At 51.1% G+C, this 72089-nt stretch overlaps 1 long non-coding RNA gene across 1 annotated transcript; it reads left to right on the forward strand.

Annotated features, from left to right (window-relative positions):
- Positions 1 to 31127: 31127 nt before the first annotated feature.
- LOC140404539 (uncharacterized) lies at positions 31128 to 38051 on the forward strand. Its single transcript, XR_011938534.1, has 3 exons — positions 31128 to 31142; positions 36588 to 36815; positions 37791 to 38051. It is a non-coding gene; the product is annotated as an uncharacterized lncRNA (long non-coding RNA).
- Positions 38052 to 72089: the final 34038 nt, after the last annotated feature.

Genomic DNA, 72089 nt, shown 5'->3' on the forward strand with positions numbered 1-72089 from the left:
AGGTTGGGCTGGCGGTGCTAGGTCCGCACACTCTGCCACAGGTTGGGCAGGTGATGCCGGGTCGCCAGACTCATCCACCGATTGGGCAGGTGGTGCTGCGTCCGCAGACTCTTCCACAGGTGGGGCAGGTGGTGCGGGGTCCGCAGACTCTGCCACAGGCTGGGCAGATGGTGCTGAATCCGCAGACCATGCCACAGGCTGGGCAGGTGGTGCTGGATCAGCAGAGTCTGCCACAGGTCGGGCTGGTGGTGTCGGGCCCGCAGACTCAGCCACAGGCTGGGCAGGTGGTGCTGTGTCCGCAGAATCTGCCACAGGTTGGGCAGGTGGTGTCGGGTCCGCAGACTCTGCCACATGTTGGGAAGCTCGTGCCTGGTCCGCAGACTCTGCCACACGTTGGGCAGGTGGTGCTTGTCCGCAGACTCTGCCACAGGCTGGGCAGGTGGTGCTGCGTCCGGAGACTCTGACACAGGTTGGGCTGGCGGTGCCAGGTCCGCACACTCTGCCACTTGTTGGGCAGGTGATGCCGGGTCCCCAGTTTCTGCCACCGATTGGGGAGGTGGTGCTGGGTCCGCAGAATCGGCCACAGGTTGGTCAGGTGGTGCTGGGTCCGCAGACTCTGCCACTGGTTGGGCTGGTGGTGCTGGGTCCGCAGACTATGCCACAGGTTGGGCAGGTGGTGCTGGGTCCGCAGACTCTGCCACAGGGTGACCAGGTGGTGCTAGATCTGCAGACACTGCCACGGGTTGGGCAGGTGGTGCTATATCCACAGACTCTGCCACAGACTGGACAGGTGGTGCTGGATACGCAAAGCCTGCCACAGGCTGGACAGGTGGTGCTGGATCCGCAGAGTGTGCCACAGGTTGGGCTGGTGGTGCTGTGTCCGCAGTCACAGCCACAGGGTTGCCAGGTGGTGCTGGATCCACAGACTCTGCCACAGCTTGTACAGGTGCTGCTGTGTCCGCAGACTCTGTCACAGGTTGGGCAGGTGGTTCTGGGACTGTAAACTCTGCCACAGGTTGGGGAGGTGGTTCTGGGTCTGCAGACTCTGCCACAGATTGGGCAGGTGGTGCACTGTCCTCAAACTCTGCCACAGATTGGGCAGCTGGTGCTGGATCCGCAGACCCTGCCACAGTTTGGGCAGGTGCTGCTGGATCTGCAGACTGTGCCACAGGTTGGGCACGTGGTGCTGGGTCCGCAGACTCTGCCACAGGTTGGGCAAATGGTGCAGAATCCGCAGACCTTGCCACATGTTGGGCAGGTCGTGCTGGGTCCGCAGACTCTGCCACAGGTTGGACAGGTGGTGCTGGTATCGTTGACTATGCCACAGCTTGGGCCGGTGGCGCTGGATCCGCAGACTCTGCCACAGGTTGGGCAGGTGGTGCGGCGTCTGCAGACTCTGCCACAGGTTGGGCAGGTGGTGCTCAATCCGCAGACTCTGCCACAGGTTGGGCAGGTGGTGCTGGAACCACAGACTCTGCTACAGGTTGGGCAGGTGGTGCCTGGTCCGCAGTTTCTTTCACAGGTTGGGCAGGTCGTGCTGAATCCGCAGACTCTGCCACAGGTTGGTCAGGTGGTGATGGAACCGCAGACTCTGCCACAGGTTGGGCAGGTGGTGCAGGGTCCGCAGACTCTGCCACAGGTTGGGCAGGTCGTGCCTGGTCCGCAGACTCTCCCACAGATTGGGCAGGTGGTGCTTGGTCCGCAGAATCTGCAACAGGTTGGGCAGGTGGTGTTGGGTCCGCAGACTCTTCCACAGGTGGGGCAGATGGAGTAGGGTCCGCAGACTCTGCCACAGGCTGAGCTGGTGGTGCTGAATTCGCAGACAGTGCCACAGGGTGGCCAGGCGGTGCCAGATCCGCAGACACTGCCACAGGCTGGGCAGATGGTGCTGGATCCGCAGAGACTGCCACAGTTCGGGCTGTTGGTGCGGGGTCCGCAGACTCTGCCACAGGTTGGGCAGGTGGTGCTGGGTCCGCAGACTCTGCCACTGGTTGGGCTGGTGGTGCTGTGTCCGCAGACACTGCCACAGGGTATCCAGGTGTTGCTGGATCCAGACTCTGACACAGGTTGGGCAGGGAGTTCTGGGTCCGCAGACCCTGCCACAGGGTGGGCAGGTGGTGCTGGATCGCAAACTCTTCCACAGGGTGGGCAGGTGTTGCTGGGTCTGCCGACTCTGCCACAGGTTAGGCATTGGTGCAGCGTCCGCAGACTCTGCCACAGGATGTACAGGTGCTGCTGTGTCCGCAGACTCTGCCACAGGTTGGGCAGGTGGTTCTGGGTCTGCAGACCCTGCCACAGGTTGGGCTGGTGGTTCTGGGTCTGCAGACTCTGCCACAGGTTGGGCAGGTGGTGCTCTGTCCTCAAACTGTGCCACAGATTGGGCAGGTGGTGTTGGATCCGCAGACCCTGCCACAGTTTGGGCAGTTGCTGCTGGATCCGCAGACTGTGCCACAGGTTGGGCACGTGGTGCTGGGTCCGCAGACTCTGCCACAGCTTGTACAGGTGCTGCTGTGTCCGCAGACTCTGCCACAGGTTGGGCAGGTGGTTTTGGGTCTGCAGACTCTGCCACAGGTTGGGCAGGTGGTTCTGGGTCTGCAGACTCTGCCACAGGTTGGGCAGGTGGTGCTCTGTCCTCAAACTCTGCCACAGATTGGGCAGGTGGTGCTGGATCCGCAGACCCTGCCACAGTTTGGGCGGGTGCTGCTGGTTCTGCAGACAGTGCCACAGGTTGGGCACGTGGTGCTGGGTCCGCAGATTCTGCCACAGGTTGGGCAGATGGTGCAGAATCCGCAGACCCTGCCACATGTTGGGCAGGTCGTGCTTGGTCGGCAAACTCTGCCACAGGTTGGACAGGTGGTGCTGGATCCGGAGACTCTGCCACAGGTTGGGCAGGTGGTGCTGGAACAATAGACTCTGCCACAGGTTGGGCAGGTGGTGCCTGGTCCGCAGTTTTTTTAACAGATTGGGCAGGTCGTGCTGAATCCGCAGACTCTGCCACAGGTTGGTCAGGTGGTGATGGAACCGCAGAATCTGCCACAGGGTGGGCAGGTGGTGCTCGGTCCGCAGACTCTGACACAGGTTGGGCTAGCGGTGCCAGGTCCGCACACTCTGCCACAGATTGGGCAGGTGATGCCGGGTCCCCAGACTCAGCCACCGATTGGGTAGGTGGCGCTGGGTCCGCAGAATCGGCCACAGGTTGGTCAGGTGGTGCTGGGTCCGCAGACTCTTCCACAGGTGGGGCAGATGGAGCTGGGTCCGCACACTCTGCCACAGGCTGAGCTGGTGGTGCTGAATTCGCAGACTCTGCCACCGGGTGGCCAGGTGGTGCTAGATCCGCAGACACTGCCACAGTCTGGGCAGGTCGTGCTGAATCCGCAGACTCTGCCACAGGTTGGGCAGGTGGTGCTGGATCCGCAGACTCTGCCACAGGTTGGGCAGGTCGTGCCTTGTCCGCAGACTCTGCCACAGATTGGGCAGGTGGTGCTTGGTCCGCAGAATCTGCAACAGGCTGGGCAGGTGGTGTTGGGTCCGCAGACTCTGACACAGGTTGGGCTGGCGGTGCCAGGTCCGCACACTCTGCCACAGATTGGGCAGGTGATGCCGGGTCCCCAGACTCAGCCACCGATTGGGCAGGTGGCGCTGAGTCCGCAGAATCGGCCACAGGTTGGTCAGGTGGTGCTGGGTCCGCAGACTCTGCCACAGGTTGGGCAGGTGGTGCTGGAACCACAGACTCTGCCACAGGTTGGGCAGGTGGTGCCTGTTCCACAGACTCTGCCACAGGCTGGGCAGGTGGTGCTGGGTCAGCAGACTCTGACACAGGTTGGCCAGGTGGTGCTGGGACCGCAGACTCTGCCACAGGCTGGGCAGGTGCTGCCTGGTCCTCAGACTCTGCCACAGGTCGGACAGGTGTTGCTCGGCCCGCAGACTCTGCCACAGGTTGGAAAGGTGGTGCTGGTTCCGCAGACTCTGCCACAGGTTGGATGGTCAGATTCTGCAGAATCTGCCACTGGTTCGGCAGGTGGTGCCGGGTCCGCAGACACTGCCACAGGTTGGGCAGATCGTGCCTTGTCCGCAGACGCTGACACAGGTTGGGCTGGCGGTGCTAGGTCCGCACACTCTGCCACAGGTTGGGCAGGTGATGCCGGGTCGCCAGACTCATCCACCGATTGGGCAGGTGGTGCTGCGTCCGCAGACTCTTCCACAGGTGGGGCATGTGGTGCGGGGTCCCCAGACTCTGCCACAGGCTGGGCAGATGGTGCTGAATCCGCAGACCATGCCACAGGCTGGGCAGGTGGTGCTGGATCAGCAGAGTCTGCCACAGGTCGGGCTGATGGTGGTTGGTCCGCAGACACTGCCACTGGTGGTGCTGGGTCTGCAGACTCTGCCACTCGCTGGACTGGTGGTGGAGGTTCCGCAGACTGTGCCGCAGATTGGGCAGGTGGTGCTGGATCCGCAGACTCTGCAACAGCTTGGGCAGGTGGTGCTGGATCCGCAGACTGCCACAGTTTGGGCAGGTGGTGCTGCGTCTGCAGACTCTGCCACAGGTTGGGCAGGTGGTGCTGGAACCACAGACTCTGCCACAGGTTGGGCAGGTGGTGCCTGGTCCGCAGTTTCTGCAACATGTTGGCAGGTAGTGCTGAATCCGCAGACTCTACCACAGGTTGGTCAGGTGGTGCTGGAATCGCAGACTCTGCCACATGTTGGGCCGGTGGTGTCTGGTCCACAGACTCTGCCACAGGCTGGGCCGGTGGTGCTTGGTCCGCAGAATCTGCCACAGGTTGGGCAGGTGGTGCCGGGTCCGCAGACTCTGCCACATGTTGGGAAGCTCGTGCCTGGTCCGCAGACTCTGCCACAGGTTGGGCAGGTGGTGCTTGTTCCGCAGACTCTGCCACAGGCTGGGCAGGTGGTGCTGGGTCCGGAGACTCTGACACAGGTTGGGCTGGCGGTGCCAGGTCCGCACACTCTGCCACTAGTTGGGCAGGTGATGCCGGGTCCCCAGTTTCTGCCACCGATTGGGGAAGTGGTGCTGGGTCCGCAGAATCGGCCACAGGTTGGTCAGGTGGTGCTGGGTCCGCAGACTCTGCCACTGGTTGGGCTGGTGGTGCTGGGTCCGCAGACTCTTCCACAGGTTGGGCAGGTGGTGCTGGGTCCGCAGACTCTGCCACAGGGTGATCAGGTGGTGCTAGATCTGCAGACACTGCCACGGGTTGGGCAGGTGGTGCTATATCCACAGACTCTGCCACAGGCTGGACAGGTGGTGCTGGATCCGCAAAGTCTGCCACAGGCTGTTCAGGTGGTGCTGGATCCGCTGAGCCTGCCACAGGTCGGGCTGGTGGTGCTGGTTCCGCAGACTCTGCCTCATGTTGGGCAGGTGGTGCTGAGTCCACAGACTCTGCCACTGGTTGGGCTGGTGGTGCTGTGTCCGCAGACACTGCCACAGGGTGGACAGATGGTGCTGGATCCACAGACTCTGCCACAGTTTGGGCAGGGTGTGCTTGGTCCGCAGAGCCTGCCACCGGGTGGGCAGGTGGTGCTGGATCGCAGTCTCTTCCACAGTGTGGTCAGTTGGTGCTGGGTCTGCCGACTCTGCCACAGGTTGGGCAGGTGGTGCAGCGTCCGCAGACTATTCCACAGGTTGTCCAGGTGATGCTGTGTCCGCAGACTCTGCGACAGTTTGGGCAGGTGGTTCTGGGTCTGCAGACTCTGCCACAGGTTGGGCAGGTGGTTCTGGGTCTGCAGACTATGCCACATGTTGGGCAGGTGGTGCTGTGTCCTCAAACTCTGCCACAGATGGGGCAGGTGGTGCTGGATCCGCAGAACCTGCCACAGTTTGGGCAGGTGCTGCTGGATCCGCAGACTGTGCCACAGGTTGGGCACGTGGTGCTGTATCCGCAGACTCTGCCACAGGTTGGGCAGGTGGTGCTGGAACCACAGACTCTGCCACAGGTTGGGCAGGTGGTGCCTGTTCCACAGACTCTGCCACAGGCTGGGCAGGTGGTGCTGGGTCAGCAGACTCTGACACAGGTTGGCCAGGTGGTGCTGGGACCGCAGACTCTGCCACAGGCTGGGCAGGTGCTGCCTGGTCCTCAGACTCTGCCACAGGTCGGACAGGTGTTGCTCGGCCCGCAGACTCTGCCACAGGTTGGAAAGGTGGTGCTGGTTCCGCAGACTCTGCCACAGGTTGGATGGTCAGATTCTGCAGAATCTGCCACTGGTTCGGCAGGTGGTGCCGGGTCCGCAGACACTGCCACAGGTTGGGCAGATCGTGCCTTGTCCGCAGACGCTGACACAGGTTGGGCTGGCGGTGCTAGGTCCGCACACTCTGCCACAGGTTGGGCAGGTGATGCCGGGTCGCCAGACTCATCCACCGATTGGGCAGGTGGTGCTGCGTCCGCAGACTCTTCCACAGGTGGGGCAGGTGGTGCGGGGTCCGCAGACTCTGCCACAGGCTGGGCAGATGGTGCTGAATCCGCAGACCATGCCACAGGCTGGGCAGGTGGTGCTGGATCAGCAGAGTCTGCCACAGGTCGGGCTGGTGGTGTCGGGCCCGCAGACTCAGCCACAGGCTGGGCAGGTGGTGCTGTGTCCGCAGAATCTGCCACAGGTTGGGCAGGTGGTGTCGGGTCCGCAGACTCTGCCACATGTTGGGAAGCTCGTGCCTGGTCCGCAGACTCTGCCACACGTTGGGCAGGTGGTGCTTGTCCGCAGACTCTGCCACAGGCTGGGCAGGTGGTGCTGCGTCCGGAGACTCTGACACAGGTTGGGCTGGCGGTGCCAGGTCCGCACACTCTGCCACTTGTTGGGCAGGTGATGCCGGGTCCCCAGTTTCTGCCACCGATTGGGGAGGTGGTGCTGGGTCCGCAGAATCGGCCACAGGTTGGTCAGGTGGTGCTGGGTCCGCAGACTCTGCCACTGGTTGGGCTGGTGGTGCTGTGTCCGCAGACTATTCCACAGGTTGGGCAGGTGGTGCTGGGTCCGCAGACTCTGCCACAGGGTGACCAGGTGGTGCTAGATCTGCAGACACTGCCACGGGTTGGGCAGGTGGTGCTATATCCACAGACTCTGCCACAGACTGGACAGGTGGTGCTGGATACGCAAAGTCTGCCACAGGCTGGACAGGTGGTGCTGGATCCGCAGAGTGTGCCACAGGTTGGGCTGGTGGTGCTGTGTCCGCAGTCACAGCCACAGGGTTGCCAGGTGGTGCTGGATCCACAGACTCTGCCACAGCTTGTACAGGTGCTGCTGTGTCCGCAGACTCTGTCACAGGTTGGGCAGGTGGTTCTGGGACTGTAAACTCTGCCACAGGTTGGGGAGGTGGTTCTGGGTCTGCAGACTCTGCCACGGATTGGGCAGGTGGTGCACTGTCCTCAAACTCTGCCACAGATTGGGCAGGTGGTGCTGGATCCGCAGACCCTGCCACAGTTTGGGCAGGTGCTGCTGGATCTGCAGACTGTGCCACAGGTTGGGCACGTGGTGCTGGGTCCGCAGACTCTGCCACAGGTTGGGCAAATGGTGCAGAATCCGCAGACCTTGCCACATGTTGGGCAGGTCGTGCTGGGTCCGCAGACTCTGCCACAGGTTGGACAGGTGGTGCTGGTATCGTTGACTCTGCCACAGCTTGGGCCGGTGGCGCTGGATCCGCAGACTCTGCCACAGGTTGGGCAGGTGGTGCGGCGTCTGCAGACTCTGCCACAGGTTGGGCAGGTGGTGCTCAATCCGCAGACTCTGCCACAGGTTGGGCAGGTGGTGCTGGAACCACAGACTCTGCTACAGGTTGGGCAGGTGGTGCCTGGTCCGCAGTTTCTTTCACAGGTTGGGCAGGTCGTGCTGAATCCGCAGACTCTGCCACAGGTTGGTCAGGTGGTGATGGAACCGCAGACTCTGCCACAGGTTGGGCAGGTGGTGCAGGGTCCGCAGACTCTGCCACAGGTTGGGCAGGTCGTGCCTGGTCCGCAGACTCTCCCACAGATTGGGCAGGTGGTGCTTGGTCCGCAGAATCTGCAACAGGCTGGGCAGGTGGTGTTGGGTCCGCAGACTCTTCCACAGGTGGGGCAGATGGAGTAGGGTCCGCAGACTCTGCCACAGGCTGAGCTGGTGGTGCTGAATTCGCAGACAGTGCCACAGGGTGGCCAGGCGGTGCCAGATCCGCAGACACTGCCACAGGCTGGGCAGATGGTGCTGGATCCGCAGAGACTGCCACAGTTCGGGCTGTTGGTGCGGGGTCCGCAGACTCTGCCACAGGTTGGGCAGGTGGTGCTGGGTCCGCAGACTCTGCCACTGGTTGGGCTGGTGGTGCTGTGTCCGCAGACACTGCCACAGGGTATCCAGGTGTTGCTGGATCCAGACTCTGACACAGGTTGGGCAGGGAGTTCTGGGTCCGCAGACCCTGCCACAGGGTGGGCAGGTGGTGCTGGATCGCAAACTCTTCCACAGGGTGGGCAGGTGTTGCTGGGTCTGCCGACTCTGCCACAGGTTAGGCATTGGTGCAGCGTCCGCAGACTCTGCCACAGGATGTACAGGTGCTGCTGTGTCCGCAGACTCTGCCACAGGTTGGGCAGGTGGTTCTGGGTCTGCAGACCCTGCCACAGGTTGGGCTGGTGGTTCTGGGTCTGCAGACTCTGCCACAGGTTGGGCAGGTGGTGCTCTGTCCTCAAACTGTGCCACAGATTGGGCAGGTGGTGTTGGATCCGCAGACCCTGCCACAGTTTGGGCAGTTGCTGCTGGATCCGCAGACTGTGCCACAGGTTGGGCACGTGGTGCTGGGTCCGCAGACTCTGCCACAGCTTGTACAGGTGCTGCTGTGTCCGCAGACTCTGCCACAGGTTAGGCAGGTGGTTTTGGGTCTGCAGACTCTGCCACAGGTTGGGCAGGTGGTTCTGGGTCTGCAGACTCTGCCACAGGTTGGGCAGGTGGTGCTCTGTCCTCAAACTCTGCCACAGATTGGGCAGGTGGTGCTGGATCCGCAGACCCTGCCACAGTTTGGGCGGGTGCTGCTGGTTCTGCAACAGTGCCACAGGTTGGGCACGTGGTGCTGGGTCCGCAGATTCTGCCACAGGTTGGGCAGATGGTGCAGAATCCGCAGACCCTGCCACATGTTGGGCAGGTCGTGCTGGGTCGGCAAACTCTGCCACAGGTTGGACAGGTGGTGCTGGATCCGGAGACTCTGCCACAGGTTGGGCAGGTGGTGCTGGAACAATAGACTCTGCCACAGGTTGGGCAGGTGGTGCCTGGTCCGCAGTTTTTTTAACAGATTGGGCAGGTCGTGCTGAATCTGCAGACTCTGCCACAGGTTGGTCAGGTGGTGATGGAACCGCAGAATCTGCCACAGGCTGGGCAGGTGGTGCTCGGTCCGCAGACTCTGACACAGGTTGGGCTAGCGGTGCCAGGTCCGCACACTCTGCCACAGATTGGGCAGGTGATGCCGGGTCCCCAGACTCAGCCACCGATTGGGTAGGTGGCGCTGGGTCCGCAGAATCGGCCACAGGTTGGTCAGGTGGTGCTGGGTCCGCAGACTCTTCCACAGGTGGGGCAGATGGAACTGGGTCCGCACACTCTGCCACAGGCTGAGCTGGTGGTGCTGAATTCGCAGACTCTGCCACCGGGTGGCCAGGTGGTGCTAGATCCGCAGACACTGCCACAGTCTGGGCAGGTCGTGCTGAATCCGCAGACTCTGCCACAGGTTGGGCAGGTGGTGCAGGATCCGCAGACTCTGCCACAGGTTGGGCAGGTCGTGCCTGGTCCGCAGACTCTGCCACAGATTGGGCAGGTGGTGCTTGGTCCGCAGAATCTGCAACAGGCTGGGCAGGTGGTGTTGGGTCCGCAGACTCTGACACAGGTTGGGCTGGCGGTGCCAGGTCCGCACACTCTGCCACAGATTGGGCAGGTGATGCCGGGTCCCCAGACTCAGCCACCGATTGGGCAGGTGGCGCTGAGTCCGCAGAATCGGCCACAGGTTGGTCAGGTGGTGCTGGGTCCGCAGACTCTTCCACAGGTGGGGCAGATGGAGCTGGGTCCGCACACTCTGCCACAGGCTGAGCTGGTGGTGCTGAATTCGCAGACCGTGCCACAGGGTGGCCAGGCGGTGCCAGATCCGCAGACACTGCCACAGGCTGGGCAGATGGTGCTGGATCCGCAGACTCTGCCACAGGCTGGACAGGTGGTGCTGGATGCGCAGAGTCTGCCACAGTTCGGGCTGTTGGTGCTGGGTCCGCAGACTCTGCCACAGGTTGGGCAGGTGGTGCTGGGTCCGCAGACTCTGCCACTGGTTGGGCTGGTGGTGCTGTGTCCGCAGACACTGCCACAGGGTTTCCAGGTGTTTCTGGATCCACAGACTCTGACACAGGTTGGGCAGGGAGTTCTGGGTTCGCAGACCCTGCCACAGGGTGGGCAGGTGGTGCTGGATCGCAAACTCTTCCACAGGGTGGGCAGGTGGTGCTGGGTCTGCCGACTCTGCCACAGGCTAGGCATTGGTGCAGCGTCCGCAGACTCTGCCACAGGTTGTACAGGTGCTGCTGTGTCCGCAGACTCTGCCACAGGTTGGGCAGGTGGTTCTGGGTCTGCAGACTCTGCCACAGATTGGGCAGGTGATGCCGGGTCCCCAGACTCAGCCACCGATTGGGCAGGTGGCGCTCGGTCCGCAGAATCGGCCAGAGGTTGGTCAGGTGGTGCTGGGTTGCAGACTCTTCTAGGGTGGGGCAGATGGAGCTGGGTCCGCAGACTCTGCCACAGGCTGAGCTGGTGGTGCTGAATTCGCAGACCCTGCCACAGGGTGGCCAGGTGGTGCTAGATCCGCAGACACTTCCACAGGCTGGGAAGATGGTGCTGGATCCGCAGACTCTGCCACAGGCTGGACAGGTGGTGCTGGATCCGCAGAGTCTGCCACAGATCGGGCTGTTGGTGCTGGGTCCGCAGACTCTGCCACAGGTTGGGCAGGCGGTTCTGGGTCCGCAGAGTCTGCCACTGGTTGGGCTAGTGGTGCTTTGTCCGCAGACACTGCCACAGGGTATCCAGGTGGTGCTGGATCCACAGACTCTGACACAGGTTGGCAGGGGGTGCTGCGTCCGCAGACCCTGCCACAGGGTGAGCAGGTGGTGCTGGTTCGCAAACTCTTCCACAGGTTGGGCAGGTGACGCTGGGTCCGCAGAGTCTGCCACTGGTTGGGCTGGTGTTGCTGTGTCCGCAGACACTGCCACAGGATATCCAGGTGGTGCTGGATCCACAGACTCTGACACAGGTTGGGCAGGGGGTGCTGGGTCCGCAGACCCTGCCACAGGGTGGGCAGGTGGTGCTGGATCGCAAACTCTTCCACAGGGTGGGCAGGTGGTGCTGGGTCTGCCGACTCTGCCACAGGTTGGGCATTGATGCAGCGTCCGCAGACTCTGCCACAGGTTGTACAGGTGCTGCTGTGTCCGCAGACTCTGCCACAGGTTGGGCAGGTGGTTCTGGGTCTGCAGACTCTGCCACAGGTTGGGCAGGTGGTTCTGGGTCTGCAGACTCTGCCACAGGTTGGGCATTGGTGCAGCGTCCGCAGACTCTGCCACAGGTTGTACAGGTGCTGCTGTGTCCGCAGACTCTGCCACAGGTTGGGCAGTTGGTTCTGGGTCTGCAGACTCTGCCACAGGTTGGGCAGGTGGTTCTGGGTCTGCAGACTCTGCCACAGGTTGGGCAGATGGTGCTCTGTCCTCAAACTCTGCCACAGATGGGGCAGGTGGTGCTGGATCCGCAGACCCTGCCACAGTTTGGGCAGGTGCTGCTGGATCTGCAGACTGTGCCACAGGTTGGGCACGTGGTGCTGGGTCCGCAGACTCTGCCACAGGTTTTGCAGATGGTGCAGAATCCGCAGACCCTGCCACATGTTGGGCAGGTGGTGCTCAATCCGCAGACTCTGCCACAGGTTGGGCAGGTGGTGCTGGAAACACAGACTCTGCCACAGTTTGGGCAGGTGGTGCCTGGCCCGCAGTTTCTTCAACAGGTTGGGCAGGTCGTGCTGAATCCGCAGACTCTACCACAGGTTGGTCATGTGGTAATGGAACCGCAGACTCTACCACAGGTTGGGCAGGTGGTGCAGGGTCCGCAGACTCTGCCACAGGTTGGGCAGGTCGTGCCTGGTCCGCAGACTCTGCCACAGATTGGGCAGGTGGTGCTTGGTCCGCAGAATCTGCCACAGGCTGGGCAGGTGGTGCTGGGTCCGCACACTCTGACACAGGTTGAACTGGCGGTGCCAGGTCCGCACACTCTGCCACAGATTGGGCAGGTGATGCCGGGTCCCCAGACTCAGCCACCGATTGGGCAGGTGGCGCTCGGTCCGCAGAATCGGCCAAAGGTTGGTCAGGTGGTGCTGGGTTGCAGACTCTTCTAGGGTGGGGCAGATGGAGCTGGGTCCGCAGACTCTGCCACAGGCTGAGCTGGTGGTGCTGAATTCGCAGACCCTGCCACAGGGTGGCCAGGTGGTGCTAGATCCGCAGACACTTCCACAGGCTGGGAAGATGGTGCTGGATCCGCAGACTCTGCCACAGGCTGGACAGGTGGTGCTGGATCCGCAGAGTCTGCCACAGTTCGGGCTGTTGGTGCTGGGTCCGCAGACTCTGCCACAGGTTGGGCAGGAGGTTCTGGGTCCGCAGAGTCTGCCACTGGTTGGGCTGGTGGTGCTTTGTCCGCAGACACTGCCACAGGGTATCCAGGTGGTGCTGGATCCACAGACTCTGACACAGGTTGGCAGGGGGTGCTGCGTCCGCAGACCCTGCCACAGGGTGGGCAGGTGGTGCTGGATCGCAAACTCTTCCACAGGTTGGGCAGGTGGTGCTGGGTCCGCAGAGTCTGCCACTGGTTGGGCTGGTGGTGCTGTGTCCGCAGACACTGCCACAGGATATCCAGGTGGTGCTGGATCCACAGACTCTGACACAGGTTGGGCAGGGGGTGCTGGGTCCGCAGACCCTGCCACAGGTTGTACAGGTGCTGCTGTGTCCGCAGACTCTGCCACAGGTTGGGCAGGTGGTTCTGGGTCTGCAGACTCTGCCACAGGTTGGGCAGGTGGTTCTGGGTCTGCAGACTCTGCCACAGGTTGGGCAGGTGGTGCTCTGTCCTCAAACTCTGCCACAGGTTGGGCATTGGTGCAGCGTCCGCAGACTTTGCCACAGGTTGTACAGGTGCTGCTGTGTCCGCAGACTCTGCCACAGGTTGGGCAGGTGGTTCTGGGTCTGCAGACTCTGCCACAGGTTGGGCAGGTGGTTCTGGGTCTGCAGACTCTGCCACAGGTTGTACAGGTGCTGCTGTGTCCGCAGACTCTGCCACAGGTTGGGCAGGTGGTTCTGGGTCTGCAGACTCTGCCACAGGTTGTACAGGTGCTGCTGTGTCCGCAGACTCTGCCACAGGTTGGGCAGGTGGTTCTGGGTCTGCAGTCTCTGCCACAGGTTGGGCAGGTGGTGCTGGATCCGCAGACCCTGCCACAGTTTGGGCAGTTGCTGTTGGATCCGCAGACTGTGCCACAGGTTGGGCACGTGGTGCTGGGTCCGCAGATTCTGCCACATGTTGGGCAGGTGGTGCAGATCCGCAGACCCTGCCACAGGTTGGACAGGTGGTGCCGGCTCCGCAGACTCTGCCACAAGTTGGGCAGGTGGTGCTGTGTCCGCAGACTCTGATACTGGTTGGGCAGGTGGTGCTGGGTCCGCAGACTCAGCCACAAGTTGCGCAGGTGGTGTTGGATCCGCAGACTCTGCCTCAGGTTGGGCAGGTGGTGCTGGGTCCGCAGACTCTGCCACGGCTTGGGAAAGTGGTGCTGGGTCCGAGATGGGTGGATGGGAGGTGAGGTTACTCTGGGCTCACTTTCCACTGTTTGTGCTTTATTTCCGCATGCTCTTCCCAGCACACGCGATGTGATTGGCGCCTGCGCGGATGAATTGCCCTCAAATTACTCCCTCTGCCTTTACTTCCTCTAGTTGGGGCAATATTAAGAAGAATGTAAATACTCACCAAGCGATATTTAACACACCGCTGCTTTCCTTTCTGAATAATTGTGAAAATTAAGTGCGTTGAAGTGCGTCGGTGCAGACTCGATGGGCCGAATGTCCTCCTTCTGCACTGTATGTTCTATGTATCTATGAATGGAGCACCTCCATTTGCCGAACACCCTCATTCACCAATCGCCAGGTTAAAAACTGGAATGCAGCATAATAGAACATAGAGCATAGAATATTACAGGGCAGTACAGGCCCTTCGTCCTTCGATGTTGCGTCGACCTGTGTAACCACTCTAAAGCCCATCTATTCCTTTATCGTCCACATGTTTATGCAATGACTATTAAAATGCCCTTAGTGTTGGCGAGTCCACTACTGTTGCAGGCAGGGCATTCCACGCCCATACTAATCTGAGCAAAGAACCTACCTCTGGCATCTGTCTTATATCTATCTCCCCTCAATTTAAAGCTATGTCCCCTCGTGCTAACCATCACCTTCCGAGGACAAAGGCTCTCACTGTCCACCCTATCTAATCCTCTGATCATCTTGTATGCCTCTATTAAGTCACCTCTTAACCTTCTCTCTAATGAAAACAGCCTCAGGTCCCTCAGGCTTTCCTCATAAGATCGCCCCTCTGTACCAGGCAACATCCTGGTAAATCGCCTCTGCACCCTTTCCACTGCTTCCACATCCTTCCAATAATGCAGCGACAAGTACTGCACGCAATACTCCAAATGTGGCAGCGCCGGAGTTTTGTACAGCTGCAACATGACCTCATGGCTCCCAAATGCAATCCCTCTACCAATAAAAGCTAACACACCGTACGCCTTCTTAACAACCCTCTCAACCTGGGTGGCAACTTTCAGGGATCTATGTACATGGACACCGAAATCTCTGTGCTCATCCACACTGCCAAGAATCTTACAATTAGCCCAGTACTCTGTCTTCTTGTTATTCCTTCCAAAATGAATACCTCACACTTTTCAGCATTAAACTCAATTTGCCGCCTCTCAGCCCAGCGCTCCAGCTTATCTATGTCCCTCTGTAACTTGTAACATCCTTCCTCACTGTCCACAACTCCACCGACTTTAATGTCATCTACAAATTTACTCAGCCATCCTTCTACGCCCTCCTGCAGGTCATTTATAAAGATGACAAACAGCAGTTGCCCTAAAACAGATCCTTGTGGTACACCACGAATAACTGAACTCCAGTCTGAACATTTCCGATCAACCACCACCCTCTGTCTTCTTCCAGCTAGCCAGTTTCTGATCCAAACCGGTAAATCACCCTCAATCCCATGCCTCCGTATTTTCTGCATTAGACTACCGCGGGGAACCTTCTCAAACGCTTTACTAAAATTGATATACACCACATCAACTGATTTACCCTCGTCCACCTGTTTGTTCACCTTCTCAGAGAACTCAATAAGGGTTGTGAGGCACGACCTACCTTTCACAAAACCGTGTTGACTGCCCCGAATCAAATTATTCCTTTGTCGATGATTATAAATCCTATCTCTTCCAAACCATTCCAGGATTTTGTCCACAACAGAAGTAAGGCTCACTGGTCTATAGTTATCGGGGTTGTCTCTATTCCCCTTCTTGAACAAGGGGAAAACATTTGCTATCCTCCAGTCTTCTGGCACTATTCCTGTAGTCAATGACAACATAAAGATCAAAGCCAACCCCTCTGCAATCTCCGCCCTAGCTTCCCAGCGAATCCTAGGATGAATCCCATCCGGCCCAGGGGCCGTATCTTTTTTCAGACTTTCCAGAATTGCTAACACCGCCTCCTTATGAACTTCAATCCCGTCTAGCCTAGTAACCTCCATCTCAGTATTTTCCTCGACAACATTGTCGTTTTCCTGTGTGAATACTGACGAAAAATATTCATTTAGCGCCTCTCCTATCTCCTCGGACTCCACGCACAACTTTCCACTACTGCCCTTGACGGGCCCTACTCTTACCCTAGTCATTCTGTTATTCCTGACATACCTTTCGACAGCTTTTGGGTTTTCCTTGATTCTACCTGCCAAGGACTTCTCATGTCCCCTCCTGGCTCTTCTTAGCTCTCTCTTTAGGTCCTTCCGTGCTAACATGTAACTCTCAAGCGCCCTAACTGAACCTTCACGTCTCACCTTTACATAAGCCTCCTTCTTCCGCTTGACAAGTGATTCAACTACTTTAGTAAACGACGGTTCCCTCGCTCGACCACTTCCTCCCTGCCTGACAGTTACATACTTACCAAGGACACTCAGTCGCTGCTCCTTGATCAAGCTCCACATTTCAATTGTGCCCATCCCCTGCAGTTTCCTGCCCCGTCCTATGCATCCTAGGTCTTGCCTAATCGCATCAAATTGCCCCCCCCCCAAGCTATAACTCTTGCCCTGCGGTATATACCTATTCCTTTCCATCGCTAAAGTAAACGTAACCGATTTGTGGCCACTATCGCCAAAGTGCTCACCTACCTCCAAATCTAACACCTGGCCTGGTTCATTACCCAGTACCATATTCAATGTGGCCTCGCCTCTTGTTGGCCTATCTACATACTGTGTCAGGTAACCCTCCTGCACACATTGAAGAAAAGCTGACACATCTAAAGGACTCGAACTATAGCGTTTCCAGTCTGTATTTGGAAAGTTAAAGTCCCCCATAACAACAACCTGTTACTTTCGCTCCTATCCAGAAGATACATTGCAATACTTTCCTCTACATCTCTGGAAATTTTCGGAGGCCTATAGAAAATTCCCAACAGGGTGACCTCTCCTTTCCTGTTTCTAACCTCCGCCCATAGTACCTCAGTAGACGATTTCTCATCAAACGTCATTTTTGCCACCGTAACACTGTCCTTGACTAACAATGCCACACCTCCTCCTCTTATACCACCTTCCCTGAGCTTACTGAAACATCTAAACCCCGGAACCTGCAACAACCATCTCTGTTCCTGCTCTGTCCATGTTTCCGAAATGGCCACAAGATCGAAGTCACAGGTACCATCACATGCTGCAAGTTCACCCACCTTATTCAGGATGCTCCTGGCTTTGAAGTAGATACACTTCAAACCGCCTCCCTACCTGCCGGTACACTCCTGCGACCTTGAAACCCCTCACTCATGACCTCACTACTTTCAACCTCCTGTACACTGGAGCTAAGATTGAGTTTCCCATCCCCCTCCTGAATTTGTTTAAACCCTCCCGAAGAGCATTAGCAATACCCCCCCCCCCCCGATACACGTACCCCTCTGGTTCAGGTGTAGACCGTCCCATTTGTAGCGGTCCCACCTACCATAGAATGAGCCCTAATTATCCAGGTAACTGGATCCCTCCCTCCTGCACCATCCCTGTAGCCTCGTGTTCAACTATTCTCCCCCTATTCTTCGTCTCGCTAGCACGTGGCGAGCAACACATCTGTGAGGAGAAAATCAGAACTATGTACAAACTCATTTTACACTCTGCAATCCTGACTTCTGAGGAACATTTGAAGCCAGCTATCTAATTGACTCGCTGAGCCAAAATCCTTGTTTGAAAACTACAGGGAACTACAGGCCGGTGAGCCTTACTTCAGTGGTAGGGAAATTACTGGAGAGAATTCTTCGAGACAGGATCTACTCCCATTTGGAAGCAAATGGACGTATTAGTGAGAGGCAGCACGGTTTTGTGAAGGGGAGGTCGTGTCTCACTAACTTGATAGAGTTTTTCGAGGAGGTCACTAAGATGATTGATGCAGGTAGGGCAGTCGATGTTGTCTATATGGACTTCAGTAAGGCCTTTGACAAGGTCCCTCATGGTAGACTAGTACAAAAGGTGAAGTCACACGGGATCAGGGGTGAACTGGCAAGGTGGATACAGAACTGGCTAGGCCATAGAAGGCAGAGGGTAGCAATGGAGGGATGCTTTTCTAATTGGAGGGCTGTGACCAGTGGTGTTCCACAGGGATCAGTGCTGGGACCTTTGCTCTTTGTAGTATATATAAATGATTTGGAGGAAAATGTAACTGGTCTGATTAGTAAGTTTGCAGACGACACAAAGGTTGGTGGAATTGCGGATAGCGATGAGGACTGTCTGAGGATACAGCAGGATTTAGATTGTCTGCAGACTTGGGCGGAGAGATGGCAGATGGAGTTTAATCCGGACAAATGTGAGGTAATGCATTTTGGAAGGGCTAATGCAGGTAGGGAATATACAGTGAATGGTAGAACCCTCAAGAGTATTGAAAGTCAAAGAGATCTAGGAGTACAGGTCCACAGGTCATTGAAAGGGGCAACACAGGTGGAGAAGGTAGTCAAGAAGGCATACGGCATGCTTGCCTTCATTGGCCGGGGCATTGAGTATAAGAATTGGCAAGTCATGTTGCAGCTGTATAGAACCTTAGTTAGGCCACACTTGGAGTATAGTGTTCAATTCTGGTCGCCACACTACCAGAAGGATGTGGAGGCTTTAGAGAGGGTGCAGAAGAGATTTACCAGAATGTTGCCTGGTATGGAGGGCATAAGCTATGAGGAGCGATTGAATAAACTCGGTTTGTTCTCACTGGAACGAAGGAGGTTGAGGGGCGACCTGATAGAGGTATACAAAATTATGAGGGGCATAGACAGAGTGGATAGTCAGAGGCTTTTCCCCAGGGTAGAGGGGTCAATTACTAGGGGGCATAGGTTTAAGGTGAGAGGGGCAAGGTTTAGAGTAGATGTACGAGGCAAGTTTTTTCCGCAGAGGGTAGTGGGTGCCTGGAACTCACTACCGGAGGAGGTAGTGGAAGCAGGGACGATAGGGACATTTAAGGGGCATCTTGACAAATATATGAATAGGATGGGAATAGAAGGATACGGACCCAGGAAGTGTAGAAGATTGTAGTTTAGTCGGGCAGTATGGTCGGCACGGGCTTGGAGGGCCGAAGGGCCTGTTCCTGTGCTGTACATTTCTTTGTTCTTTGTTCTTTGAAATGTGACTATTTGATTTCTGAAACCTAAAGATCAACTTTTGGTTAATTCCTAAACTGAAGATGGTGTGACGTTCAGAGGCAGAATGTACCTCTAATTGCTGACGAGTGATCTCCTGTTTGAATTCAGAACACTGTCCACTTACAGCCGTTGTATAGTATTTGTAAATTTGAATGTAGCTGCAACAGATCCGTTCTCACACCACTTCACATTTTCCTTATCAATTTTGGATTATATTATATTAAAGTGTGTTCATTGATTTATCTGCAATCCAATTTTAATCCGTGTACAGTGGAATAACTATCAGCTAAATCATCCTGAGCGACACTTGTTTTACTTGGCCCACGTCATTCCACTGAACCAGAACGCCCAAAGCCCGTCTTTCATCAGCAGCGAGGGAGAACGAGAAAGGGAGAAAAATAGAGAGGTTCAGAGGGACAGGGGGAGATACAGAAAGACAGTGCCAGAGAGGGAGAGAGAAGAGAGGGAGACGGGACCGACAGAGAACGAGAGAGAAGGGGGCAGAAGGAGAGAGAGGTATGACACGGTGATGCAGTTTGCACAATATGGAGATGAATATTCTGTGCATCCCCTCTTCATAAACCCGTCACAATTAAAAAAACGTCAAGTCCTTCCCTTCCAGTGTTATTACATAGAATTACATGGAAGGGGGGAGAATAGAAAAGCAATACTAATTGGAGATTCTATGGTTAGGGGAATCGGTAGGAGATTCTGTGGTCGCGAGCGAGACTCCCGGAATGTATGTTGCCTCCACGGTGCCAGGGCCAGCGATGTTTCGGATCGTTTCTTCAGGATCCTTAAGGGGGAGAGGGAGCAGACAGAAGACGTGGTGCACATTGGTACCAACGACATAGGTTGGAAAAGAGCTGTGGAGGTAATAAACGAGTTTAGGGAGTTAGGCTGGAAGATAAAAGCCAGGACAGACAGAGTTGTCATCGCTGGTTTGTTGCCGGTGCCACGTGATAGCGAGGCTAGGAAGAGGGAGAGAGTGCAGCTGAAAACGTGGCTGCAGGAATGGTGTCGGAGGGAGGTCTTCAGGTATTTGGATAATTGGAGCGCATTCTGGGGAAGGTGGGACCTGTACAAGCAGGACGGGTTGCATCTGAACCAGAAGGGCACCAATATCCTGGGAGGGAGATTTCTAGTACTCTTCGGGAGGGTTTAAACTAATTTGCCAGGGAAATGGGAACCTGATTTGTTGTCCAGCAACTAAGGTAGCCGATATTCAGGACACCAAAGCGTGTAGTGAGGCAGTGGGGAAGGGAACACTGACAAAGGAGAGTACTTGCAGGCACGGAGATGGGTTGAAGTGTGTATACTTCAACGCAAGAAGCATCAGGAATAAGGTGGGTGAACTTAAGGCATGGATCGGTACTTGGGACTACGATGTGGTGGCCATCACAGAAACTTGGATAGAAGAGGGGCAGAAATGGTTGTTGGAGGTCCCTGGTTATAGATGTTTCAATAAGATTAGGGAGGGTGGTAAAAGAGTTGGGATGGCATTGTTAATTAGAGATAGTATAACAGTTGCAGAAAGGCAGTTCGAGGAGGATCTGCCGACTGAGGTAGTGTGGGTTGAAGTCTGTTTAGGACAGGGCTAAATCGCTGGCTTTGAAAGGAAACCAAGGCAGGCCAGCAACACGGTACAATTCCCGTAACAGCCTCCCCGAACAGACGCCGGAAGGTGGCGACTAGGGACTTTTCACAGTAACTTCATTGAAGCCTACTTGTGACAAGAAGCGATTTTCATTTCATTTTCATTCAAATAGGAAAGGACCAGTGACCTTGTTGGGAGTTTTCTATAGGCTCCTCAATAGTAGTAGAGATGTGGGGGAACAGAGTGGGAAACAGATTTTGGAAAGGTTCAGAAGTGAAAGTTGACAATACAGTGCAGAAGGAGGCCATTCGGCCCATCGAATTTGCACCGACCCACTTAAGCCCTCACTTTCACCCTATCCCCATAACCCATTAACGCCTCCTAACCTTTTTCTTTGGACACTAAGGGCAATTTAGCATGGCCAATCCACCAAACAAACACATCTTTGGACTGTGGGAGGATACCGGAGGAAACCCACGCAGACACGGGGAGAACGTGCAGACTCCGCACAGACAGTGACCCAGCGGGGAATTGAACCTGGGACCCTGGCGCTGTGAAGGCACAGTGCTATCCACTTGTACGGCCCGAGGGTAGTAGTCATGTGTGACTTCAACTTCCCAAACATTGAGTGGAAACACTTTAGATCAAATAGTTTGAATGGGGTGGTGTTCGTGCAGTGCGTCCAGAAAGCTTTTCTAACACAGTATGTAGATTGTCCGTCCAGCGGTGAGGCCATATTGGATTTGGTATTTGGGAATGAACCAGTGCAAGTGATAGATTTGTTTGTGGGGAGCATTCTGGAGATAGTGACCACAATTCTGTGACTTTCACTTTCGTAATGGAGACCATAAGACCATAAGACATAGGAGCGGAAGTAAGGCCATTCGGCCCATCGAGTCCATTCCACCATTCAATTATGGCTGATTTCCACTCAATTTACCCGCTCTCTCGCCATAGCCCTTAATTCCTCGAGAAATCAAGAATTTATCAACTTCTGTCTTCAAGACACTCAACGTCCCGGCCTCCACCGCCCTCTGTGGCAATGAATTCCACATACCCACCACTCTTTGGCTGAAGAAAGTTCTCCTCATCTCTGTTCTAAAGTGACTCCCTTTTATTATAAGGCTGGGCCCCCGGGTCCTAGTCTCCCCTGCTAATGGAAACAACTTCCCTACATCCACCCTATCTAAGCCATTCATTATCTTGTAAGTTTCTATTAGATCTCCCCTCAACCTCCTAAACTCCAATGAATATGATCCCAGGATCCTCGGACGTTCATCGAATGTTAGGCCTACCATTCTTGGGATCATCTGTGTGAATCTCCGCTGGACCCGCTCCAGTGCCAGTATGTCCTTCCTGAGGGGTGGGGCCCAAAATTGCTCACAGTATTCTAAATGGGGCCTAACTAATGCTTTATAAAGCTTCAGAAGTACATCCCTGCTTTTATATTCCAAGCCTCTTGAGATGAATGACAACATTACATTTGCTTTCTTAATTACGTACGCAAACTGCAAGTCTACCTTTAGAGAATCCTGGACTAGGACTCCCAAGTCCGTTTGCACTTCAGCATTATGAATTTTGTCACCGTTTAGAAAATAGTCCACGTCTCTATTCTTTTTTCCAAAGTGCAAGACCTCGCACTTGCCCACGTTGAATTTCATCAGCCATTTCTTGGACTACTCTCCTAAACTGTCTAAATCTTTCTGCAACCTCCCCACCTCCTCCACACTACCTGCCCCTCCACCTATCTTTGTATCATCGGCAAACTTAGCCAGAATGCCCTCAGTCCCGTCATCTAGATCGTTAATATATAAAGAGAACAGCTGTGGCCCCAACACTGAACCCTGCGGGACACCACTCGTCACCGGTTGCCATTCCGAAAAAGAACCCTTTATCCCAACTCTCTGCCTTCTGCCTGACAGCCAATCGTCAATCCATGTTAGTACCTTGCCTCGAATACCATGGGCCCTCATTTTATTCAGCAGTCTCCCATGAGGCACCTTATCAACGGCCTTTTGGAAGTCAAGATAGATAACATCCATTGGCTCTCCTTGGTCTAACCTATTTGTTATCTCTTCAAAGAACTCTAACAGGTTTGTCAGGCATGACCTCCCCTTACTAAATCCATGCTGACTTGTCCTAATCCGACCCTGCACTTCCAAGAATTTAGAAATCTCATCCTTAACAATGGATTCTAGAATCTTGCCAACAACCGAGGTTAGGCTAATTGGCCTATAATTTTCCATCTTTTTCCTTGTTCCCTTCTTGAACAGGGGGGTTACAACAGCGATTTTCCAATCCTCTGGTACTTTCCCTGACTCCAGTGACTTTTGAAAGATCATAACCAACGCCTCCACTATTTCTTCAGCTATCTGAAACTCGCTACCGGAGGAGGTGGTGGAAGCAGGGACGATGGAGGATCTGGAGAGGGATAGGTGCGTGCAACAGGGCAAGGTTTAAAATTGGGCGAAGAGTAAAAACGATGTTGTCAGACTAGAATTGAAGTGCATAAGTTGGGAACGTAGGCTGTCAGGAAGGACACAAGTGAAATGTGGAACTTGCTCAAGGAATAGGTACTACGTGTCCTTGATATGTATGTCCCTGTCAGGCAGGGAAGAGATGGTCGAGTGAGGGAACCATGGTTGAAAAGAGATGTTGAATGTCTTGTTAAGAGGAAAACGGAGACTTATGTAAGGCTGAGGAAAGAAGATTCAGACAGAGCGCTGGTGGGATACAAGATAGCTCGGAGGGAACTGAAGAAAGGGATTAGGAGAGCGAAGAACAAAGAACAAAGACATGTACAGCCAAGGAACAGTCGCTTCCACCCTCCAAGGCCGTCCCGACCATGCTGCCCGAGTAAATTACAATCTTCTACACTTCCTGGGCCCGTATCCCTCTATTCCCATCCTATTCATGTATTTGTCAAGATGCCCCTTATATGTCACTATCATCCCTGCTTCCACCACCTCCTCCGGTAGAGAATTCCAGGCACCCACTACCCTCTGCGTAAATAACTTGCCTCGTACATCTTCTCTAAACCTTGCCCCTCTCACCTTAAACCTATGGCCCCTGGTATTTGACCCCTCTACCCCGGGGAAAAGCCTCTGACTATCCACTCTGTCTATGCCCCTCATAATTTTGTAGACCTCTATCAGGTCGCCCCTCAACCTCCTTCGTTCCAGTGAGAACAAACCGAGTTTATTCAACCGCTCCTCATAGCTAATGCCCTCCATACCAGGCAACATTCAGGTAAATCTCTTCTGCACCCTCTCTAAAGCCTCCACATCCTTCTGGTAGTGTGGCGACCAGAATTGAACGCTCTACTCCAAGTGTGGCCTAACTAAGGTTCTATACAGCTGCAACATGACTTGCCAATTATTATACTCAATGCCCCGGCCAATGAAGGCAAGCATGCCGTATGCCTTCTTGAGTACTTTCTCCACCTGTGTTGCCCCTTTCAGTGACCTGTGGACCTGTACTCGTAGATCTCTTTGACTTTCAATACTCTTGAGGGTTCTACCATTCACTGTATATTCCCTACCTGCATTAGACCTTCCAAAATGCATTACCTCACATTTGTCCGGATTAAACTCCATCTGCCATCTCTCCGGCCAAGTCTCCAAACAATCTAAATCCTGCTGTATCCTCTGACAGTCCTCATCGCTATCCGCAATTCCACCAACCTTTGTATCGTCTGGAAACTTACTAATCAGACCAATTACATTTTCCGCCAAATCATTTATATATACTACAGACAGCAAAGGTCCCAGCACTGATCCCTGTGGAACACCACTGGTCACAGCCCTCCAATTAGAAAAGCATCCTTCCATTGCTACTCTCTGCCTTCTATGACCTAGCTAGCTCTGTATCCACCTTGCCAGCTCACCCCTGATCCCGTGTGACTTCACCTTTTGTACTAGTCTACCATGAGGGACCTTGTCAAAGGCCTTACTAAAGTCCATATTGACAACATCCACTGCCCTACCTGCATCGATCATCTTAGTGACCTCCTCGAAAAACTCTATCAAGTTCGTGAGACACGACCTCCCCTTCACAAAACCATGCTGCCTCTCACTAATACGTCCATTTGCTTCCAAATGGGAGTAGATCCTGTCTCGAAGAATTCTCTCCAGTAATTTGCCTACCACTGAAGTAAGGCTCACCGGCCTGTAAATCCCTGGATTATCCATGCTCTCCTTCTTTAACAGAGGAACAACATTGGCTATTCTCCAGTCCTCCGGGACATCACCTGAAGACAGTGAGGATTCAAAGATTTCTGTCAAGGCCTCAGCAATTTCCTCTCCAGCCTCCTTCAGTATTCTGGGGTAGATCCCATCAGGCCCTGGGGACTTATGTACCTTAATATTTTTTAAGATACCCAACACCTCGTCTTTTTGGATCTCAATGTGACCCAGGCTATCTACACACCCTTCTCCAGACTCAACATCTACCAATTTCTTCTCTTTGGTGAATGCTGATGCAAAGTATTCATTTAGTACCTCGCCCATTTCCTCTGGCTCCACACATAGATTCCCTTGCCTATTCTTCAGTGGGCCAACCCTTTCCCTGGCTACCCTCCTGCTTTTTATGTACGTGTAAAAAGCCTTGGAATTTTCCTGAACCCTATTTGCCAATGACTTTTCGTGACCCCTTTTAGCCCTCCTGACTCCTTGCTTAAGTTCCTTCCTACTTTCCTTATATTCCACACAGGCTTCGTCTGTTCCCAGCCTTTTAGCTCTGACAAATGCCTCCTTTTTCTTTTTGACGAGGCCTACAATATCTCTCGTGATCCAAGGTTCACGAAAATTGCCGTATTTATCCTTCTTCCTCACAGGAACATGCCGGTCCTAAATTTCTTTCAACTGACACTTGAAAGCCTCCCACATGTCAGATGTTGATTTGCCCTGAAACATCCGCCCCCAATCTATGTTCGTCAGTTCCCGCCTAATATTGTTATAATTAGCCTTCCACAATTTAGCACATTCATCCAAGGACCACTCTGATCCTTGTCCACCAGCACTTTAAAACTTACTGAATTATGGTCACTGTTCCCGAAATGCTCCCCTACTGAAACATCTACCACCTGGCCGGGCTCATTCCCCAATACCAGGTCCAGTACCGCCCCTTCCCTAGTTGGACTGTCTACATATTGTTTTAAGAAGCCCTCCTGGATGCTCCTTGCAAACTCCGCCCCGTCTCAGCCCCTGGCCCTAAGTGAGTCCCAGTCATTATTGGGGAAGTTGAAGTCTCCCATCCCCACAACCCTGTTGTTTTTACTGTTTTCCAAAATCTGTCTACCTATCTGCTCCTCTATCTCCCGCTGGCTGTTGGGAGGCCTGTAGTAAACCTCCAACATTGTGACTGCACCCTTCTTATTCCTGATCTCTACCCATATAGCATCACTGCCCTCTGAGGTGTCCTCCCGCAGTACAGCTGTGATATTCTCCCTAAACAGTAGCACAACTACGCCACCCCTTTTACATCCCCCTCTATCCCGCCTGAAACATCTAAATCCTGGAACGTTTAGCTGCAAATCCTGCCTTTCCCTCAACCAGGCCTCTGTAATGGCAACAACATCATAGTTCCAAGTACTAATCCAAGCTCTAAGTTCATCTGCCTTGCCTGTAATACTTCTTGCATTAAAACATATGCACTTCAGGCCACCAGGCCCGCTGTGTTCAGCAACTTCTCCTTGTCTGCTCTGCCTTAGCGCCCCACTCTCCCTATTCCCTAGTTCTCCCTCAATGCTCTCACCTTCTGAACTATTGCTCCCGTGCCCCCCCCCCCCCCCCCGCCCCACCCTGCCATACTAGTTTAATCCCTTCCGTGTGACACTAGCAAACCTCATGGCCAGGATATTTATGCCTCTCCAGTTTAGATGCAACCCGTCCTTCTTATATAGGTCACACCTGCCCCGGAAGAGCTCCCAGTGGTCCAGATAACAGAAACCCTCCCTCCTACACCAGCTGTTCAGCCACGTGTTTAGCTGCTCCATCTTCCTATTTCTAGCCTCACTGGCAATCCCGAGATTACAACCCTAGAGGACCTGTCTTTTAACTTTCTGCCTAGCTCCCTGAACTCCTGCTGCAGGACCTCATACCCCTTCCTGCCTATGTCGTTAGTACCAATATGTACAACGACTTCTGCCTGTTTGCCCTCCCCCTTCAGGATGTTTTCAATGTCCCGGCTTTCTCTCCTCCCGTGCTGTTTTCAATGTCCCGGCTTTCTCACCTCCCGCGCTTTTTAAATCTCCCGCTCTCTCTCCACTCGCGCTGTTTTCAATGTTTCGGCTCACTCTACACTCGCGCTGTTTTCAATGTCCCGGCTTTCTCTCCTCCCGCGCTTTTTAAATCTCCCGCTCTCTCTCCACTCGCGCTATTTTCAATGTCCCGGCTTTCTCTCCTCCGGCGCTTTTTAAATCTCCCGCTCTCTCTCCACTCGCGCTGTTTTCAATGTCCCGGCTCACTCTCCACTCGCGCTGTTTTCAATGTCCCGGCTTTCTCTCCTCCCGCGCTTTTTAAATCACCCGCTCTCTCTCCACTCGCGCTTTTTCAATGTCCCGGCTCACTCGCCACTCGCGCTGTGGGAGGGCATGAAAAATCTTTGGCGGGTAAGATCAAGGAGAACACCTATGTGAGAAATATGAGAATAAGTACTTCGAGGGTACTCCGATCAAGGACAGTAGCGGGAGATTCTGAATTGAGTCTGAAGAGATAGGAGAGGTCTTGAACGAGTACTTTTCTTCAGTATTTACAAATGAGAGGGGCCATATTATTAGAGAGGACAGTGTGCTACAGACTGGTAAGCTCGAGGAAATACTTGTTAGGAAGGAAGATGTGTTGGGCATTTTGAAGAACTTGAGGATAGCCAAGTCCCCGGGGCCTGACGGGATATATCCAAGTATTCTATGGGAAGCATGAGATGAAATTGTAGAGCCGTTGGCAATGATCTATTCGTCCTCACTGTCAACAGGGGTGGTGCCAGGGGATTAGAGAGTGGCGAATGTTGTGCCCCTATTCAAAAAAGGGAATCGAGATAACCCTGGGAATTACAGGCCAGTTAGTCTTACTTGGGTGGTAGGCAAAGTAATGGAAAGGGTACTGAGGGATAGGATTTCTGAGCACCGGGAACGACACTGCTTGATTAGGGATAGTCAGCACGGATTTGTGAGGGGTAGGTCTTGCCTTACAAGTCTTACTGAATTCTTTGAGGAGATGACCAAGCACGTGGATGAAGGTAAAGCACTGGATGTAGTGTCCATGGATATTAGTAAGGTATTTAATAAGGTTCTCCATGGTAGGCTAATGCAGAAAGTGAGGAGGCATGGGATAGTGGGAAATTTGGCCAGTTGGATAACGAACTGGCTAACCGATAGAAGTCAGAGAGTGGTGGTGGATGGCAAATATTCAGCCTGGAACCCAGTTACCAGTGGCGTACCGCAGGGGTCAGTTCTGGGTCCTCTGCTGTTTGTGATTTTCATTAATGACTTGGATGAGGGAGTAGAAGGGTGGGTCAGTAAATTTGCAGACGATACGAAGATTGGTGGAGTTGTGGATAGTGAGGAGGGCTGTTGTCGGCTGCAAATAGTCATAGATAGGATGCAGAGTTGGGCGGAGAAGTGGCAGATGGAGTTTAACCCTGAAAAGTGTGAGGTTGTCCATTTTGGAAGGACAAATATGCATGCGGAATACAGGGTTAACGGCAGGGTTCTTGCCAATGGGAAGGAGCATAGAGATCTTGGGGTCTATGTTCATACATCTTTGAAAGTTGCCACTCAAGTGGATCGAGCTGTGAAGAAGGCCTATGGCGTGCTAGCGCTCATTAACAGAGGGATTGAATTTAAGAGCCGTGAGGTGATGATGCAGTTGTACAAAACCTTGGTAAGGCCACATTTGGAGTAGCGTGTTCAGTTCTGTTGGCCTCATTTTAGGAAGGCTGTGGAAGCTTTGGAAAAGGTGCAAAGGAGATTTACCAGTATGTTGCCTGCAATGGAGAGTAGGTCTTACGAGAAAGGGTTGATGGTGCTCGGTCTTTTCTCTTTAGTACGGAGAAGGATGAGGGGCGACGGGATACAGGTTTATAAGACGATCAGGGGAATAGATAGAATAGTCAGTCAGAAAATTTTTCCCCGGGTGGAGCAAACCATTACAAGGGGACATAAATTTAAGGTGAATGGTGGAAGATACTGGGGGGGATGTCAGAGGTCGGTTCTTTACCCAGAGAGTAGTCAGGGCATGGAATGCACTGCCTGTGGAAGTAGTTGAGTCGGAAACATTCAGGACCTTCAAGCGGCTATTGGATAGGTTCATGGATTACGGTAGAATGATATATAACTAACGCCTCCACTATTTCTTCAGCTATCTCCTTTAGAACTCTACGATGTAGCCCATCTGTGCCCGGAGATGTATCAATTTTTAGACCTCTTAATTTCTCTAGCACGTTCTCCTTTGTGATGGCTACCATATTCAACTCTGCCCCCTGACTCTCCGAAATTGTTGGAATATTACTCATGTCTTCTACTGTGAAGACTGCCGCAAAGTACTTATTCAGTTCCTCAGCTATTTCCTTGTCGCCCATCACAAAATTACCAGCGTCATTTTGGAGCGGCCCAATGTCAACTTTTGCCTCCCGTTTTGTTTTAATGTCTTTCAAGAAACTCTTACTATCATTCCAAATATTACTGGCTAGCCTCCCTTCAAATGTGATCCTCTCTTTCCTTATCTCTATCTTTGTTATCCCCTGTTTGCTTTTGTAGCCTTCCTAATCTTCTGACTTCCCACTACTTGAGGTTGTTTTCCTGAGAGAGAAGAAGGTTAAGAGGAGACTTAATAGAGGCATACAAAATGATCAGGGGGTTAGATAGGGTGGACAGTGAGAGCCTTCTCCCGCGGATGGAAATGACTAGCACGAGGGGACATAGCTTTAAAATGAGGGATAATAGATAATGGACAGAGGTCAGAGGTAGGTTCTTTACGCAAAGAGCGGTGAGGCCGTGGAATGCCCTACCTGCAACAGCAGTGAAGTCGCCAACATTGAGGGCATTTAAATGTTTATTGGATAAGCATATGGATGATAATGGCATAGTGTAGGTTAGATGGCTTTTGTTTCGGTGCAACATCGTGGGCCGAAGGGCCTGTACTGCGCTGTATCGTTCTATGTTCTATGTACTCTTTGCCACATTATAGGCTTTCTCTTTTGCTTTGATGCATTCCCTAACTTCCTTTGTCAGCCATGGCTGCCTAATCCCACCTCTGATAGCCTTTCTTTTCTTTGGGATGAACCTCTGTACTGTGTCCTCAATTACTCCCAGAAACTCCTGCCATTGCTGCTCTACTGTCTTTCCCACTCGGCTCTGCTCCCAGTCGATTTTCGTCAGTTCCTCCCTCATGCCCCTATAGTTACCTTTATTTAACTGTAACACCTTTACACCTGATTCTACCTTCTTTCTTTCAAATTGGAGATTGAATTCGACCATATTATGATCACTGCCTCCTAAGTGCTTCCTTACCTTAAGATCTTTAATCAAATCTGGCTCATTACATAACACTAAGTCCAGAATGGCCTGTTCCCTCGTGGGCTCCATCACAAGCTGTTCCAAAAAGCCCTCCTGTAAGCATTCAATGAATTCCATTTCTTTGGGTCACTGGCAGTATTATTTACCCAGTCCACCTGCATATTAAAGTCCCCCATGATCACTTTGACCTTGCCTTTCTGGCATGCACTTTCTATTTCGTGGTGCATTTTGTGCCCCTGGTCCTGACCACCGTTAGGAGGCCTGTACATAACTCCCATTATGTTTTTTTTGCCTTTGTGGTTCCTCCACTCTACCCACACAGACTCCACATCATCTGACCCTGTGTCGTTTAGTGTTATTGATTTAATTTCATTCCTAATTAACAATGCAACCCCGCCCCCTCTGCCCACCTCTCTGTCTTTTCGATCGGTTGTGAATCCCTGGATGCCAGTTCTGAACCCCCTGCAACATGTCTCTGTGATGCCTACCACATCATACCTGTCAGTCACAATCTGGGCCACAAGCTCATCTACCTTGTTCCGTACACCGCGCGCATTTAAATATAGCACCTTTAATTCTCTATTGACTGTCCCTTTTTGTTTTCTTCGTGTGGTGGACCTTGGTTTACTGAGCCTTTCCATACACTGTGCTTTGTGGGCTGGGGACAATCGTAACCACTCTTGAGTTTTGTCTGTTCGTGTTTTTTTGTATTCCTAAGCAGCTACGCTCCCCGCTGATTCTTCACCTCTTGGTTCCGCGACTTTCCCTTCCCCCCAATCTTTAGTTTAACGTCCTATTGACCTCCCTATTTACTCAGTTCGACCTGTTGACCACAGGAAAGGCAGAGACACAGTGGAGAAAGGCACAGGGGACGATGTACGAATATGGGGAGAAGGCGAGCCGGATGCTGGCACATCAGTTCCTTCAGAGGATGGCAGAGAGGGAAATAGGTGGAGTCAAGGATGGCAAGGGAACTACGGTGCGGAATGAGGCATTCAAGACCTTCTACGCGGAGCTGTATACAGGACTGGGGCGCATGCAGGCAGGGAATGCCTCGGGACCGGATGGGTTCCCGGTGGAGTTCTATAGGAAGTATGTAGACCTGTTAGCCCCGTTACTGGTAAGGACTTTCAATGAGGCAAGGGAGGGGGGGGGAACCCTGCGCCCGACAATGTCGGAGGAGATGATCTCTTTGCTCCTGAAGCGGGATCATGACCCGCTGCAATGTGGGTCGTATAGGCCGATCTCGCTCCTCAACGTAGATGCCAAGATGCTGGCAAAAGTGTTAGCTACGAAGATTGAGGACTGTGTCCCGGGAGTGATTCACGAGGACCACACGGGGTTTGTAAAGAGCAGGCAGCTAAACACAAATGTGTGGAGGCTGCTGAATGTGATTATGATGCCATCGGTGGAGGGAGAGTCGGAGATAGTGGCAGCCATGGACGCGGAGAAGGCCTTTGACCGGGTAGAGCGGGAGTATCTCTGGGAAGAGTTGAAGAGGTTTGGGTTCGGAGGGGGGGGTATTAGTTGGGTTAAGCTCCTGTATAAAGCCCCGGTGGCGAGTGTGGTCACGAACCGGCGGAGGTCGGAGTATTTCCGACTGTACCGAGGGACGAGGCAGGGGTGCCCCCTGTCCCCCCTGCTGTTTGCACTGGCAATTGAACCTTTCTCCATGGCGTTAATGGAGTCGGGGAAATGGAGGGGGGTGGTCCGAGGGGGAGAGGAGCATCGAGTATTGCTGTACGCAGACGACCTGTTGCTGTATGTGGCAGATCCAGTGGAGGGGGTGGTTGAGGTCATGCAGACCCTAAGGGAGTTTGGAGACTTCTCGGGCTATAAGCTCAATGTCGGAAAGAGCGAGCTCTTTGTGGTGCATCCCGGGGGTCAGGGATGAGAGATAGACGACCTACCGCGGAGGAGGGCGGAAAGGAGCTTTCGATACTTGGGGATCCAGGCGGCTAGGAGCTGGGGGGCACTGCACAAACTTAATTTGACGCGACTGCTGGAGCAGATGGAGGAGGACTTTCAAAGGTGGGACATGTTGCCACTCTCGCTAGCGGGTAGGGTACAGTCGATTAAAATGGTGGTCCTCCCGAGGTTTCTTTCTGTATTCCAATAGCTCCCAATTGTGATTACCAAGGCCTCCTTTAAGAGGGTAAGCAGGAGCGTTATGGGATTAGTGTGGGCGAGTAAGACCCCGAGGGTAAGCAGGGGGTTCCTGGAGCGTAGCAGAGATAGAGGAGGGCTGGCGTTGCCGAATCTGAGTGGCTACTATTGGGTAGCCAATGTGGCGATAATCCGTAAGTGGGTGATGGAGGGAGAGGGGACGGCATGGACGAGACTGGAGATGGCGTCCTGCAAAGGAACGAGCCAGAGGGCGCTGGTTACGGCACCGTTGCCGCTCTCGCCGACAAGGTACACCACGAGTCCGGTGGTGGCGGCAACGCTAAAGATCTGGGGGCAGTGGAGACGACACAGGGGTGCGATGGGATCCTCGGTGTGGTCCTCGATCAGAGAGAACCACCGGTTTGTCACAGGAAGGATGGACGGGGGGTTTCAGAGCTGGCATCGGGCAGGGATTAGAAGAATGGGGGTCCTGTTCATCGATCGGACGTTTGCGAGCTTAGGGGCGCTGGAGGAGAAATTTGGATTACCCCCGGGAAATGCCTTCAAGTACATGCAAGTGAGGGCGTTTGTGAGGCGGCAGGTGAGGGAATTCCTGCTGCTCCCGGCACAGGGGATTCAAGACAGGGTGATTTCGGGCGTATGGGTCGGAGAGGGCAAAGTGTCGGCGATATACCAGGAGATGAAAGAAGAGGGGGTGGCTCTGGTAGAGGAGCTGAAGGGTAAAATGGGACGCGGAGCTGGGGGAGGAGATTGAGGAGGGGATATGGAAAGAGTGCAGAAAAGATTTACTAGGATGTTGCCGGGACTTGATGGTTTGAGTTATAAGGAGAGGCTGGATAGACTGGGACTATTTTCCTTGGAGCGTAGGCGGCTTAGGGGTGATCTTATAGAGGTCTATAAAATAATGAGGGGCATAGATAAGGTAGATAGTCAACATCTTTTCCCAAAGGTAGGGGAGTCTAAAACTAGAGGGCATAGGTTTAAGTTGAGAGGGGAGAGATTCAGAAGGGCCCAGAGGGGCAATTTCTTCACTCAGAGGGTAGTGAGTGTCTGGAATGGGCTGCCAGAGGTAGTAGTGGAGGCGGGTACAATTGTGTCTTTTAAAAAACATTTAGATAGTTACATGGGTCAGATGGGTATAGAGGGTTATGGGCCAAGTGCGGGCAACTGGGACTAGCTTAATGGTAAAAACTGGGCGGCATGGACTGGTTGGGCCGAAGGGCCTGTTTCCATGATGTAAACTTCTATGATTCTATGATTCTATATGGGCTGATGCCCTAAGTAGGGTTAATTCCTCTTCCTCGTGTGCCAGGCTTAGCCTGATACAATTTAAGGTTGTTCACATAGCGCATATGACGGGGGCGAGGCTGAGTAGATTCTTTGGGGTGGAGGACAGATGTGGGAGGTGCTCAAGGAGACCGGCGAACCATGTCCATATGTTTTGGTTATGCCTGGCACTGGATGAGTTCTGGAGGGGAGTTGCGAGATCAGTATCTAAGGTGGTGAAAGTCCAGGTCATGGCATGTTGGGGGCTAGCACTATTTGGAGTAGCGGACGAGCCGGGAGTGCAGGAGGCGAAAGAGACCGGCATTCTGGCCTTTGCGTCCCTGGTAGCCCGGCGAATGATCTTGTTAGTGTGGAAGGATGCGAAGCCCCCCCCCCCCCGTGTGTGGGAGCCTGGATAAATGATATGGCAGGGTTTCTTAAGCTGGAAAGAATAAAGTTTGCCTTGAGAGGGTCTGTGCAGGGCTTCTCCAGGAGGCTGTAACCGTTCCTAGACCATCTCGCGGAGCGTTAGACGGAGTTCAGTCGACAGCAGCTACCCAGGGGGGGGGGGGGGTGGAGGGGAGGGGGTATCTCTTTCTTGGGGCGGGGAGAGGGAGGGATAGGGAAGGGGGGTTCTTCGGGGGGGCATCTCAGCAAGAAAATACATAAACGATCCGGGAAACTGATGTGTACGGGAGGAATCCAATGTACAAAGTTCTGTATCATATTGATTTGCCATGTTTATGTCTTGCTATGCGAGTTTTTTCTTCTTTTTTGTTACGGGGGAGGGACGAGTTGTTTATATGGTTGAAAATGCTGTTAGAAATTCTTAATAAACATATTTAAAAAAAAAGAATGTGTTCTTAAGGGCAGCACGGTAGCATTGTGGATAGCAGAATTGCTTCACATCTCCAGGGTCCCAGGTTCGATTCTGGCTTGGGTCACTGTCTGTGCGGAGTCTGCACATCCCCCCGTATGTGCGTGGGTTTCCTCCGGCTGCTCCGGTTTCCTCCCACAGTCCAAAGATGTGCAGGTTAGGTGGATAGCCATGATAAATTGCCCTTAATGTCCCAAATTGCCCTTAATGTTGGGTGGGGTTACTGGATTACGGGGATAAGGTGGAGGTGTTGACCTTGGGTAGGGTGCTCTTTCCAAGCGCCGATGCAGACTCGATGGGCCGAATGGCCTCCTTCTGCACTGAAAATTCTATGATAATCTATCATTAATCAAGGACAAAGGTTCGGCACAACATTCTGGGCCAAAGGGCCTGTACTGTGCACTATTTTTCTATGTTCTATTTTCTATGTTCTCGAACATTACATCACAGTACAGGCCCTTCGGCCCTCGATGTTGCGCCTACCTGTGAAACCAATCTAAAGCCCATCTACAGCCCTTATCATCCATATGATATCTGTCATATTGTCACTGAGTGCCACCATTACTCTGCACATAGTCACTGCAAGAGGATGGGAAGAGGCCGCACATTGAGCTCAATAAGCAACTGAGCGCACAACATTCCACTGTTTCTGTTTCAGCCTCTTTCGCCAACCTCTCTGCCTGGTAATCAAGAACTAGAATTGCCAGAATTTCGTGCGAATTCAGAGCTGCCAGATCTCTCTAATTGGCACAACAGCCGTGCCCGCTCCCTCACTGGCATTGATACAAATCCCTCTGTGAGTATCGATTGAACGTTGGGAAATCGATTCTGCGCAGAAGATCTGCTTGTGTTTCAATGCGTGAAATGCATTTAGCTGATGTGATTTAGACAATCCATAGTTGACCTTTCGACTCTGTCCCTACACACAGGCAACGAGATTCTCCTTGAAGACCAGGAATAGTTCAAACTGGACGGCGTCAGACAGGGTGGCGTCCGCTTACAGCGCAGATCCGCTCCAGAGGGAAATTATTAAGAAACTCCACTTAAAAATAGGAATTATTAACCAACCAGGTTTACAAATGAAGCAGCTATAGAGAGACACTGATATACAGCATGAAATGAAGATAGCGACTAAGGTAGAGGGAGCGGAGAAAATAGAGAGCACACGGCAGAGAGACATAGAGCAAGAGAACGTTCTCTACAACACCATTGGGAGAACGAGAGAGAGACAGAAAGCGGGAGAGGGAGCGAGAGTGAGAGACCGAGCGAGTGACGGAGAGAGAGAGAGAGAGAGAGAGGAGTCGGAGAGAGAGAGAGTGAGAGAGAGAAAAGAGAGATAGATAGAGATGGAGAAAGAGAGAGACAGGGAGAGAGAGAGAGAGAGAGATAGAGAGAGAGATAGAAGAGCGGGAGAGGGATGGGGTGCAGTTTGTGAATACACGGACATTGTCTGTCCAGGACGAAAATTGTGCACACTGTAAAATCCAACACGAACTACTATTTTCAAAGCAGAGTCAGCTGCTTGAGTGACAAGAGCCGTGGAAGAATATTGGCTAAGCCTCTCAGGGAAAACCGTGAAGGTTTCTAGCAATAATGGCAACCGGACACAGTGGAGGGTTAGGTCCCATGTTCGAGAGAACTAATGTGAATAGAATGCGCAGATAAACTGGGTAAAACAATGAGGAGGATCTATTTACACATAGCGAGTTCATGCGAATTGGAAAGTGCTGTCTGATTGGTCAAAGTAAATGTCATACACACAGTGAAATTAAACTTGTTGAAACAGCCAATAATATAAAAAGGCTTTCAGATCTATGGGGGACGAGATGAAATTGAGTTGGTACAAAGTGGTAATTCTGGCAAGGAGCCACCAGAGTCCAAATGGTCCAAATGGCAAGAAAACCCTGCAGAATGTTTTTGACTTGAAATACAGTGCAGGACAGGGTACCACAGTGGTTAACGCCAGGGTCCCAGGTTCGATTCCCAGCTTGGGTCACTTTCTGCAGAGTCTCCCCGTTCTTCCCGTGAGTGCGTGGGTTTCCTCCGGGTGCTCCGGTTTCCTCCCACAAGACCCGAAAGTCGTGCTGTTAGGTAATTTGGAAGTTCCGAATTCTCCCTCTGTGTACCTGAACAGGCGCCGGAGTGTGTCGACTAGGGGATTTTCACAGTAACTTCATTGCAATGTTAATGTCAGCCTACTTGTGACAATAAAAAAGTTTATTATTATGATTACTGAAAACCTTCACCAAATCAATCAGAGACTCTCTGATCATTAATAAAAGTCGCATATCGCAGGCTGCCTCGTTCATGTGGTCAAAGTGGAGCCAATTCCGGAGGTGTACGTGTCATCGTTCACTACAAAATAGTCGGTCAGTCCCCAGAAATATATCCGTGCTCGTATCATCTAATTGTGACGCGTGGGAGCTCAGGAGAAGATGTGGAAATCCCTGTTCTTGATATTTGGATTACTGGCGCTAACAGAACCCCTTAGTATTGACCTGGGGCAAATCTCTCAAGCTGAAGGTTAGTGTATCGCTCTGTAACCATTCCACAGTCATATTGATTGGTATCGAAGGAGTCTATTTAGCATGTCCAACGTGTAGTGTAATTGAATATATATTTGGCTGGCAATTTCGTAACTCCATCTGGCCCATTCAATTCTTTCGCCTTTATAACACGATTCAAATGTAAATGTGTCAATTTCAGCGTTGTATCTCTTCAAAACATAAATTGAGATTGTTTTATTTACTTGTCCAGCCTGAACGTCTAACAACCAAACATAAATCCTCAGTCCCTGTGCGTTCCTCATCTGCATGCTCCCCTCCTCAACTTCATTAACTTTCTACATGAGCATGCTGCCCTCCTCTAATTCATTAACTCGCCACATCTGCATGCTGTCCTCCTCTACCCCATTAACTCTCTACATCTGCATGCTGTCCTCCTCTATTTCATTAACGCTCCACATCTGCATGCTGTCCTCCTCTACTTCATTAACTCCCTACCATGATTTCAACATCCCTTATCTTCATTCATTGCTCTCTCTTTCTCAAACTCTGTTTTACTCGAGTCTGACAACTCTGCGAGTGCTCTGCTCTCCTCTCGCTCTGGACGATTGCGTGTTTCCTAGTTTTAGTCGAACCCTCATCGATAGCGGTTCGTTCAACATGGGGCACCGGTAAACCTGAACTCCCTCCGTCTACTTATATGGTTTGCTGCCAATCACTTCGATAACGTTCCAGATAAATATCCAAGTTAACTTTACCGCATTGGCGAGATCACGGTTGCTTTCATTATTGTTGTGCACATTACCGACACCTATGTCCCTTGCTTAGTCTGCACAAGGAGCAGAAAGCCCAGGTGAGGTCTATACACGCCTCGGACAGACCACACATGGAGCCCCGAGTACTGATATTATTTCCGCATTCTGTAGTTAGACACTCAATACAATGGAGGGTCCTGACACAAGGCATCCATATTTTCTTCCTCTCTCTTCGGCAGGTGCGATCTTGGAGTGTGTCAATGTTGGAGGGGAATGCAGTACTAACGGCTGTGAGGAAGATAAGACACCGTTCAGAGGGACCTGCTCACCATTTTTCAAATGCTGCATGAGAAACTGAATCTGTGAAAGGCGATATGTAACAGTGAGAGGCGGACCTGACGCTCTGACTCAAGCTGTCAGTAATTTCTCTAATTCACTCTCTGATACATTGTACAGACTCACTGTTTCTCCAATCATTAGAATAAAACTCGATGAATTGACCACTGCCACTTCTCCGCGTCTCTTTTCTCATTTGGATGATATGTCACCAAACTGATTATCAAAATCGCAGGGAGACATTGACTTTGTATCTCAGCAAAATAGTCACATTCACAGAGACACGAATCTTAATTCCTCCATGCTGAACACCACTCCAAAAATCACATTTTCGCTTCATAAATACTATCTGTGTTCTTCATTAGCATGGGCATTTTACATCCGAAATACCTGAGTGTACTTGTTATTTATTTATTTTTTGGGTGAAATTTTAGAGCACCCAATTCATTTTTTCCAATTAAGGGGCAATTTAGTGTGCTGAATCCACCTACCCTGCACATCTTTGGGTTGTGGGGGCGAAACCAACGCAAACACGGGTATAATGTGCAAACTCCACACGGACAGTGGCTCAGAGCCCGGATCGAACCTGGGACCTCAGCGCCGTGAGGCAGCAGTGCTAACCCTGTGCCACCGTGCTGCCCGCCTGAATGTAATTTGTGTGACTACATTTAATTCTCGACAATATTTCTCCTCGAACTCCCAATATATTCTGGCAACCATGATAGGAATTGAGTGAACAACACATACATTTACCAAGGGCAAGTTGAGGAGTTAAAAAAGCGATGGGACCAGGTTTTCAGGCTTTGTGAGTTGCTGACCTGATCTCTAATTGTCGAGAAGCAGAGATCTGGAATTTGAACAATGTTGGTACGGTAGTAATTCAGAGAAACGGTTAGCACTGCTGCCTCACAGCGCAAGGGACCGGGATCAATTCCCGCCTTGGGCTACTGTCTGTGTGTTTGCACTTTCCCCCCGCGTCTGCGTGGGGTGCTCAGGCTTCTCGCACAGTCCAAAGATGTGCAGGTGAGGTCGATTTGGCATGATAAATTACACCTTAGTGGCTTTATGCACCACGGAATTATAGAAGAGTTGGGAAATCTAACAATAAAACAAATTTAAAAGCTTTGTATCTAAATGCAAGAAGCGTTCGTAAGAAACTTAATGAGCAAATGACGTAATAACAAGAAACAGATTATGACTTGGCGGGGATTACTGAAACGTGATTACAGGGAGACCAGGTCTGGGAACTGAATATCCAAGGATACGCAGTATTTCGGAAAGATGGGGTGAAAGAAAAAGGAGGTAGCGTAGCCGTGCTGATGAGGAAATGGATCAGTGCTGTAATGAGAAATGACATAAGCACTGGAGAGCAAGATGTCGAATCAGTCTGGGTAGAAATAAGAAACAACAAAGGGAAATAGTCCTTGGTAGGAGTAATCTGTAGGTCCCCAAACAGTTGTTCTACAGTGGGGCACAGTATAAACCAGGAAATATTGGGGGCTTGCAAGAAAGTTTCGGCAATAATAATGGGTGAGTTTAATGGACACAGACTGGAGGAATAAAATTAGCAAGGGTAGCCCGGGGGCCGAGTTCATTGAATGTATTAGAGGTTGTTTCCTGGAACAGTACATTGGGGAACCAACCAGGGAGGAGGCTACTCGCCATTTGGTAACCTGTAATCAGGAGGAATTAACTAATGACCTCACTAAGGTGCACTAGCGAATAGTGACCATAGAATGGTAGCATTCGAGATTCGGTTTGAGGCGAGAAAGCGGAGGCCCACACTAGTGTTCTCGCATTAAACAAAGGAAATTACATCGGCTTGATGTCAGATTTGTCCCGTATAGACTACGCAGGAAGGCTAAAAGGTAGGACAGCTGATGAGCAGTGACAGTGGATTAAGGAGATACTTAATTCCTCACAAATAAAATATATCCCAGTGAGGAAAAAATGGGAAGAGGGGATAAACATCCATAGGACATCATGAAGACAAAAACTAAGTTATATCATATTGTAAAGGTCAGTGGCAGGCTGGAAGATTGGGAAACTTTCAAACATAATGAAAGGGATGCTAGAAAAGTAGTAAACAGATCTGATGTAAATTACGGGAAAGAAACCAGCACAGAATATCAAAAAGGACAGCAAAAGCCTCTACAGGTACATAAAACGGAACAGAGTTGCTAAGGTGAATGTTGACCCCTTGGAAAATGAAACTGGTGAGTTAATAGAAGGGAACACGGAAATGACAGATGCTAAATCAATATTTTGCCTCAGTTTTCAAGGTGGAGGACACTAGTACCATCCCTATAGCATCGGGCAATTCAGAGTTAAGGGAGGAACTTGGAACAATCAGCAGAAATAGGTCAACGGTACTCAACGAACTCTTGGCATTGAGAGCAGACTAGTCCTCAGGGCCTGATGCCCTACATCCTTGGGTGCTAAAGTAAGTCCCGAAGCGTGGTACATTGGCGAGACCATGCAGACGCTGCGACAACGAATGAACGGACATCGCGCAACAATCACCAGGCAGGAATGTTCCCTTCCAGTCGGGGAACACTTCAGCAGTCAAGGGCATTCAGCCTCTGATCTCCGGGTAAGCGTTCTCCAAGGCGGCCTTCAGGACCCGCGACAACGCAGAATCGCCGAGCAGAAACTTATAGCCAAGTTCCGCACACATGAGTGCGGCCTCAACCAGGACCTGGGATTCATGTCGCATTACATTCATCCCCCACCATCTGGCCTGCGAAATCCTACCAACTGTTCTGGCTTGACACAATTCACACCTCTTTAACCTAGGGTTACCCCATCTCTGGATCTGTAAAGATTTAATCACCTGCTAATGGTCGCATTCCTAGCATTGTTTGGCATCTTTGAATTTGTCTATATATGTGTTTCTGGAACAGACCTCTTCATTCACCTGAGGAAGGAGCAGCGCTCCGAAAGCTAGTGACATCGAAACAAACCTGTTGGACTTTAACCTGGTGTTGTAAGACTTCGTACTGTGCTCACCCCAGTCCAACGCCGGCATCTCCACGTCATGGCTAAAGTAAGTGGCAGCAGAGATAGTGGATCCATTAGTTACAATTTTCCAAAATTCCCTGGAAACGGGAAAGGTCACAGTGGATTCGAAAAATGCTAACGTGTCGCCCTGATTCAAAAAGGGAGGGTGGCAGAATGTGGAAATGTACAGATCGGTTAGTTTAACATCTGTTGTTGGAAAATTGTTAGAATCAATTATCAAGAAAGCAAAAGCGCTATCCATCAGAGTCAGCATGGTTTTATGAAGGGCAAACCATGTTTGACTAAATTGCCAGCGTGCTTCGAAAATTCAACAAGCAAAGTGGATTATGGGGATCCTGTAGATGTAGTATATCTCGACTTCCGGAAGGCATCTGATAAGGTCCCACAAAGAAGGTTAATTCGCAAGGTGAGATCACATGATATTCGGGGCAACTTATCAGCTTCGATAGAACACTGCCTGACGGACAGGAGACAGAGAGTCGGGATAAATGGGAATTGTTCTAGATGGCAAGATGGAACTAGTGAGTTCCACAGGGTTCGGCCCTTGGGCTCCAGCTATCTACAATCTACATTAACGACTCGGATTGAAGGATAGAAGGTTCTATAGCCAGGTTCGCAGATGGCACAAACATACGTGGGACAATAAGTTGCAATGAGGAAATAAGAACCTTATAGATAGGGTCGGAGAGTGGGCCAAAATGTGGCAGATTGATTTTAACGTGCATAAGTGTGCGGTCCTGCATTTTGGTCGAAAGAAATTGAAAGGCACGTTATTATCTAAATGGGGACAGACTCCGGGGTGCTCCGATGTAGAGGGGTCTGGGTGTCTCGTGCATGGGTAATAAGGAAACCGAATGTAATGTTGGCATTTATAGCAAAACAAATTGAGTACAAAAGTAATGTAGTGTTGTTTCAACTATACAAGGCATTGGTAAGAGCGCACCTGGAGCATTGTGCCAGTTGTGGTCCGTTATTTGAGGAAAGATGCAGTGACATTAGAGGCAGTGCAGACGAGGTTTACTCGATTAATTACAGAGATGAGGGGTTTGTCGTATGAGGAGGGATCGAACAGTTTAGGCCTATGCTTTCTAGAGTTCAGAAGAATGAGGGGAGATCTGAGTGGTAAAGCAAAATGTGCTGAGGATACCGGAAGTCTGCAGATGGATTTCGATGGGTTAAGTGAATGGGCTAGGTCTGGCAGATGGAATACAATGTTGACAAATGTGAGGTTATCCATTTTGGTAGGAATAACAGCAAAAGGGATTATTATTTAAATGATAAAATATTAAAACATGCTGCTGTGCAGAGAGACCTGGGTGTGCTCGTGCATGAGTCGCAAAAAGTTGGTTTGCAGGTACAACAGGTGATTAAGAAGGCGAATGGAATTTTGTCCTTCATTGCTAGAAGGTTGGAGTTTAAGACTAGGGAGGATATGCTGCACGTGTATAAGGTGTTAGTGAGGCCACACCTGGAGTATTGTGTTCAGTTTTGGTCTCCTTGCCTGAGAACGTACTGGCGCTGGAGGGTGTGCAGAGGAGATTTACTAGGTTAATCCCAGAGCTGAAGTGGTTGGATTACGAGGAGAGGTTGAGTAGACTGGGACTGTACTGGTTGGAATTTAGAAGGACGAGGGGGGATATATCGAAACATATAAAATTATGAAGGGAATAAATAGGATAGATGCGGGCAAAGTTATTTCCACTGGCGGGTGAAAGCAGAACCAGGGGGCATAGCCTCAAAATAAGGGGAAGTAGATTTAGGACTGACCTTAGGAGGAACTTCTTCACCCAAAGGGTTGTGAATCTATGGAATTCCTTGCCCAGTGAAGCAGGTGAGGCTCCTTCATTAAATGTTTTTAAGATAAAGATAGATCGTTTTTTGAAGAATAAAGGGATTAAGGGTTATGGTGTTCGGGCCGGAAAGTGGAGCTGAGTCCACAAAAGATCAGCCATGATCTCATTGAATGGCGGAGCAGGCTCGAGGCGCCACTACTCCTGCTCCTAGTTCTTATGTTCGTATGTAATTGAGATGTACAAGATGTTAAAATATATGGATAATGTAGACACGGAGCAGATGTTTCCTCTTGTGGTGCATTCTTAAGTCATAATATTTAAATAAGAGGTAGCAAATTTAAGACAGAATTGAGGATAAACTACTTCTCCCAAAGGGTTTCAGGTTTAGATTTTGAATAAGCCACTATTTCAGGTTTAGATTTAAAATAAAACTTATTTTTATTTGCTTTCACAAAATCGTAGCACATTGCTTCGTATTTAAAGATCTCTTTTAGTTGATCAGACGTAAAGAGCTTTCGTTAACGATTCTTCTTCTGGCTTGATAGCTTGATATTCCTCGGTCTTCCAGCGACCTCTGATTCCCCTGGACCGATGAGGTGACGCGAATTGAATCCAAGAATAAATTCGAACCGACTATGGTTGACCTGCCACTGGCGTTTTGAGACTTTATACTCCTGAATTTGCCTCTCTAGCGCATCATAATTACAAAGCACTGTTCCAGGTTTTTACCTCGCACCTGGCTTCAGACTGCCATACATTTAAAACCAATTGTAGCATTTTGTCCAAAACAGGCACGTCCTGTTCTCAACATTGCCATATTTACACAACCTCATTTATTCCCTTAGTCTCAAAGGATTTTAAAAAAATGTTAACGACTGTTACGCTTCGTAAACTAATTGAGAGCTGTATTTTCTCAAACTTTCAACCTCTTCTGTACTTGCTAGCTTCAACCTTTTTCTTAAAAAAACGCTCTGACTGTCCCTCGTGTATGTTTCTTTATCCATATTTTTATGTTTCTTTTACTGTTTATTTTGTTCCAAACTACATTCTCCTTTCCCATTTCCATTTCGAGTGGCCGCCTCCTCTTTCCTTCGCTGGTGTGCTTGCATCCTACTTGCCTTCTCACCATAATAATATACCGCCCCCCCCCCCCCCCCCACCTGCCCCCTCGCCTTCCCTGTGGATAACAAATCAAAGTCCATCTGCAGCTTCTGCCGCTAGTGCAACAGTTCTGCCTTCAGAATGCCTTCTGTCCACCTGGAGTATTTCCCTAACCAGCCTATCCATCTCTGCCCACTGCACCTTCTCCTAATGAGCCCGTATCGAAAGTAGCTCCCTCCACTAACCACTGCCTTCAGCGCTTCCCATACCGCTGCTGGCGAAACTTCCCCGGTATCATTGATCTCCAAATAGTTTTGGATGGCCTCCCTCACCTGCCCGCACAAATCCGCATCCACTACCTCCAATCTCCATATCGGGCGCTGACCCTGCACCCTGCTTGCTCACCTGTAGATCCACCCAGTATGGGGCATGGTCCGACAGCACAATCACCGAATACGCGGCATCAACCACCCCCGCCCAGCAAAGCCAAGTTCAAAATGAAAAAATGAATCCGGCAGTACACATTGTGCACATAGGAGAAAAAATAAAACTCTTTCGCTCTAGACCTCCGCCCCCCCCCCCCCCCCCCCCCCCGCAAAAAAAAAAAAAAAATCTGGTCCACTCAAATGCACCAAATTCAGCATTCAGTGCAAACAAAGTCTGCACTGTAGGTTGACCGCTGCGCTGCCTGGCACTAACCATGCCTCCCCACACACCCGTATCCCGGCTCCTCCTCCCCGGGGGACGGCCAAACACCCACTCTTCTCAACATGCCAGCACCCATACCATCCGCAATGGCCGGATGCCGTGGCCACTGAGGCTATCATCCAGCCTATCCCTGGGCTGCATGCGTCACACCATCTAATGGTGTCATTGTTGCTCCAGGAGAAGGCCACACACAACCCTCGGGAACAGAAGAAGAACGGAGGGGTTACCGATAGACCTGCAGCCTCTCACGATGCCAGAGAAGAGGACACTGCACATGGTCGGCGGCACGGAGGACAGCAAAGTCACTGAGGTGGTTTTTGACGGCGGACAAGGAAGTGAGACCCCGCTTAGTTGCGGATCACCATGACTCATGTGTGTGTACACGTCCCCCTCCCCCACACCTCCGTCAACCCACACATCCACTCACCCCTCACCTCCCTCAACCCTCGCCCCCACACACCTTCTCAACCCGCTCTGACGCGCCGCACCCGCAAGCCCAGCCGGCCGGCTGTCTAATAATACATGCTGTCTTATGTCTAACAGGACCTGCCTGAGATGGGACCACCCAGTGAGCTGAGCATTAACGTGGAGAGCAGCCCGAACACCAGCCCACGCCCGAGAATCAGGACACCTCGGAGCTCGGGTCGGAGGATGAAACTGACCTTCCATCACAGCTGTCTCCAACACCCCCCAGCATCCAAGAGACTCTCACCACGATTAGGCATATTAGTAAAGAGCCTCCTGGGACCCTTTCTTCTGCGCACTATACAATACATCCGTACAGCATGTGAAGGTCGGAGCAGCTGAGGAGCCGGACGATCGGAGCGCAGCCGGCCCCAGGAACAAGCTGCCGTCCAGACGGTTCCCGGGCTCCAGGAACATCCAATCCCACCCACAGTGCAGATGCAATCAGAGACCGAGGGACCAGAGGAGTGTATGATGGCGAGCATCCAGCATCTGCAGACGCCGGTGAAGGAATCCATCCGCCTGCCGGAGCAGGGCGTGTTGAAGGTCAGGCGTGACACCCCGGCCGGCACCTCACGGGTGGCGTCCACGGTGGAGGCATTGGAGGCGGCAGTTTTGGATAAGCTTGTTGAAGGCCTGGGACATTCTGTGCGGGCGGTGGCTGACAGCCAGGACAAGGCTGCCCTCTCACAAGCAGCCATGGACCAGAGCCACTTGGACATTGCAGCGGCGCTCCTCAGCATGGCCCAGTCACAGAAGGCCATGGCTGGAAATGTTGGCGGCATTGCCCAGGCGCTAGTCAGCATTGCGCAGACACTGGGCGTGGTGACTCAGTCCCAGAATGGGGCGGCCCAGTCTCAGAGGGTGGTATCCCAATCACTGGCTGGCGTGATGCAGTCCCCGCTCGCACGCAGGTGGAATGTGCTACGGGGGCATGAATCAGACATTGCCGGACGATGTGGAGCAGCAGAGCTCATCACTGAGCGGATTTTCATCATCCTCCATCCCATGAAACAGACCCACTATCACTGCCAACTTGGCGTCCCCAGCCCATAGCGCCGCTGGTATGTGAAAGGCGTGTCCAGAGTTGAGACCGGTTAAAACTGAATAGCTAGGATAACACGAGAATAATTCCACATCAGCTCGTTTATTAACGGTTGAGACTATTCATATAAAGTGTATCAAGTAATCATTATTAACCGTAAAACATGCATCTTTAGAATATAGCAGTAATACGTATTCAAACTCTTGATACAAGCAGCGGCCACAATGCATGATGGGATTTACGCTGGCTAGCTTTCCCCTATTTTTCAGACAAACAGGATTGTGAGGTCAGCAATAACACGGTCAGCTAAATGTGACTGAGGGAGTACAAGGGTTCATTTTTATCTGAAGTCTAGTCTTTCTTTTATTTAGTTAATTAACTTAAAAGTTGCTGTTTGGTTCAGAAGAAGGTGAATTTTCAATCAGTTTTAAACATAGGTTCTACATGTACGTACTTGCAGCTGGAGCTTGTTAATTAGTTAATTGGATTAGGCCAGTTTTCAGAGGTTAGATGCACAGTAGAAAAGTGGTCCGCCTGCAGTGCAGACTTTGTTTGCGCTGAGTACTGAATTTGGTGCATCTGAGGGCTATATTGAGAGTTTGGTGACTGAGGGAGTTAGGTGAGGAGGGAGTAAGGTGCTCCTTTCATTTCCGTACTCTTCGGGAGGGTTTAAACAAATTTGGCAGGGGAATGGGACCCGGATTTGTAGTCCAGCAACTAAGGTAGCGGATATTCAGGACGGCAAAGCGTGTAGTGAGGCAGTGGGGAAGGGAACACTGACAAAGGAGAGTACTGCATCGACAGACATGGGTTGAAGTGTGTATACTTCAACGCAAAAAGCATCAGGAATAAGGTGGGTACACATAAGGCATGGATCGGTACTTGGGACTACGATGTGGTGGCCATCACGGAAACTTGGATAGACGAGGGGCAGAAATGGTTGATGGAGGTCCCTGGTTATAGATGTTTCAATAAGATTAGGGAGGGTGGTAAAAGTGGTGGGGGGTGGCATTGTTCATTAGAGATAGTATAACAGCTGCAGAAAGGCAGTTCGAGGAGTATCTGCCTACTGAGGTAGTATGGGTTGAAGTCAGAAATAGGAAAGGAGCAGTCACCTTGCTGGGAGGTTTCTATAGGCCCCACCAAGAGTGGCAGAGATGTGGAGGAACAGATTGGGAAACAGATTTTGGAAAGGTGAAGAAGTCACAGGGTAGTAGGCATGGGTGACTTCAATTTCCCAAACATTGAATGGAAACGCTTTTGGTCAAATTGTTTGGATGGGGTGGTGTTTGTGCAGTGTGTCCAGGAAGCTTTTCTAACACAGTATGTAGATTGTCACACGAGAGGGGAGGCCATATTGGATTTGGTACTTGGTAATGAACCAAGGCAAGTGATAGATTTGTTAGTGGGGGAGTATTTTGGAGATAGTGACCACAATTCTGTGACTTTCACTTCAATAATGGAGAGGGATAGGTGCGTGCAACAGGGCAAGGTTGACAATTGGGGGAAGGGTAAATACGATGTTGTCAGACAATAATTGAAGTGAATAAGTTGGAACATAGGCTGTCAAGGAAGGACACAAGTGAAATGTGGAACTTGTTCAAGGAACAGGTACTACGTGTCCTTGATATGTATGTCCCTGTCAGGCAGGGAAGAGATGGTCGTATGAGGGAACCATGGTTGACAAGAGAGGTTGAATGTCTTGTTCAGAGGAAGAAGGAGACGTATGTAAGGATGGGGAAACAAGGTTCAGACAGGGCGCTGGAGGGATACAAGATAGCCAGGATGGAACTGTAGAAAGGGATTAGGAGTGCTAAGAGAGGGCATGAACAATCTTTGGCGGGTAGGGTCAAGGCAAACCCCAAGGCCTTTTACACATATGTGAGAAATATGAGAATGACCAGAGCGAGGGTAGGTCCGATCAAGGACAGTCGCGGGAGATTGTATATTGAGTCTAAAGAGATAGGAGAGGTCTTGAACGAGTACTTTTCATCAGTATTTACAAATGAGAGGGGTCATATTGTTGAAGAGGACAGTGTGAAACAGACTGGTAAGCTCGAGGAAATACTTGTTAGGAAGAAAGCTGTGTTGGGAATTTTGAAAAACTTGAGGGTAGGCAAGTCCCCCGGGCCTGACGGGATATATCCAAGGATTCTATGGGAAGCAAGAGATGTTGCCTGGTATGGAGGAAAAATCTTATGAGGAAAGGCTGATGGACTTGAGGTTGTTTTCGTTGGAGAGAAGAAGGTTAAGAGGAGACTTAATAGAGGCATACAAAACGATCAGGGGGTTGGATAGGGGGGGCAGTGAGAGCCTTCTCCCGCGGATGTAAATGGCTGGCACGAGGGGACATAACTTTAAACTGAGGGGTAATAGATATAGGACAGAGGTCAGAGGTAGGTTCTTTACGCAAAGAGTAGTGAGGCCGTGGAATGCCCTACCTGCTACAGTAGTGAACTCGCCAACATTGAGGGCATTTAAAAGTTTATTGGATAAACATATGGATGATAATGGCATAGTGTAGGTTAGATGGCTTTTGTTTCGGTGCAACATCGTGGGCCGAAGGGCCTGTACTGCGCTGTATTGTTCTATGTTCTATGTTCTAAATTGCAGAGCCGTTGGCAATGATCTTTTCGTCTTCATTGTCAACAGGGGTAGTACCAGGGGATTGGAGAGTGGCGAATGCCGTGCCCCTGTTCAAAAAAGGGAATAGGGATAACCCTGAGAATTACAGGCCAGTTAGTCTTACTTCGGTGCTAGGCAAAGTAATGGAAAGGATACTGAGGGATAGGATTTCTAAGCATCTGAAAAGACGCTGCTTGATTAGGGATAGTCAGCACGGACTTGTGAGGAGTAGGTCTTGCGTGACAAGTCTTATTGAATTCTTTGTGGATGAAGGTAAAGCAGTGGATGAAGTGTACATGGATTTTACAAGTCATTTGATAAGGTTCCCCATGGTTGGCTTAGGCAGAACGTAAGGAGGCATGGGATAGTGGGAAATTTGGCCAGTTGAATAACGAACTGGCTAACCGATAGAAGTCAGAGAGTGGTGGTGGCTGGCAAATATTCAGCCTGGCTCCCAGTTACAGCAGGGATCAGTTCTAGATCCTCTGCTGTTTGTGATTTTCATTAATGACTTGGATGAAGGAGTTGAAGGGTGGGTCAGTAAATTTGCAGACGGTACGAAGATTGGTGGAGTTGTGGATGGTGACGAGCGCTGTTGTCGGCTGCAAAGAGACATAGATAGGACGCAGAGCTGGGCTGAGAAGTGGCTGGTGGAGTTTAATTCGGAAAAGTGTGAGGTTGTCCATTTTGGAAGGACGAAATGAATGTGGAATACAGGGTTAACGGTAGTGTTCTTGGCAATGTGGAGGAGCAGAGAGATCTTGGGGTCTATGTTAACACATCTTTGAACGTTGCCACTCAAGTGGACAGAGCTGTGAAGAAGGCCTATGGTGTGCTAGCGTTCATTAACAGAGGGATTGCATTTAAGAGGCGTGAGGTGTTGATGCAGCTGTACTAAAGCTTGGTAAGGCAACATTTAGAGGTCTGGGTACAGTTCAGGTCGCCTCATTTAAGAAGGATGTGGAAGCTTCGGAAAATGTGCAAAAGAGATTTCCCAGGATGTTGCCTGGAATGGAGAGTAGGTCTTACGAGGAAAAGTTGAGGGTGCTCGGCCTTTTCTCATTGAACGGAGAAGGATGGGAGGCGACTTGATAGATGTTTATAGGATGATCAGGGGAATAGATAGAGTAGACAGTCAGAGACTATTTCCCCGGGTGGAACAAACCATTACAGCACGGCAGCACGGTAGCCTTGTGGATAGCACAATTGCTTCACAGCTCCAGGGTCCCAGGTTCGATTCCGGCTTGGTCACTGTCTGTGTGGAGTCTGCACGTTCTCCCCGTGTCTGCGTGGGTTTCCTCCGGGTGCTCCGGTTTCCTCCCACAGTCCAAAGATGTGCAGGTTAGGTGGATTGGCCATGATAAATTGCCCTTAGTGTCCAAAATTGCCCTTAGTGTTGGGTGGGGTTACTGGGTTACGGGGATAGGGTGGAGGTGTTGACCTTGGGTAGGGTGCTAATTCCAGGAGCCGGTGCAGACTCGATGGGCTGAATGGCCTCCTTCTGCACTGTAAATTCTATGATAATTACAAGGGGACATAAATTTAAGGTGAATGGTGGAAGATAGAGGGGAGATGTCAGAGGTAGGTTTTTTACCCAGAGAGTAGTGGGGGGTATGGAATGCACTGCCTGTGGAAGTAGTTGAGTCGGAAACATTAGGCACCTTCAAGCAGCTATTGGATAGGTACATGGAGTATGGTAGAATGATATAGTGTAGCTTAAATTGTTCTGAAGGGCACCAGGGGAGTTGGATCGTTGAAGTGCGGCTGCGGCGTGTGAGCCTCATGAGGGCCCATCACAGGCCCGACGAATACGGCACCATTTTACATGGAATGGATTTCGTTCTGCATGCCGAAGCTGCTAGCCGATTTAGAGTTGCCGAATCAGTGCAGGTTATGCACATTTCCTCCCACGCCGGCGTCGTCCCTCAGAAGCAAAATCGGCGAATCCAGCCCAAGGAGTCCTGTGTTGTAGCTTCACCAGGTCGACACCTCTTCTCTCAGAATGCCAGATCCTTCTCCTGGCATGCTCTCCTGCACACTTCATTGAACTAGAGTTGATCCCCTGGCTTGGTGGTAATGGTGCCGTGGGGGATATGCCGGGCCATGAGATTGTAGACTGCGGTTGAATACAATTTTGCTGCTGACGGTCCACAGCGCCTCAAGGATGTCCAAACGTGAGTTGCTAGACCTGTTCGAAATCTATCCCATTTAGCACGGTGGCAGTGCCACACAACACGATGGAGGGTATCCTCAATGTGAAGATGATATTTTGGCTCCACAAGCACTCTGCGTTGGTCAGTTCTACCGATACTGCCATGGACAGATGCATCTGCAGCATGCAGATGGGTGAAGATGAGGTCAAGTACATTTTACCCTCTTGTTGGTTCCATCCGCACCTGTTGCAGTCCCAGTCTAGCAGTGATGTCCTTTAGCACCCGGCCAGCTCGGTCTGTGGTGGTACTACCGAGCCACTCTTGGTGATGGGCATTGAAGCCACCCAGAGCATATTCTGCGCCCTTGCCACCCTCATTGCTTCCTCCAAGTGGTGTTCAACAGGGAGGAGTGCTGATTCATCAGCTGATGGTGGCCGGTACATGGTAATCAACAGGAGATTTCCTTGCCCATGTTTAACCTGAAGCCACGAGACTTCATATGGTCCAGAGTCGATATTGAGGACTCCCAGGCCAATTCACTCCCGACTGTACACCACTGTGCCCCCCGCCACCTCTGCTGGGTCTGTGCTGCTGGTGAGACAGGAGATATCCAGGAATGCCGATAGTGGTGTATGGGACATTGTCTGTAAGGTGTGATTCTGTGAGTGTGACGCTGTCAGACAGCTCTCCTAAATGTGGCACAAGCCCCCAGATGTTAGTAAGGGGGGGGGGGGATCGGTGCCGGGTCGACAGAGCTGGGTTTGCCATTACCATTTTCAGTGCCTGTTTCGATTCCGGTGTTATGGGCCAGAGTTTAGATAACCCCGAAGTGTATCATGGAGTTCACCTGACCCACAACGTTTACTAGATTGTGGGATGGGGAGCACACGGCCCACTCTACAGGTGTGCTAAAGCAGAAATGGAAAAGTAATTTTGAAAGCAAAACAATGTTTATTCTATGAACTCAAGTTCACCTTTTTGAAACATACAGTGAACATCTTCGCAACCATCAATTCAAATACAACCCCAAAGAATACAACACTGCGTAATCCTTTAAGCTTTTCTTTCAACATCCATAAGACTTAAAACACCGTTTACCGGAAGCCCATCAGGTTAAAATCACTACTGTTATTAGTTTTAAATCACCAGGATCGATTTACAGTCTTTAGATTACAGAGAGAGATTCATCACATTCTGGCTGTGACTGCAGCTACCCAGCTCTGAAAACGAAACTAAAACACATCCTGCAGCAAACAGCCTAAGACGAAAGTTAAAAGCTGACAGACAGCCCAGCTCCACCCACTCTCTGACATCACTGCAGTAGTAAACACCCATTTCTTAAAGGTACTCTCACTACAGATATTGAAATACATACAATTTATAAACACCAATTTCTTAAAAGTACTCTCACATGACACCACCCCCAAAGAAAAAAAAACTATCAACTTCAAGATGGTTTAATATTTCACCTTTTCACCATTCTTTAAGAAATGCATTCAGTAAAAATACTTTTTCGTTACAAAAAACAACACACGCAAACATGTATAATAATATAGTCATTTTTTTTCTTCCTCTAACTGAAATCCTTCTCAATTGACAGTCTCTTTGAACAAGAAGGTCTCTGTACGATCCATCCATTTCTCTATGCCACGGCATTTCTCTTTAAAGTCAGATACTTTAGTTCAATCTGATCACAGAGTCCCTTGTAATTCTCCAACACAGGAGCATTGGTTAACACAGCTTTCAGGCATTCAAATGCTTGTTGAAATTCTGCTGTCCACTGACATTTTTTACGCTTCTTCAGCAAGCCTATCAGTGGAGCAATCACGCTGCAAAACTTTTTCACAAATGTACAATCAAATCCACTCATGTCAAGAAATCGCATTATTTCCCTTGGTCTTGATGGTATCGGAAACTCCTCAAGGAAAGTGACTTGGACTTTTCCAAATTCACTTTTGGCTAGGTTTAGCACCAAACCCGCCACCTGAAGTCGATCGAATAACTCCATCAGATGTCTTAAATGTTCCATCCATGTCGGGCTGAAAATGACTAGATCGTCGATGTATACCGTACAATTGGGTAATTCCGAAACAACTTTTTTAGTTAACCGTTGAAATCATGCCAAGTGGCATAACTTTGAATTGGTACATACCATCTGGAGTCACAAAAGCTGAAATCTCCTTCGCCCTTTGGGATAAAGGTACCTGCCAGAAACCTTTAAGTAAATCCAGTTTGGAAATAAAAGCAGATCGTCCAACTTTCTCAATGCAATCCTCCAAACGGGGGATAGGATACGAGTCCGTTCTTGTAACTGCATTAACCTTTCTATAGTCCACACACACCGTTGGGAACCGTCTGGCTTCGGCACCATCACTATGGGTGAGCTCCATTGGCTGCAACCCACTTCATTTCTGAGCATACTCTCAATCTCTTTGTGAACCTATGCCACTTTTGAAGGGTTAAGTCTGTATGGATGTTGTTTGATTGGATCAGCATTTCGCACATCATGTGACGCCATTCTAGTACTTCCCAATTTATCTGTCTAAACTTCCCCATGTGATATCAATGACTCTTTCAGGTCAGTTCGTTTTTCCTTTGAAAGGTAACTCAACAATTTATCCCAATTTTTAAGAACATCGTCGTTTCCAATTTAATTTAAAGTCGGTCAAATTCATCTGGATTTGGTTCGTCACTTTGAGTTAGAATCATTAAAACCTCCTCATTTTTCTCGCCTTCCCTTTCAAAGAACCTTTTAAGCATATCCACATGACACATTCGGTGAGTCTTCCTTTTATCTGTTGTTTTTACTTCATAATTCACCCTCACTTAATTTCCTTTCACACTGATATGGTCCACAAAACCTTGCTTTTAAAGGTTCACCTAGCACTGGTAACAATATTAAAACTTTATCTCCACTGGCAAAGCTAAGAACTTTGGATTTCTTGTCCGCTCCCCGTTTCATCACATTGTGTGCAACTTTGAAATGTTGTCTGGTCAATTCACCTGCTCTGTTTAATCGTTCCCTCAAATTGGACACGTAATCCAATAATGTAATTTCCGATTTCTCACTCACCTATTTTTCCTGAATCAATTTAAGTGGTCCTCTCACCTCATGACCAAAAATTAGTTCAAAAGGACAAAATTTGGTTGACTCATGAGGTGCATCCCTAATTGCAAACAGTACGAATGAAATTCCTTTATCCCAATCCTCTGGATAATTATGACAATACGCCCTCAACATTGTCTTTAATGTGTGATGCCATCTTTCTAACGCTCCCTCCGATTCTCGATGGTAAGCAGTTGGATTTTAGCTTGAGTTTGTCTTATTCCCAAATGATCTCCCACTGGTACCCCATGTGCAACTCGCAACACCTCCTTCCTATACCCTACTTGATGAACTTCTGCCCACTTGAACTTCTGCCTGCACATGAAAAGGTCTCCATGTTCTCATCAAGACATCACTTTTACCGTAATAACACTCTGGTATACACTCTTCCATGTATGCTTTCTGATACATCCGTTTTATTTCTATATCTATTTGTTGTAACTCCACCAATTTTCCTGAACTAAAAGTATCCGCCTCATCCTCCACCTGTTCGTGTTCTTTTTCAACCATCTGATCAAATATCGTTTCTGATAATTGCACTTCAACGTCATCTTCACTTTTTGATTTCTCATCTTGTTTTAACCTGTGACTTTGCGACCTTGTAACTACACAATCCGGATAAATCCCATGACATTCGTCTTTCAACACTTCAGCTGTCTGACTTTACACTGGCTTATCAACCACAGCAAGCATCACGGCCACCTGCGATCCAGTTATATCATTACCCAAGATAAACTGTATTCCTGGACAAATGAGTTTCTCCATTACTCCGACTACCACTTCACCACCCTTCACTGGACTTTCCAACCTTGCCTTATATAATTGAACACTACTCCTCTCACCCTGAATTCCACATATAACTACCATTTCTGGCAACATTCTTCCCAAACTACATAAGGGCAGCACGGTAGCATTGTGAATAGCACAATTGCTTCACAGCTCCAGGGTCCCAGGGTCGATTCCGGCTTGGGTCACTGTCTGTGCAGAGTCTGCACATCCACCCCGTGTGTGCGTGGGTTTCCTCCGGGTGCTCCGGTTTCCACCCACAGTGCAAAGATGTGCAGGGTAGGTGGATTGGCCATGATAAATTGCCCTTAGTGTCCAAAATTGCCCTTAGTGTTGGGTGGGGTTGCTGGGTTATGGGGATAGGGTGGAGGTGTTGACCTTGGGTAGGGTGCTCTTTCCAGGTGTCGGTGCAGACTCGATGGACCGAATGGCCTCCTTCTGCACTGTGGATTCCACGATTCAATTAACTCCTCAGCTCTTACCATTAAAGATTGACGAGCTCCGGTATCTCTTAAAATTATGACTTCCTTACCTGCTCCTCCTGATACACATGAGTAAACTTTACCCACACAAGTAAATTCTTTAAAGAGATTACCTCTTGATCATGCCTTCTTATCAATTACCTTTTGCACCTCCTTCGCTTCACTTGGGCTTTCCTTTACCACTTGAACAAACCCAACTGTCTTATCATGTTTTATCACATCAACCTTCCCCGTGCATCTTCAACCACCAACACTGTGACTTTACATGACCTAGTTTATGACAGCGAAAACATTTGAAATGTTTCATTTCTTTTCCACCCTCCTGGATTTCCTTTTTAATCTGAGGTACCCTCTCCGTATTGTCTCCCATCAGATCACCTTTACCTTTCCGACTTGAGTATTTCTCATGTCCCCAGCATCTATCCCTCACAAGCTGAAACTGATGTCGGAAACCAAACTTTGATTTATGAACTAATTCAAAATCATCTGCCATTTCTGCTGCTAATCTCGCAGTTTTAACGCTCTTCCACATGCGTTCTCACAACATCAGGAATATAATTTTTAAACTCCTCCAAAAGAATAATTTCTCTGTGAGCTTCATACGTTTGGTCTATTTTCAAAGCCCTTATCCACCTATCAAAATTACTCTGATCCTTTAAAACTCCATGTATGTTTGACCAAATGCTTTCCTTAAATTTGTAAACCTTTTTCTGTAAGCTTCAGGCACTAGTTCATAGATGGATCTTTTCACCCCCCTCATACGTCCCAGATACCTCCTCCGGTAGTGATGCAAACAATTCACTAGCCCTGCTTATTAGCTTTGTTTGAATCAGTAATACCCACATGCCCTCTGGCCATTTCATTTGTTTCGCCTCCTTCTCAAATGAAATGAAAAAGGCTTCTACCTCCTTCTCGTCAACTTTGGCATACTTGGACATATTTAAATAGATCCCCACCAAGCCTTCGACTATGATGCGCTTTATCATTATCCTCATCACTATCATCCAACTGTACGTTTCCCATTACGCCTGCCAATATTAACTGACAGTCATGTTTCATGGCCATTTTCTGAAGTTCAAACTCTCTCTATTTATCTTTTTCCCTGATCTGTATCTCCCTTTCTCTTTCTTTTTGTTCTGCTAGGGCTATTCTTTCTGTTTTCCTTTCTTCTCTCTCTTTTTCCTCTCTCGCTCTCTTTCTCTTTCTTTTTCCTCTCACTCTCTTTCTTTTTCTCTTCCTTTTTCCTCTCTTTCTTTTTCTCTTTCTTTCGCCTCTCTCTCTCTTTCGAGTTCAAGCTGCTTTAGTTCTTTCTCATGTTCCATTTGTTTAATTTGCAACTGCATTTTTGCTATTTCCAATGAGTCAAACTGTATCTCAGGCAACTTAAAATGCTTAGCCACCGCCATAATGAACTTATCTTTTCGCATATTGTCAGGTAATATTAACTGCAATGTTTTTGTCAAATCTAACAGTCTGCTTTCAGTTTCTGTCTGCGAGGTACTGCGTGTGACCGTCTCTACCCCCAAAAGCTTCAGAGGCTCTGAAAGAGCCATTGTTCACAACATACTCCCTGCTGAAACTAAAATACCACACCCGAAACGCACCCACAATATGCTCACCCCTCAATGTCTTTAATTTCACTAAGCCAATCCAATCGGTAGACTTTTATTCCCCTCTAGCCTCCAGTTTGTTATGGGCCAGCGTTTAGAGAACCCCAAAGTGTATCATGGAGTTCACCTGACCCACAACTTTTACTAGATTGTGGTATGGCGAGCACACTGCCACTCTACAGGTGTGGTACAGCAGAAATGAAAAAGTAAATGCAAAAGCAAACCAAAGTTCATTCTATGAACTCAAGTTAACCTATTTGAAACATTCAGTGAACATCTTCGCAACCATCAATTCACATACAATCCCCAAAGAATACAACACTAAGTAAGCCTTTAAGATGAGACTTAAAAAACCGTTTACCAGAAGCACACCAGGTTAAAGTCATTATTGTTATTAGTTTTAATTCACATAGAACATAAAACATAGAACAGTACAGCACAGTACAGACCCTTAAGCCCACCATGTTGTGCCGATCATTTATCCTAGTCTATGATCAAACTAATCTACACCCCTTCAATTTACTGCTGTCCATGTGCTTGTCTCAGAGTCGCTTTAATGTCCCTAATAACTCTGACTCCACCACCTTTGCTGGCAGTGCATTCCACACACCCACCACTCTCTGTGTAGAGAACGTACCTCTGACATCTCCCCTGTGCCTTCTTCCAATCACCTTAAACTTATGTCCCCTCGTGATAGCCATTTCCACCCTGGGGAGAGGTATCTGGCTATCCACTCTATCCATGCCCCTCATCACCTTGTATACCTCTATCAAGTCACCTCTCTGCCTTCTTCGCTTCAGTGAGAAAAGCCCTAGATCCCTCAGCTTTTCTTCATAACACATGCCCTCCAGTCGAGGCAGCACCCTGGTAAATCTCCTCTGTACCCTCTCCAAAGCATCGACATGCTTCCTATAATGAGGCGACCAGAACTGGACACAATATTCCAAGTGTGGTCTAACTAGAGTATTATAAAACTGCTGCAAAACCTCGCCGCTCTTAAACTCAATCCCCTTGTTAATGAAAGCCAACACACCATACGCCTTCTTGACAACCCTATCAACCTGAGTGGCAACTTTGAAGGATCTATGTACGTGGAGCACAAAATCCCTCTGTCCCTCCACACTTCCAAGTATCCTGCCTTTAACTCTGTATTCAGCATTCAAATTCGACTTTCCAAAATGAATCACTTCACATTTATCAAGGTTGAACTCCACCTGAAATGAAAATCGCTTATTGTCACAAGTAGGCTTCAAACGAAGTTACTGTGAAAAGCCCCTAGTCGCCACATTCCGGCGCCTGTTCGGGGAGGCTAGTATGGGAATCGAACCGTGCTGCTGTCCTGCCTTGGTCTGCTTTAAAAGCCAGCGATTTAGCCCAGTGAGCTAAACCAGCCCCCTGCCACTTGTCAGCCCAGCTCTGCATCCAATTAATGTCCTGTTGTAAACTGAAACAACCCTCAACACTATCTACAACTCTACCAACCTTTGCGTCATCGACAAACTTACTAACCCACCCTTCCACTTCCTCATCGAAGTCATTTATAAAAACCACAAAGAGCAGAGGGCCCAGAACAGATCCTTGCGGGCCATCACTGGTCACCGACCTCCAGGCGGAATACTTTCCATCCACTACCACTCGCTGTCTTCTTTCAGCCAGCCAATTCTGTATCCAAACAGCCAAATTTCCCTGTATCCCATGCACCCTAACTTTCTGAATGAGCCTACCATGGGGACCCTTATCAAATGCCTTACTGAAATCCATATACCGCACATCCACTGCCCGACCTTCATCAATGTGTCTATTCACATCCCCATAGAATTCAATGAGACTTGTGAGGCATGACCTGCCCCTCACAAAGCCATGCTGACTATTTTTAATCAACTATGTTTTTCTAAATAATCATAAATCCTATCTCTCAGAATCTTTTCCAATATTTTGCTCACCACAGATGTAAGACTGATGGGTCTGTAATTTCCAGGGATTTCCCTATTCCCTTTCTTGAACAGGGGAACAACATTCGCCTCCCTCCAATCATCTGGTACTACTCCAGTGGAGAGCGAGGACGCAAATATCACTGCGAACGGCGCAGCAATCTCCTCACTCGCTTCGCGTAGTAACCTTGGGTATATCCCGTCAGGCCCAGGGAATCTATCGATCCTGATGATTTTCAAAATTTCCAGCACATCTTCCTTCTTAATATCAACCTGTTCGAGTCTATTAACCTGGTTCACACTGTTCTCATGGACAACAAGGTCCCTCTCTCAAGTGAATACTGAAGCAATGTATTCATTTAGGGCCTTGTCATCTCTTCGGACTCGGGGTACAGTTTCCCTCCACTAAACCTGATCGGCCCTACTCTCACTGGTTTTATTTCTCACATAAGCGTAGAACGCCTTGGGGATTTCTCTAATCCTTCCCGCCAGGGCTTTATCATGCCCCCTTCTATCTCTCCTCAGTCCGTTTTTGGGATCCTTCCTGGCTACCTTGTAACCCTCTAGAGCCGAGTCAGATCCTTCCTTCCTCAACCTGACGTAAGCTTCCTTCTTCCTCTTGACTTGAAGCTCCACTTCTCTTGTCATCCAAGGCTCCTTCACCTTACCATTCCTTCCTCGTCTCATTGGGACAAAACTGTTTAGCACTCGCAGCAAGTGGTCCTTAAACAATCCTCACGTTGCTGTTCTGCATTTCCCCAAGAACAATTGTTCCCACTTTATACTCCTCTGCCCCTGTCTCATAGCAGTATAATTTCCCCTCCCCCAATTAAATACCTTCCCATACTGTGTGTTCCTACCCCTCTCCATGATGTAAAGGTCAAGGAGTTCTGGTCACTGTCACCGAAATGCTCTCCCACCGAGTCATCTGACACCTGGCCTGGTTAGTTGCCGAGCACCAAGTCCAATATGGCCTCCCCTCTAGTCGGCCTATCTACATATTGAGTGAGGAATCCTTCCTGTGCATGCTTGACAAAATCTGCTCCATCCAAACCATTTGTACTGAGGAGGTTCCAATCAATATTAGGGAAGTCGAAGTCACCCATGACAACAACTCTGTTACTTCTGCACTTTTCCAAGATCTGCCTCCCAATCTGTTCCTCTATCTCTCTGCTGCTATTGGGGGGTCCATAGAAAACTACCAATAATGTGACTGCTCCTTTATTGTTTATGACTTCCACCCATACTGACTCAGTAGACAAAGCCTCCACAACTACCGCCTTTTCTGCAGCTGTGGTGCACTCCATAACTATCAGTGACACTCCCCCTCCTCTTTTACCTTCCTCCCGATTCTTCTTAAAACATCGAAATCCCGGAACATCTAACAACCATTCCTGGCCCTGTGAACTCCATGTCTCCGTAATGGCCACAACATCGTAGTTCCAAGTACTGATCCATGCTCTAAGTTCATCTCCCTTATTCCTGACATTCCTTGCATTGAGACAGACACACTTTAACCCATTCCACTGAGTGCAACTTTGCCCTATCAACTCTCTATCCTTCCTCACAGGCGGGCTGCATACTATTTCTGCCTGTTCAACAGCAACCCCTCCTCTGATCCATAGCCCTGGTTCCCATACCCCTGCCAAACTCGTTTAAACCCTCCCGAAGATCTCTAGCAAACCTCCCACACAGGATATTAGTGCCCCTCCAATTTAGGTGCAATCCGTCCTTCATGTACAGGTCCCACCTTCCCCAGAAGATATCCCAATGATCCACATACCTGATGCCTTCCCTCCTGCACCAGCCCTGTAGCCACGTGTTCAGTTACACTCGCTCTCTGTTCCTTGCCTGACTTGCGCGTGGCACCGGTATCAATTCTGAGATCACTACACTGCTTGTCCTGCTCTTTAGCTTCCAACCTAACTCCCTACAATCACTTTTTAGATCCTCATCCCTTTTCTTAGCTGTGTCGTTGGTGCCTATGTGCACCACGACATCTGGTTTCTCCCCCTCCCCCTGAAATATCCTGCAGACTGAATCCGAGACATCCCTGGCCCCGACACCCGGGAGGCTAAATACCCTCCGGGAGTCTCGCTCGCGACCACAGAATCTCATATCTATTCCCCTAACTATTGAGTCTCCTATCACTACTGCTTTTCTATTCTGCCCCTTCCCTCCTGAGCCCTAGAGCCAGACTCAGTGCCAGAGACTTGGCCGCTAGGGCCTCCCCCGGTAGGTCATCATCCCAACAGCTTCCAAAACGGTATACATGTTTTGAAGGGGAACGCCACGGGCTATCCCTGCACTGTCTGCCCGTTCTTTTTCCTTACCCTGACTTTAACCCAGCTACTCTTGTCCTGTACCTTGGGTGTGGCTACCTCCCTTAAACTCTTCTCTATTACCCCCTCTGCTTCCCGGATGATCAGGCGTTCATCCAGCTCCAGCTCCAGTTCCTTAACACGGTCTCTGAGGAGCTGGAGTTGGATGCACTTCCCGCAGGTATAGTCAGGGGGGACACCGGTAGTATCCCTCACCACCCACATCCTACAGGAGGAGCATGCAACAGCCCTAGCCTCCATCCTCTCTTAGCTTACAGAATATAGCTGCCCTGTGGACCAACTAACACCACCCTCAGACTCTGTTCCCAGTCAGCTGCACTCTCTGTAAACTCCCGGCTCCATTCACGCTCTTTGAGGAAATGTAGGAAAAGAAATGAACAGGAGCAATTTACTCCCTCCTCACCTAATTCCCTCAGTCACCAAACTCTCACTACAGCACTCAAATGCACTCAAATTCAGCACTCAGTGCAAACAAAAGAAGTCTGCACTGTAGCTGGCTCACCTTTACACTGTGACTCTTGCCTCTGAAAACTGGCCTAATCCAATTAAGTAATTAACAAGCGCCAGCTGCAAGTAGCTACAAGTAGAACCTTTGTTTAAAGCTGATTGAAAATTCACCTCCTTCTTAGCCAGCAACTTTGAAGTGAATTAACCAAAGCAAGAGCTTTACCTTGGACTCAGAGCACAAAGCTGCTTTGCTTCCTCTTGTTTCTGCCTCCTCACCAACCCTTAACTGCCCCACAATCTGTCCTCCCAGCCCTGTGCCTGTCGTGGGAGTGAGACCATCTGGGGCCTATTCCGGGGTGAAGGCCCTGCTGCTTGCCTCTCTCCTCCCACCCCTCTGCCTGAGGTGTGAGTGGGACTACCTGGGGCCTGGTGCTGTGCCACGTCCTGGGGTGAATGCCCTGCTACTTGCCTTCTGTCCTCCTACCCCTTCTGCCTGAGGAGGGAGTGGGAAAACCTGGAGCTGCTGTGAAGACAGCGGACTTTGTTTCGGGCCCCCACATGGCTGAACAGCGTCGTCCGCCCGCATTTTCACCACCTGTAGCGGGTGTGGGGCAGCTTGGGACATTATTTTAGGCCCTTCCAGGGCTGAAGAACTCTTCCCCGCTCTGCTGTTGCCCTGCAGCACCTTTCCCTTGTGGCACCTGCTGTTGTGGTGCCACATCCATCACCTCCCCTTCTCTCCCAACTACCCTTATCTCAGTTACACGGCCGAGCCCTACAACGGGTGGGCATGGCTAGCACCTCAGGGGCATCCTCCACTCTGCCGGGTCAGCGCGACCAAGTACCTATGGGGGAGCGGCAGCCTCTCGACCTTCCGCTACTTCGGCGGCCACCTCGCCCTTCCGCCTACACACGTGGAAACTTGCGGTCAAATGATATGCCCACCCCTTCATTACCATCGAGGTGTGCACTTGTGCGATGGTCGGGGTAGTCGCCCCCTCGGCCATCGTAGCCGTCTCAGGGCGGTACGGCAAGGCCGTCTTTTTCCTTCGGCCGAGCAGGCAGTCCACCGTGTCCTGGAAAGGGGGCTCACGGTGGGCGGGACACACGTGGTGGTGGACCCGCTGGAGGCCACCGCCGAACGTGTCGTTCTTTCCAACGTCCCGCCCGACCTCCCCACCGAGCTCCTCCTGCCCCATCTCAAACTACTGGGGGAGGTCGGGTCCGGGCTGGCGCCGCTGTGGCTCGGCCTTCGGGACATCTCCCTCCGTCATGTATACTTCTTCGGGCGTCAGGTTTTTGTCCGCCTGACCAAAGAGGAGGTCACGGAGGCAGGTTTTGTGGTCTCCCATCAAGGGGAGGACCACAAAACTTTCTGGTCTGCGGATGGCATGCGGTGCCATGCCTGCAGGTGGCTGGGGCATGTTCGCCGGATCTTCCCCAGCCTAACGGCCACCGCCAACACCATCTCCAGGATGGCAGCGGCTGGCATTGCCCCCTCCCCTCTACCACATCTTTGTCTGCCCAGCAGCCGGCCCCTGACAACACCGCGGCTGCTGGCGGGAGGAGGGGGGGGAGAGCCTGAGCTAGACCAGATGCAGCCTAAAAAGGCGAAACGGAAGACGGAACGGCGGTCGGACCGGGCCCATCTACACCTTGGCCCCATCACAAGCAGTGACCCCGTGCCCGTCCCAACCAACTCAAAGGCCGCAACCTCACCTCGGGATACCGCCGCCGCCTCGCAACATCATAAAGAAAGCCAGGGAGGCCTCCAACGCCACCGAGCGTCCTAGCTGCCGTCGTCCCCCGAGCAGGGAGGCAGGGGCCGGGCGGAGACGTGACCCCCGAGGGCTCGTTCTTCCCGGTGGAGTTTTACTCCCTGGTCACTTGCATTTGTTCATCGACGGGGGCGATGGCGGGCGACTGCGAGGAGAGTTCACTGCTCACAACGCCCAAGCAGATAATGACAGCGAGCCCAGGTTCCTTCCCGCAGCTGTTCACGGGGGAGTTCCCTGGTGTCTCCGAGGGCCCGGCATCGATGGTGGAGGCGGGGTCGGAGCCGCCGCCGCCCACGGACCCAGAACCCCGGAAGAAGCCTGCGAGGGTCCCGCCTGAGGACGATCCTGGGGGTGGAATCAAGTCGGGCCTCGGGCTAGCCGGTGAGCCCGTGTTGCCCGCATACTCCATGTGGACGGGTCTCGGGCTCCGGTGATGACCGCTCGGAGGAGGAAGGCTGCTGGGTGACGGGTGAGGAGGAGGACGTAGACGCTCTCTGCAGCGAGGCAGAAGGTGCCTCACACCCGGCACCGAGTGCCTTATAGCTTTAAACTGAGGGGTAATAGATATAGGACAGAGGTCAGAGGTAGGTTCTTTACGCAAAGAGTAGTGAGGCGGTGGAATGCCCTACCTGCAACAGTAGTGAACTCGCCAACATTGAGCGCATTTAAAAGTTTATTGGATAAACATATGGATGATAATGGCATAGTGTCGATTAGATGGCTTTTGTTTCGGTGCAACATCGTGGGCCGAAGGGCCTGTACTGCGCTGTATCGTTCTATGTTCTATGTTCTATGAGTCTCCCATCAAGTCCTCGGGAGAACTCCGAGAATATTTGCAAACGCATGACGGTCACCAGGACTGTGTGCGGCTGACCCTGGACAGCTGGGGAAATCTGGGGCTGCCCCGTGAGTCTGCCCGTGCCTATTCCGAAGAGACGCGGGAATTCGATCAGGACCAGGAGGAGCAGCGCCGAGCTGTTCTGTTCCTCGCGGGGCTGCTGAGGGAGAGGAGGGGGCGACGACCCACTACTTCCTTCAAGCACAGAGGTGATTGGTGAAGGACACACGCTACAACTGATATGGAGGTAACCATAGCCAGCCTCAACATCAACAGCAGCAAGGACGCACCTAGCCGTTTCCAGTGATTCAACGTCCTTCGGGACGGAAAGTACGGGGTGTGCTTCCTGCAAGAAACCCACGCCTTTCCGAATGACAAAGCTCAGTGGATCCTGGAGTGGCAAGGGGGAGTCTTCATGGGTCACTTGGCCCCACGTTCGGGCGGGGTGGCTCCACATTTTCAGCCGGAGGCCTGATCTATGGACATCTGGTGCGGAGGGGGGCGTGGAAGGCGGAGGACCTCCTCGTGAACCTGGGCCTGGACAAACTTGCCATTTAAAGGTCCAGGCAACGGGCGACCGAGGGGGCCGTCCAGTCTAACTGTCTGCCCATCTTCCGCGGCCTCGTTCGCGGCCGGGTGTCCCTGGAGCGGGAGCATGCGGTGTCCACGGGCACACAACAGGCCTTCCATGCTCTGTGGGCACCACAGGGGTTGGATTGCCTTATCGACCCCGATTTTCACACTTTAATTTGACGGGTTTTTGATACGTTTTTGTTTCGTTTCTCATTCTTTTTGGGTTGTGCTCCACTCGTTGTTTTGGGGCCCTCCCCTTTTTTATTTTAACCACCAGTTACTTTATGTTCTTTTGCTTGGTTGCCACACCCAGCATGACGCCGGTGTCAGTGGCGGATGCTGTTCTAACTCATCTACGTGTAGATATACGTCCAGGTAATAAATTCACAATAAAACACAACAAAACAAACAAATAATAAAGTCAAAACACATAAACATAAATATTTTCAATTGTTAAATTAGAGTAGTGAGACCATATGAAAGGTCCAAACCAAACAGCAACTTTTAAGTTAATTAACTAATGTTAGGAAACTAAGGGAAATAAATAGTGATGTCTTGAGAAGTGTGCATATTACAGAGGAGGAGGTGCTGGAAGTCTTAAAGCGCATCAAGGTAGATAAATCCCCGGGACCTGATGAAATGTATCCCAGGATGTTGTGGGAGGCTAGGGAGGAAATTGCGGGTCCCCAAACCGAGATATTTGAATCATCGGCAGCCACAGGTGAGGTGCCTGAAGATTGGAGAGTGGCGAATGTTGTGCCCTTGTTTAAGAAGGGCAGCAGGGAAAAGCCTGGGAACTACAGACCGGTGAGCCTAACGTCTGTAGTAGGTAAGTTGCTAGAAGGTATTCTGAGAGACAGGATCTACAAGCATTTAGAGAGGCAAGGACTGATTCGGGGCAGTCAGCATGGCTTTGTGCGTGGAAAATCATGTCTCACAAATTTGATTGAGTTTTTTGAGGGAGTGACCAAGAAGGTAGATGAGGGCAGTGCAGTAGACGTTGTCTACATGGACTTTAGCAAAGCCTTTGACAAGGTACCGCATGGTAGGTTGTTGCAGAAGGTTAAAGCTCACGGGATCCAGGGTGAGGTTGCCAATTGGATTCAAAATTGGCTGGACGACAGAAGGCAGAGGGTGGTTGTAGAGGGTTGTTTTTCAAACTGGAGGCCTGTGACCAGTGGTGTGCCTCAGGGATCGGTGCTGGGTCCACTGTTATTTGTGATTTATATTAATGATTTGGATGAGAATTTAGGAGGCATGGTTAGTAAGTTTGCAGATGACACCAAGATTGGTGGCACAGTGGATAGTGAAGAAGGTTATCTAGGATTGCAACGGGATCTTGATCAATTAGGCCAGTGGGCCGACGAATGGCAGATGGAGTTTAATTTAGATAAATGTGAGGTGATGCATTTTGGCAGATCGAATCAGGCCAGGACCTACTCAGTTAATGGTATGGCGTTGGGGAGAGTTATAGAACAAAAAGATCTAGGAGTACAGGTTCATAGCTCCTTGAAGGTGGAGTCGCAGGTGGACAGGGTGGTGAAGAAGGCATTCGGCATGCTTGGTTTCATTGGTCAGAACATTGAATATAGGAGTTGGGACGTCTTGTTGAAGTTGTACAAGACATTGGTACGGCCACACTTGGAATACTGTGTGCAGTTCTGGTCACCCTATTATAGAAAGGATATTATTAAACTAGAAAGAGTGCAGAAAAGATTTACTAGGATGTTGCCGGGATTTGATGGTTTGAGTTATAAGGAGAGGCTGGATAGACTGGGACTTTTTTCCCTGGAGCGTAGGAGGCTTAGGGGTGATCTTATAGAGGTCTATAAAATAATGAGGGGCATAGATAAGGTAGATAGTCAACATCTTTTCCCAAAGGTAGGGGAGTCTAAAACTAGAGGGCATAGGTTTAAGGTGAGAGGGGAGAGATTCAGAAGGGCCCAGAGGGGCAATTTCTTCACTCAGAGGGTAGTGAGTGTCTGGAATGGGCTGCCAGAGGTAGTAGTAGAGGCGGGTACAATTGTGTCTTTCAAAAAGCATTTAGATAGTTACATGGGTAAGATGGGTATAGAGGGTTATGGGCCAAGTGCGGGCAACTGGAACTAGCTTAATGGTAAAAACTGGGCGGCATGGACTGGTTGGGCCGAAGGGCCTGTTTCCATGCTGTAAACTTCTATGATTCTATGATTCTAAAAGAAAGACTAGACTTTAGATGAAAACGAACCCTGAGTAACCCTCAGTCACCAAACTCTCACTGTGGCACTCAAATGCACCCAAATTCTGCACTGAGTGCAAATCAGGATCGATTTATAGTCTTTAGATTACAGAGAGCGATTCATACACCTTCTGGCTGTGACTGCAGCTATCCAGCTCTGAAAACGAAACTAAAACACACTCTGCAGCAAACAGCTTAAAACGAAAGTAAAAAAGCTGATAGGCAGCCAAGTTCCATCCACTCTCTGACACCACTGCAGTCGTAAACACCTATTTCTTAAAGATACTCCCACAACTGATATTTATATACATACCCATTTATAAAACCCATTTCTTAAAGGCACTCTCACATGACACCGGCTTGTCCGTCCAGTTTGCTGCATGTTAGCGTTCACCCCTTCACTCTCACCCACCCACTATTCCTGTATGATCCCTGTTAGACCTCATCCCCTTCACCCTCACCCACCCCCACCCACTATTCCTGTATGGTCCCTGTTACCTTCACCACCTTCACCCTCACCCACCCACTATTCCCGTATGGTGCCTGTTAGACCTCACCCCTTCACCCTCACCCACCCCCCAACCACTATTCCTGTATGGTTCCTGTTTCCCTCACCCCCTTCACCCTCACCTACCCACTATTCCTGTATGGTGCCTGTTATACCTCACCCCCTTCACCCTCACCCACCCACCCCCACCCACTATTCCTGTATGGTTCCTGTTAGACCTCACCCCCTTCACCCTCACCCTCACCCAACCCACACCCACTATTGCTGTATACTCCCTGTTAGCCCTCAGACCCTTCACTCTCACTCTCACCCAGCCCCCACGCATTTGTCCTGTATGGTCCTTGTTAACTGTTCCCCCTTCACCCTCACCCATCACGCCGCCACCCATTCCTGTATGCTGCCTGTTAGCCCTCACCCCTTCATCGTCACCCTATCTGTTTCCAGAAACCTGACTCCCTTTGGCCGTCTCCTCGGCCTAACCGATGATCTATACTGAGTCTCCCTCCTTACACTCACAATCCGCAAGATTCCCCCAGACCACTAACCCAAGACTTTGCCTTTCCTGCATCCCACACCCATTCGCCTGTTTTACTCTGTATCTAACCAGGTGCTTTACCTGACCTGGGAATGTTTGATGGGGTCAGTGTAGAGGGAGCTTTCCTCTGTATCTAAGCCCGGACTGCACCTATCCTGGGAGTGTTTGGTGGGGACAGTAGAGGGAGCTTTACTCTGTATCTAACTCTGTGCTGTTCCTGTCCTGGAAGTATTTGATGGGGACAGTGTAGAGGGAGCTTTACTGTGTATCTCACCCCGTGCTGTCCCTGTACTGGGCGTGTTGAATGGGACAGTTTAGAGGAAGCTGTACGCTACACCTAACCTTGTGCTGCACCTGTCCTGGGAGAATTTATTGGGGACACTGGAGAGAGAACTTCCCTCAGTATCTAACCCCGTGCTTTACCTGTCCTGGGAGTGATGGATGGGGACAGTGTAGAAGGAGTTTTACTGTGTATCTAACCTTGTGCTGTACCTGGCGTGGGAGTGTTAGCTGTGGACCGTTGAGTGGTTGATTGATTCTCTATCTAACCTGTTTCATGTGTTGATTCAGCTGAAATTATCGATCCGTTCGGTCACTTTGATCATTGCTGTGCTCCCGTACCTGTAGATGGAGCACAAACTGCTGCGGCGAGTCCCCTTCCGCATTCCCCAAATCCCCCAATGCTCGGCACAAGGACCGAGGCGGCCGTTAACTGAAGGAAAGGTACTTGGACGAGTCCGATGAGGGGAAGCCGTTGGAAGATGGGGAGGATGGTGTGTATCCTGTTCTCCAGGGGGAGCGGCTTCCCAAGCGGCGGGGAGGAGTCTTAGTGACAGAATCATGCAGCACAGAGGGGGTACTTCGGCCCATCGATTCCACACTGACGAATCTCCACCAAATCTACACTAATTCCACCTTAAAAGTTCTGGGCGGGGTTTTCCATTTCTGAGACGGTGGATTGACGTGGGATAAATTGATGAATTTCTCCGACAGTGAAATTGGCGCCGGTTCCCCAACAATTCTGGGGCCGTTAATGGGCTAGCAGCAGCGCCACGTGGAACACAAGCGATTCCCATCAAACGTGTGCTGGATTGGCCGGGATCGGGATTGACACTCAGGAGGCTGACAAGATGCAACCCCATTGAAGAACTCAACTCCCCTCCACACACTCATCCCAGCCAATCAGGTGGAAGCAGGTAGAGGGGCACCCAGGTTCACCAACACCGAAACCGAGACCATGCTGAACGCAGTGGAGGAGATGCGGGCCACCCTGTACGCAGGGTTGGAAGGATGCTGCCACCCACTGCCGTACACCGGGCATGGGCGCAGGTGGCAGAGATGGTGAGTGCCGTAGGCCTCACCGTTCGGAGCGGACATCAATGCCGCAAAACAGTGCACAACCTGCTCAGAGTGGTCAGGGTGAGGGTGAGTAGACAGCACTGTGCCGCTGGCACCAACCCCCATCCCACACACCCTTAAACCCACCACTTCCACTGCGCGTGCACTCCGCTCAGCACCACATGTCGGTACCCATGCCAGCCACCAAGGCCACGAGCCCTGGCCAAGAAGGCCACTGCCTCTCCATCCCCAGTGCTGGGACAGACTGCCTAACACTGTAAGCTCTCTGTACCCACCCCACTCCCGGCAGGAGAAGGCGACCCACAACCACCGCGGGAGGGAAAGAACTGGAGTGGGACCAACGGACATGCGGCCCCTCACCCAGGCAGAGCAGTGGGTCCTGCAGCTGGCCGGTCGGCCTGGAGAGAGGGCAGCCACGGAGATGGAGGTAGGCGTCCAGCCGCCAACTGAGACCCGCTGAGTTGTGGTTCCCGATAGCATGTGTGACACATCATGACCACCACCACCACTCCCTCACCCCTCACCAGCACCTCCTCAACACCACCCCCTCACCACCACCACCACTCTCTCACCCCCCTCACCATCACCTCCTCACCAGTACCTCCTCACCACCATTCTCTCACCACCACCTCCTCTCCAGCACGCCCCTCATCACTATCACCCCCCCATCCACCAGCACCCCCTTTCCACTACCCACCCACCACCGCGCCCTCACCACCACCCCCTCACCACCGCCCCCTCCCCACCACCGCCCCCTCCCCACCACCACCCCCTCACCATCGCCCCCACACCACGATCCCCCCTCACCACCAGCACCTCCCTCACCATCACACCCTCACAACCACCATCCCCTCACCACCACTCCCTCACCACCACCCCCCACCAGTACCCCCTTCACCACCACCACCGCTCACCCCATCACAATCACCCCTTACCATTACCACCCGCTCAACCCCCCTCACAAACACACCCTCACCAACACCACCCCCACACCATCGCCCCCACACCACGATCCCCCTTCACCACCACCACTCCCCCACCACCACCCCGCCCTCACAGCCATGACACCCTCACCACAAGCCCCTCTCCACCACCACCCCCTCACAACCACCACCCCCTCACCACCATCAGCACTTCATCACCAGCCTCTACCACACACTCCAGCCACCGTCCTACATATCCACCCTCCACCACTCAGCAGCCCCATTTGCAATCGAATCATTATATTGTGTGTTCCAGGATCACGTGGTGTTGATCCGGGCCCCTCTGATGCCCTCCTATGTCGAAAACAGCCCCATTCCTAACACGATAGTAGTGATGAGGACTCGGACAGTGACGGGAGCCCTCGCACAGCCGGCAGTGACATACCGGAGCCCATGATCGGGGACGACAGAGATTTCCCGCCGCAGCGTCTCCAACACCCTCCACCATACCAGAGACACTCACCTCGGTTGGGCACCATAGTGAAGAGGCTCCTGCGGTATTATCTGGTACTCACCACAGGCGTGAAGCGGTACATCAGGTGGAGGTAGGAAACCCCGAGGGGGCCGACGGTCGGAGGGCGGCCCAACCACAGGGGCTCGCTGCCGTCTAGACACGTGTCGGGCTTCTGGATATGGCGGTCCCATCAATGGTGCAGATTCAGTCCCAGAGCCAAGGGCTACATGAGGGGGTGGCAGCGACCATCGGGCAGCGGCAGGCAAAGTCTGAGGAGTCCAACAGCCTACAGGGGCAGGTGGTGATGCTGACATGCGTGCCACCCGGGTCAACACCACACGGGTGGCATACGTTGTGGGGGCTTTGGAGTCGAAGGTATTGGCCATTGGCCTTGATGTGCAGGCCATGGGGCAGACTGTGTAGGCCAAGGCAGAGGAAAGGGCCGCCCTCTCACAGGCAGCCATGTACCAGAGCCACCTGGATATTGAAGTGGCGCACCAGAGCGTGAACCAGTCACAGTGGGCCATGGCTGGGGGCGTCGGCGGACTTGCCCAGGCCTTAGTCGCAATGAGACAGTTACAGAGGAAGATGGAACAGTCACCTCATAAGATGGCACATACCCAGAGGGAGGTGGCACAGGCATTTGATGAGGTGGCGCACACCCAGAGGGACGTGGCACAGACACTTGATGTGGTGGCACACACCCAAATGAAGGTGGCTCAGTCACTGGCCGATGTGGAACACACCCAGACATCTACGTGATCTACTCCCTCGCTCTGTCCTACGAATATTGAGGCCCTAGTCGGGTGGCAGCAGGTGTCCAGGAATGGCACCGCCAGGTAGTGGGGTAGCCTTTGGGGTTATATCCGGACGCAGCACGGTCCCAAGGAGTAGCCTTGGGACCATCAGTGATCCAGAGGCAGCAGGAGGCGATGGGGTCCGTGACGTTGGCACCAGCAGTGATGTGGTTGTTCCGGAACACCACAGTGCCTCGGAGTCCCCCTTCCTGTCACTGGCACATCTGATGGGCAGTGGGCACAGCAGGCTGGTGCCCCGCCACCTGGAACACCCGAGCAGCGGCCGGGCCCACATCTGCCGTCAAAGGGCAGCAATCAGAACAGGTCACCTCCACTCCTGATGTTCCGTCCGCAGATCCACCTGGACGTAGCGTTGGGGCCGTCAGTTCAGCAAGGGAGGCACAAGATAGGGTAGCACGGGTGCAGCACACTGTAGAGTTAGGGGCTAGGACACACATCTGTTAATATTGTTCATGTTTGCATATTAAGCAGTTTTGTTCACCAAGTTCCAACCTGCCTCGGTGCTCTGTCAGAGGGTGAGAGG

Source organism: Scyliorhinus torazame, chromosome 31 (genome assembly GCF_047496885.1).
Source record: "Scyliorhinus torazame isolate Kashiwa2021f chromosome 31, sScyTor2.1, whole genome shotgun sequence".
Classification (NCBI taxonomy): Eukaryota; Metazoa; Chordata; class Chondrichthyes; order Carcharhiniformes; family Scyliorhinidae; genus Scyliorhinus; species Scyliorhinus torazame.